The 60,948-nt window shown below is 37.7% G+C and overlaps 1 protein-coding gene, 1 long non-coding RNA gene and 2 pseudogenes across 2 annotated transcripts; 1 reads left to right on the top strand and 3 right to left on the bottom strand.

Annotated features, from left to right (window-relative positions):
* Positions 1–14,738: 14,738 nt before the first annotated feature.
* LOC132059438 (uncharacterized) lies at positions 14,739–23,537 on the bottom strand. Its single transcript, XR_009415565.1, has 2 exons — positions 21,146–23,537; positions 14,739–15,001 (listed from the first exon to the last, which is right to left on the bottom strand). It is a non-coding gene; the product is annotated as an uncharacterized LOC132059438 (long non-coding RNA).
* Positions 23,538–36,543: 13,006 nt separating this feature from the next.
* Positions 36,544–42,181, top strand: LOC132059437 (leucine-rich repeat receptor-like serine/threonine-protein kinase BAM3). Its single transcript, XM_059452062.1, has 2 exons — positions 36,544–39,423; positions 41,694–42,181. Exons 1-2 carry the CDS (start codon positions 36,867–36,869, stop codon positions 42,029–42,031), a joined length of 2,895 nt encoding a protein of 964 aa, XP_059308045.1. The 5' UTR covers positions 36,544–36,866; the 3' UTR covers positions 42,032–42,181.
* Positions 42,182–45,138: 2,957 nt separating this feature from the next.
* LOC132060702 (cytochrome P450 71AU50-like) lies at positions 45,139–46,756 on the bottom strand (annotated as a pseudogene).
* LOC132060703 (cytochrome P450 71AU50-like) lies at positions 45,151–45,744 on the bottom strand (annotated as a pseudogene).
* Positions 46,757–60,948: the final 14,192 nt, after the last annotated feature.

Genomic DNA, 60,948 nt, shown 5'->3' with positions numbered 1-60,948 from the left:
TTTGCAATACACCGATTGCAAACATCTCTTCTTGACTAACTCTAGCCAAGGAAACTAATACACCAAGACTAAATCTAGCCTAGTGCACAGTGTGCCAAAAAGCTTCAGTGGAAACACACTTCCTAACTGGAAGACATTTTGAGAATTTAAAACACCTACAAACAACTTCTAAACAAGAACAAAAGAGGTTTACAATTTAAGTACAAACGAACAAAGATTTATGACAACCTAAAAAACATATACGAAACTCATCAGATCTCGGCTTTTTCAAAGTAACTTTGTTCTTGCGATCACTTGAATTCTTGCGGCGGCAACTTTTGCACAAGTTAGATTAGGTTTTTCAAAGTGATACCAAATATGTTGCAACATGTTGTATATATAGTGGGAGCATGTGGGATGGATATAGACCACTCTTTCAATATTTGACCTAAAGCAAGGGCCAACTCAGTTGCTGTATTTGTGTGTAGTGAGAAGCTTGGCTTTACAAATTGCTTCGGTGATGATGTACACGGAAGGAGTGATGCGTAGACCAAGCCTCTATCTCGGTTCTGAAATGCTTTGACAATCATCAAAACACGAATGCATTTGGACTTATCACAAATTAACCAATTTCTTCCCTTGAGTTGAAATTTCTGAGAATAACCTATATATTACAGCTCTATTGTTTTCGTAGCCTGATTAGCCATATAGTCGTCAATGGTATTTCCTTCTTTGTATATATGCATGATTTTCACTTTACAATGCTACATTAGATTCCATGTATCCTTCACAATTGTGATGATTTCCCATGGTGTATGCCATATCCTTCCAAAAATGTGTTTCATCACCAATCAATCAGTTTCAATTATCATCCTTTCTATACCTGATGTTATGTAGTGATATATTGCTTCCTGTATGGCTATTGCTTCTGCTTCCATATTTGTTGTATCATGAATTCCTTAGCTTCTACATAGTTCAAATCCCCTTTATGATTCCTAATACAACAATTATAGGCACTTCTCCTCGGATTTCTCTACTTGCCCCATCCATATTACATTTAAACTATCCTTCAGGAGGAAGGGTCCACTGAACCTTCGGTAAAAATGACTAGATCTGGGCAAGTTGTTGTCCTGTTGTTCAACTTCTTGTATTTCATTCTTGCAAAATTCTGAATATTTGTGGAGATTTCATTCTATGAATAGTCATTGTTCCTTCATGCCTTATTTTATTTCTTCTATCCCATAGTTGCTGCATAGTCATACCTAGAAGTGTCCTAAAAATAGGCATCATTAATCATTTGCCGGGAGCTTTCTAGTACTGAATAATAATTTGAGATAGTTGTTGCCATCTATAGTGATACCTACACAATTAACAAACATTCTCCACAACTTTATAGCTATAAGAGAGGTTAAAAAATATGTGACATAGTCTCATATTCAGGATCCTGACAACACCAGCACCTAGATGTTGTTTGAACTCCAAGTCTACTTAGGGCATCCTCAGTTGGAAGTCTAAATTTCCATGCTATCCATAACTGTCACGACCCACGCCGGTGAATCAGGACGAACACTGGATCTCAATTGACCAGACACCCTTAAATTAGTACCTAACAACAGGGTAGCCCATATAACCAATAACTGAACCATACAGACTCACACAAGAACGACATCAAGAACTATGCATCAAGAACTATCAACCATCTATATATATATATATATATATATATATATATATATATATATATATATATATATATATATATATATATACCAAAGAACAAGGCAAATCGACTAGGCCGCTACATATGTTGTACACAAAAAAATATGAACCGACATGGCTACATCATATGACATCTACAAATAATCGGTCTACGAATTCTAAGAGAATGCAAAGTCACGTGCGGACGGGACGAGGCCCCGTCCACTATATATATATATATATATATATATATATATATATATATATATATATATATACATCTCAAAAATGGCATACCAAAATGACTGATGTTCTCGCATCAAGTGGAGCGTCATCGACCCTACGTTGGATGGAAGTCTGCGAGGTCGGACCGCCTTTCGGTTCTACCGAACCTCGCGGCATGAACGCAGCCCCCGTGGGTAATGGAGTCAGTACGAAAAATGTACCGAGTATGTAAGGTATAAGAACAGCATATACATAAGAATCATGAAAAATATCTGAAAAATAAAAGCTAAACTCAATATACGGAAGTGTTCATAGCCGGATATTTATGTATGCCCCTTTTAAAATCATATATGTATGTGTATATATATATATATCTATATATATATATATATATATATATATATATATATATATATATATATATATATGTATATATATATATATATATATATATATAGTCTGTCTGCTGATGCTGTGGAACGTACAAATTGATCTGTATCTCATATCATCCCGCGTCTGGGGTAATCTCACAATCTGCCCACCGCAAGCGGGTGTGCACGTCACGTGCTCCCGCCTAACTATAGCACGGCGCGGTGTAAGAAAAAAAATAACCGTATATATATATATATATATAAATGCATGAAAGACTCGAAAAAAAGAATACTCTTAACTAATCTAAGCAACATGAGATCTCTGGAAGCCATAGATATAAAACATAGGAGGTCAAGGATACGATGAATCCTATACCATCTAGGAGTAGAGTCTTTAGAACTTTGCTCGCTTACTCTGTTCGTTCATAAGATAAGGATCATGCCAAAAAGAATAAAAGGGATAGCCCTAACATACCTTGAAGCGTATCTAGTCATCCAACTTCTACTCCTCGAATTTGTAAGTCTACAATCAAAGTAACACATGCCACTATTAGACCCTTTACAACACTTACTATCCAATTCAAGTACGAAAAGAGCTTAACGAATTGCGGGCAACATCTCCCTTGTAAACTTAACAATCCTTCAACTTCCAACTCAATCCAACCATCAACAACAATACCAACAACAATAATATCAATACTTACATACCAAAATATAACCAAATATATCCCAAACCATTCTCAAAACAGCCCTTAACCCTAAGTTTATCCTTATTCACTTACCACTTTCATAGCTATATTTCCTTTACTTAAAACCACTAAAACTCTTGATAATTAACTCAAACACATAGGTAGGAATCATATAGATACCTTGAAGGGACTAAAATACCAAGAATCAACTTCAACTCAAACTTCCAAGCTCCACAACTTCAATGAAACCCTAGGAACAACCTTCTTTTTCCCTAGGTCAGGTTTTACGGGGCTCGGTGTCTTGCTAGAATTCCTGCAATATGATGGAAAATGTAGAAGGGAATTATGTTAGGGTTTTTTCTAGTTTAGGAATGAAAAATATGAGAAATAAAACATGAGGGTACATATATATAAGTGGAACTAGAAAGTTCTAGTGGTACCGTTTGACGAGCTGGTCGATGGCGCGACGACATGTCGACGGCTCGTCGATGTGCTCCGTCGACCTGCCACCTGAACGTTCAGAGGCTGCAGCGTACCGACGGCCCACAACGACGTCTCATCGATGTGTCGACGGCCCGTCAATATGGACTGGTTCTATAGGTTTTTCCTGAGTCGCTCCGACTCGCGTCCCTTCAATTCGTTTAACTTCTATTCCTATCGTATTGCAAGGAACATATGCTTATACTTCGGTATACGCTGGGTAAGGTACTTAAGATCTCAAAAACTCGGGTGTGGATCTCCATACTAAGGGTATAAACTACCAATAAACTAAGGACTTTCTTACCACGAAAACGAGAGGTGTAACAATAACATAAAAGACAATTTGAAAGGAGAATTCTTTAGCCACATGAACTTAAATATGTCTTCTTTCTCCTCTTTGTGTCTAATATAATCCCATGCACTCTTTACACTGAATTTTCTATTATTTTCCAACATCCACCAAGTTCTATCCAGTTCAGTATTCTTTTTAGGTTGTGGTATGATACTAACAATATGCTAAACTATTTCTACCGGCAATAGTGTTTTAAGTTTTTGCACATCCCAATCATCACTGTTAGAGAATTATTTCACTTCAATTTCCTCTATGTCATTAGCTTCTGGTTGAATATAGTATAAGGCTCCTAAAGTTGTCCAGTTATCAAACCAGAAGCGAGAGTCTCCTTGTCTAACTTACCATCAAATGTGATGTTCCACCAATTCTCTGACTATAATCATTTTCTTCCATAAAACAGAGGCTTCTTTACTCTGAGACATGATAGGATGAACCTTCTTGCAGTATTTATTCCACATGTAAGAACTCCAGAGTGAGGATTTGGCTATAAAATTTTTGCAGAGTAAAGCACTGGAAATATCAAATAAAGATGTAAATCCCAATCCACCTTCATATTTGGGAAAGCACATGTTGTTCCACTTGACACAATGTCTTCTTTATTATCTTTGTCATTACCCCAAAACAATTTTACACAAATCCTGTGGATCTGTTTGATTACTCCTATAGGTGGAGTCATAGCAGATAATAAATGAATGGGCATGCTTTGAAGTACATGTGCTATTAAGACATCTCTACCGCCAAAGGATAACATTTTTCCTTACCATGATTGAATTATTTAGAAAATCTTCTTAACCACTGTATCATAATAACAAATCTTGTTACTGCTATAGAAAATAAGACAACCTAGGTACGTGAAAGGAAAAACTCCTTGCCTAAACATAGTAATCCTCTCTATTCTACCAGCTATGCTTCTGGGTACTTTATGATGGATGGAGAAATTAGATTTATCCACATTGATAAGTTTCCCAAAAGTGGTTTTATACTTCTTTAGAACTCCCATAATTAAATTTAAAGAATCCTTTTTAGCTGAAGTGAATAGAATAGTAGAATCTTCTTATGCAAGGTGATTAAAAATAGGACTCCATTTAGGCATGCCAAACCTAATTAAATTATTCTTCTCATGTAAAGCATTTAAACTCCTTGTCAGGGCTTCAGCAGCTTAGACTCCTTGCTTAACCCCCCCTGGAAGACTTGAAGAATCCTTGGGCTTGCCCATTAATTAGAATTGAATACCAATTGTTAGAAATGAATCTATAACCCATATCAATGAGCCCTTCACATAATCCAAATTTCCTCAATACTTTAGTTAGAAACAACCAAGAAACACTATCATAAGCTTTTGCCATATCTAGTTTAATGACCACATTAGTAGATTTTGTTCTTAGTGTAATATCTCTGATGACTTCCTGGGTTAATAATACATTCTAAACAATGCTCTTGTCTTTGATGAATCCAGCCTGGTTAATAGATATGAGATTAGGAATGATACCTGCAAATCTGTTATGGAGCACTTTGAACATAGTTTTGTTAATGAAATTGCTAAGACTGATAGGCCTTAAATAAGAAACAATATTGACTTGTTGTTTCTTTGGTAGTAGCACTAAATTTGTATGAGTAACAAATTTAGGTGACTCCATACCAACAAACAAACCTCTCTGTCATCATAATGATATCCTCCTTAAAAAGCACCCAACATGCTTGAAAAAACAGTCCAGTAAACCTATCAGGGCCACTTGAACTTTCCCCATTCAATCCAAATACTGCATCTTTCACTTCTTCCTCTGTTGGTAGATCCAGTAATTTCTGGTTTTGATCCCCAATGATTAATGATGCTATGTCTTTCAATAGATCAAAATTATCAGGGATCCTTTCCTCAGAAAACTGTTTCATGAAGAAACTGATAGCAAAATTAGAAATATCTTATGTGGTTTGAAATAATCCCCATCTTCATTTTGAATTCTGGAAAGTTTGAGGTTTCTTCTCCTTCCATTTACATAAGAGTGAAATTTTTTGTACTTTTTTCCCCATCTTGAAACTACCTTATTCCAGCTTTTTGCCTCCAATATTCCTATTTCAAGTTGTCACGACCCAAATACCGTCGTGATGGCACCCACACTAACCCCCCTGGTGGGCGAACCATCCCCTTAATCAATTACTTATTCAATTTCCAAAATAACATAAATAGAAAGATCAATAAAAAATAAGTCTAAGTCAATGCCATAAATAATATTAAGTGTGGAAATACTAGTCATAATACAATGCAAGGACGTGAAGTCACTAGTACAAGAACATCTACTCAAACTATGTCTAGAAATAGTACATCTGTCTGAAACATAAATAAATACTATCTAATGGATAGAGTACTAAGACAATAGAAGATAACAATCTAGGGCTGCAGGATGGAAGATGACTCACCCTCGGAATCTCAGTCAAATAGCTTGAAGACTAGAAACGAGGTCTCACCCCGAAGTGTCCCGCCTCACGGTGCCTCGAGAAAAGTGTGCAGCAAGGTAGTATAAGTACACACACGTACTGGTAAGCATCATAGGACGACTAAGATTAGCTCACGCATGTAGAACAAAGAATCAGACAAGATAAGTAGACATGCACAAACATCCACACAATTCACAAATGATCAATAACCGAGTCATAGCCTATGGTGTAGCACCTAAACACAAGTCTGCCAAGACTTTCCCTATTCCTCATAATAGACACGACACAAGTACAACCACAATCCAATCAATAGAAGTAAAATGAGAAGATGAAATATGCAATGTAATGAGATGGATATCAATGCAATGCAATGGCCAATAACACAACCTATACACATATGCTCCGGACGAAAATCTCGATGTCTCGGCAGTCATGACCCGGGGTGTCACGCCCAACTAGGGGAAACGTGTGGGCACCTAGCATTTTCTACCTTGGTAGGCGAACCCGTCCCTTATTCACAATCAATAATAAATAATATAAATCCAATCAACCGAAATTACATAATAAGTCTAACATAACTAGATAAATAAAATAAGTGCGGAAGATACATCAAATCCCAAAATCTGGTCTGAATAGTACAAGAGCCACTATATAGTTTTAGGAAATACAAGTCTAAATGATAGATTATAAAGACATGAACAACTAAGAGTCATCCGGGCAGCGAATCCATCCAAGTGCTAACCCTAGAATGCTTGTCAAACAGACTCGAAACTCAGTCACGAAGCAACGAAGTTGAACCGTTCACGAAATCTGCACTTAGAAAAGAATGCAGCAATGGAGAATCAGTACAACAACACGTACTGCGTAGGCATCATAGGACGACAACAGATAGATAACATATGCACAAGAAAGATAGTAAAAAAGTAGACATGCTCACAATCAGATATAACTCTACACAGTCCAAAGTATCAAATCCAATACCAAGTTACCAAATCTAGCATATTTCCTCAAAATCTACTAAGTCTGAAACACAATCTCAAGAACCACTATCATGTACATGTTTCACCAAAGGTCAACAAACAAGTCCAATACAATGCCAAATGAAAATATGAAATGAATGCAATGCAGTGATACACACACGCTTCGAGGAGAATATCTCGTCGCCTCGACAGTCATGACCCATGGGGGACACTAAGTCCATGGAACTGCTGTGGCGCATAGCCCGATCTAATAGTTAATGTTGCGGAGGTTGCGGTCGATCCCGATTCGGTGTTGCGGTATAAACCCGATCAAGTAAGTGTAGCAATGGCGCGCAACTCGTCCCAATATATGTATAATGATTGAATGCATGATAACGATGCCAACAAGAATATATGAATCAATGGTGCCACACATGGACACATATCTCAATCACAACATCAATATCATAACCTTACTTTCCTTTCCAACGACCTCAACCATGATAAATATGCTCTCCGATTTATAAGGTAAATCACTAAGCATCAACTCTAGAATCAATCACGTGGCGACAAGCCAAAAACTCACAATAATGCAACAACTCAATAGAACAAAATAAGGCGACAAGCCATAGCCAACAACAATACCAACATAGTATTCCATCCCAAACTTCATATCCAAAGGTTTACATACTTTCGCCAACCATCACTAACTTTACATATGATTCACTAACCGAAGTCTAACCAAAAAGGTAAGTCGTAACCTACCTGGGAAGTCAAACAGGAGCTACGAACAGTCACACATTAGCCTTGCCCTTTCTTTGCGCCTCCAAATACTCAAAGTCTAAACATCTTGAGTTCTACATTAGAAATCAAAAAGAACGATACCCATTTTGCTATACTTCTAGTAAGGTCAAATTCTAAACTCATAGAATTGGGGAAACGGACCCACAAGGGTAAAATTCAAAATTTGAGGGTGGAATATGAAATTGACGCTCAAGATGATCACACCCACTATTCAATTGCTAAAACAAATCAAGAATAAGCATAATTTGGATTTAAAGCAAAACCCCCCAAATTTGGGTATGAACCCTAATTCTTTAATCCTCAAACTAATAACTAATAATGGAGGAATTAAGCTTAACAACAATGAATTCATCAGATTCTATGATTATATTAGTCAATTTCACCATCAACTTCCATTTGGGAAGTCTAAACCCATTTCAAGAAATTTATCATAAGACTCATCTTCTCCACTTTGATTCTAGCGATTCTAAGCATGGATTAAGATTCTAGGAAGGTAAATGATGAAGTCTAGGGTGAAAAATCTTACCACCAAGAAGATTCAGTCCAGAAGCTATTCAATTCTCCCAAAGTGTGCTTAGAAAGTGATGAAGGGAAATGATAGGGTTCAATGCTTTTAACTTAAGGAAAAATATGAAAACACTTGTCTCGCCACTCTACGTGCTGAGTTACCGCGACTAGCCGCTACAACGACGGCCAAGGGCCCCCTGTGACGCCTCACGCTAACTCTCGCCTCACCGCTACAATGGCAACATTCCCGCTACAGCGAGTCCTCCTTAGCGGATACCAGTCTGCTGGGGCGACTAACAACGAAGTCTCTCGCCCGCTATAACGGTCTCTTCCTCGCTACAGCGAGACCGCTGCGGCAAGTCTGGTCCTGCTGCAGCGGACACCAGACGCCAAATTTTTTTTTTTTTGGTTTTTGACAATCCTCAACCCAAAACCGGACTATCATCCCAAGCCCCACAGATACAAAACAAATAAGCAAACACATATGAAAACTCGCTACGGATTCATCCGCGTCCTTAAAATTTCCAACGAAGGTCTATTTGACCAAGTCAACCCCCAATGGCCTAAAGCCAAGTTTCTAACCCAAATCTAAAAATGCTCCCAAATGCATTGGGTACCAAACTGAACATACTACCAAGTCACAAACAGTCATCTGGACCTCTCGAAATCGACGGAATTCCGAAAAAAGTCTATTTTCTCAAAAGTCAACTACGGGTCAACTACCGTTCTTTAAGGACCAAACTTCCAAAGGTCACACTAAAACCTCCCGATGACCTCAAGAAAGGTCAATAGGGGTAAAATGGTCAACAACACTATAACAACCAATCGGGTCATTATATCAGATACCAATTAAGCAATCGCTCGTCCTCGAGTGACAAGGAATAGAAATGGAGGAAAAGTACCTGAGTCAGCAAACATCTGGGGATATCTTTCGCGCATATCAGGCTCGGTCTCCCAAGTAGCCTCCTCAACAGGACTATGCTTTCATTGAACCTTAACAAAAGTAATCTCTTGAGACCTCAGCTTCTTAACCTGCCTATCCAGAATCACTATAAGCTCCTTCTCGTAAGACTGATTCTTATCAAGCAACACAAAATCTCAACGAATGATATAAGAATCATCAGAATGGTATTTCTTCAGCATGGACATATGGAAAATCAGATAAACACCTGATAGGCCCGGTGGCAAGGCCAACTCACAAGCAACATCTCCAACTCGACGAAGAACCTTAAATGGGCCAAGGTACCTCGGGCTCAACTTACCCCTCTTCCCAAATTCCATAACACCCTTCATGGGTGAAATCTTTAGAAGCACCTGCTCACCCTCCATAAACACCAAGTCCAGAACCTTCGAGTCCACATACATCTTCTGTCGACTCTGGGCTACTAGAAGCTTTTCCTGAATAAACTTCACCTTATCCACGGACTCTCTCAACAAATCTGTGCCCCACGGGCGAACTTCAAAAGCATCAAACCACCCAATAGGAATACGACACCTCCTACCGTACAAAGCCTTGAACGGCGCCATATCAATGCTGGAATGATAGTTGTTATTGTACGCAAACTCCGCTAAGGACAAGAACTGGTCCCAATGACCACCAAAATCGATGACGCATGCTCTCAACTTATCCTGGAACACCTAGATAGTCCTCTCGAATTGACCATCAGTCTTGGGATGAAAAGCTGTACTAAGGTCCAACTGAGTACCCAACTCTGCCTGAAAATCCTTCTGGAAATTGAAAGTAAACTGGGGACCTCAATCCGAGATAATAGAAATCAGGACCCCTAGCAAACACACAATCTCGCGAATGTAAATCCTGGCTAACTTCTTCGTAATGTAAGTGACCTGAACTGAAATGAAATGAGCGGACTTAGTCAATCAATCAACAGTAACCCAAACTGAATCAAACTTGCCCAGGGTCTTCGGAAGACCCACAACAAAATCTATGGCAATCCTCTCACACTTCCACTCGATAATAGGCATCCTCTGAAGCACACCACCAGGTCTCTAGTGCTCATACTTAACTTGCTGACAATTCCCACACTTAGCCACAAAATCTGAAATATCTCTCTTCATCCTACCCTACCAATAATGCTACCTCAGATCTCGATATATCTTCGTAGCACCCAGATGAATGGAATATCTAGAACTATGGACCTTCTCCAAAATCAAACGAATCAAATCACTAACACGAGGAACGTACATGCGTTACTTGATCCTCAAAATACCCTCACTATCAAGAATGGCCTCCTTGGCCTCACCTCTCAGAACCTTATCACGAATCATACACAATTGGACATCCTCAATCTGCTAGGCCCTAATCTGCTCCAAAAGAGACGACCTCGCCTCCACACAAGCTAAGACCCTGCCCGGAACTGAAATATTAAGGCGCACGAAATTGTTAGCCAGAGTCTGAACCTCTATGGCTAACGGACACTCATAAGCAACCAATCAGGCTAAGCTACCCATACTCATTGCCTTGCGGCTCAAGGCATCAGCTACTACATTGGCTTTCCTCGGATGATAGAGAATGGTAATGTCATAATCTTTCAGAAGCTCCATCCACCTACGCTGCCTAGACTTAGATCTCTCTAATTGAACACATGTTGTAGGCTACAGTGATCGGTGAACACCTCACAATGGACTCCGTACAGCTAGTATTTCCAAATCTTCAAAGAAAAGACTACCTCTAACAACACCAAATCATGTGCAGGGTAGTTCTTCTCGTGAATCTTCAACTGTCGAGAAGCATAGGCAATGGCTTTACCCTCCTGTATTAACACAACACCCAAACCAATACGGGATGCATCAAAATACACTGAGAAATCCTTACCCTCCACAGGTAATGCCAGAATCGCGGCTGAAGTCAAAAAAGTCTTGAGCTTTTGAAAGCTCTCCTCACAAGCATCGGACCACTGGAAGGGAACCTCTTTCTGAGTCAATCTGGTCAATAAAGAAGCTATAGAAGCAAAATCCTTCACGAATCGATGGTAATAGCCGGCCAACCCCACGAAGCTATGAATCTCAGTCAAAGTAGTGGGCGTCGCCTAATCTCTAACAGCCTCAATATTCTTGGGATCAATCATGATCCCGTCCTTAGACATAACGTGGCCCAAGAATGCCATATACTCAAGCGTAAACTTACACTTTGAAAACTTGGCATAAAGCTCCTTCTCTTTCAACAATCCAAGGATAATCCTCAAATGTCGCTCATGCTCCTCCCTACTCCTCGAATACTCCAAGATATCATCGATGAATACAATGATGAAGGAATCAAGATATGGCTTTAAAATGCCATTCATCAAAGTCATACATGCAGCTGGGGCATTCGTAAGCCCAAATGACATCAGAAGGAACTCGTAATGACCATAACGAGTTCTAAAAGCCGTCTTCAGAAAATCTTCAGCTCGAATCTTCAACTGATGGTAACCTGACCTCAAATAAATCTTCTAAAAATATAGAAGCACCCTAAAGCTGGTCGCACAAGTCATCAATGCGAGGAATAGGGTACTTATTACGAATGATGACCTTGTTTAACTAACGATAATCTATGCACATCTTCATCGTACCGTCTTTCTTCTTCACAAACAAAACAGGAGCCCCCGAAGAGGAGACACTAGGTCTAATGCCTTACTCAATGGATCATGTAACTGCTCCTTCAATTCCATTAACTCAGTGGGCGACATCCTATGAGGAGGAATAGAGATAGGAAGCGTGCCCGAATCCAAATAGATACAGAAATCAATGTCGCGGTCGGGTGACATACCCAACAAATAAGAAAGGAAGACCTCTGCAAACTCACACACAATGGGCATAAACTCAAGGGGCGGAGAATCAACGCTAGTATCATGAACATGGGCCAAGTAAGCCAAACACCCCTTGCTAACTATCTTCTTCACATTGAGATAAGAAATGATCTTCTTCGAAAAGGGGCTCGGAGTACCCCTCCACTCTAATCTAGGAATCCCAACCTTAACTAATGTGATAGTCATGGCGTGACAGTCCATGATCGCGTGATATGGTGACAACTAAATCATACCCAAGATAATATCAAAGTCTACCATATCCAATATCATCAAATCTACCCATGTATCATATCCCATAAAAGTAACTAAGCAAGACCGAAATACTTGATCAACCAAAATTGAGTCTCCAATCGGAGTAGATACATGGACAGGCACATCAAGATGGTCACTAGTCAAATTCCACCCAACAGAATGATAGGTAGATACATATGAGAAAGTAGACCCCAAATCAAACACGACTAAAGCAGGTCGATGAAGAATAGAAATATTACTAGAGATCACAGCATCAGAGGCCTCAGCCTTGGGCCTACCCAAAAAAGAATAGCAAAGACCGCCACCGCGGCCACTCTGGCCCAACTGCGCCCCTCCTTTAGAGGCCTGAGAATCGCATCTACCTAACTGGGGTCCACCCCTGGACTGATAAGATCCACCGGGGCCTAACTGAGCACCCCCTCTGGCTGAAGAACCACCCCAGCCGCTAGATGGTGCTGGAGTTCTCGGAGTTTGAAACGGGGAACCCTGTTGGGACCCATTCTGTCCGGATATGGGATAATCTCTCATCAAGTGACCAGAGTCACCACAATTATAGCAAGATCAGGGGGCTGGAGGTCAATACACGGAAGCCGATGAACTAGAGGGACCACCACGGTCAGCTAGACGAGAGTAAGAACCACCATAGGACTGTCCAACTCCGTAACCACTGGGTCTAGAGGGACCACCTAATGAAGCGTGTAACGCTGACTAAAGGTGGCTGAGGGCTGACTGATGAGGCCTGGATAACTATCCCCCACCTCTATAGCTAGAACCACTAAAACCATCATGATAATGCGACCTCTTTTCACTAGACTCTCCCAAAGATCGAGCCTTGGCAGACTCAACACCCACAGCATGATCAACAACTGCCTGAAAGGAAGCTCCCAAAGTCACCAACTGGAGAAAAGCAACATGGAGTGGATACACAAGCCCACCAACAAACCTACGGACCCTCTCCTCCTTTATCGGAATCAACTGAGCAGCATACCTAGCCAAAAACAGAAATCTGGCCTCATACTCTGACACGGTCATGCCTCGCTGTCATAAATGAAGGAACTCATCACTACGCTCATCCCTCAAAGTACGCGGCACATACTTCTCCAAGAAATCCTGATGGAACTAGGTCCAAGTAAGTGGAGGTGCACCAACGGGTCTGCTCTCAATAAAAATCCTCCGCCAAGTCTTCGCGTCGCTGTGAAACTGAAATGACACATAATCCACACCATGAGACTCCATAATACGCATCTTATAGAGCCTTTCATGCATCTCTATTATATACTCATACGCATCTTCACCACGCAAGCCAAAGAACTTGGGCAGTTCCATCTTCAGGAACCTCCCATCAAGCTCTTGATCCTCAACGGTCAAAGGTTGGACTGCCACGGGGCTGGGAGCACCCTCAAGGATCGGAATACCACCTAAACGCAGGGCCATGGCAGCAGCAAGATGCAACCCCATAGTCTGGCCCTGCTCGGGAGTCTGTACCCCCACTCAAGTCTGGGAACCACCTAGAGTAGTGGCACCACCTAAGGCATGCTGGCCGTCAAGATGAAGAAGTATATGGGCTATAACATCCTCGAATGCCTGATCTGACATGGCTTCGGGGTGAGTCTGGGCTAGTCCCTCACCTTCCCCAGCTACTTGTGCTCTCTCGGGCTGACTCTTTAGAGAAGCCGAACGTGCTCGCCTCTGTCAAGCCACAAGGGCCTTACCCCTAGCCAGTGAGCTCGACGGCCTCTAGCTCGACCGCGACCTTTCGTCTGCCCTCTTCCTCTGGAGCTTGCCCCAGCAGCGGGCTCGAATACCTCGTCCTTCGTAATGGTAGCTCGTGTCCTTACTATCTGTGAGAGAATAAAAGTGGATCAGATACCAATTAGAAAAAGCCAAATACCAATTTGAATAAAGTAGCACGAAGGAATGAAAGAATTTGAAAATTTCTAAATGTACCATAGCCTCTCGCAGATAGGTACGGAGCTCATCGTACCGATCCGCAACACTCTACTAGACATGCTCTTGTACTTATAGACCGGGTAACCTAAGGCTCTGATACCAACTTGTCATGCCCTAACTAGGGAAAATGTGCGGGCACATACCATTTCCCACCTCGATAGGCGAACCCGTCCCTTATTCACAACCAACAATAAATAATATAAATCCAATTACCTAGAATTACGTAATAAGTCTAGCATAAATAGATAAATATAATAAGTGTGAAAGATACATCAAATCCCAAAATCTGGTCTAAATAGTACAAGAGCCACTACATAGTTTTAGGAAATACAAGTCTAAAATATTTGTAAATAAATGTCTAAATTATAGAATATAAAGACATGAATAGATAAGAGTCATCTGGGCAGCGAATCCATCCAAGTGCTCACCCTAGAATGTTCGTCAAATAGCCTCGGAACTCAGTCACGAAGCGTGAAAGTCGAACCATTCACGAACTCTGCACTCAGAAAAGAATGCAGCAAGGTAGTATCAGTACAACAACACATACTGAGTAGGCATCATAGGCCGACAACAGTTAGATAACATATGCACAAGAAAGGTACTGAAAAGGTAGACATGCTCACAATCAGATATAACTCAACACAGTCCAAAGTATCAAATCCAGTACCAAGTTACCAAGTCTAGCATATCTTCTCAAAATCCACTATAAGTCTGAAACACAATCTCAAGAATCACTATTACCAAAGATCAACCAACAAGTCCAATACAATGCTATATGCAAATATGAGATGAATGCAATGCAAATGCAGTGATACACACACGCTTCGAGGAGAATATCTCGTCGCCTCGACAGTCATGACCCATGAGGGACCACTAAGTCCATGCAAATGCTGTGGCGCATAGCTCGATCTAATAGTTAATGTTGCGGAGCTTGCAATCCGATCCCAGTCAGTGTTGCGGTACGTGCAACCCGATCCAAGTAAGTGTAGCGGCGCGCAACTCGATCCCAATATATGTATAATGACTGAATGCATGATAACGATGCCAACAAGAATATATGAATCAATGGTGCCACACATGGACACATATCTCAATCACAATATCAATATCATAACCTTACTTTCTTTTCCAACAACCTCAACCATGATAAATATGCTCTCCGAATCATAAGGTAAAATACTAAGCATCAACCCTATAATGAATCCCGTGGCGATAAGCCAACAACTCACAATAAAGCAACAACTCAATAGAACACAATGAGGCGACAAGCCATAGCCAACAACAATGCCAACATAGTATTCCATCCGAAACTTCATACCCAAAAGGTTTACATGCTTTCTCCAACAATCACTTGCTCTACTTATGATTCGCTAACCGAAGTCTAACCCAAAAGGTAAGCCGTAACCTACCTGAAAAATCAAACAGGAGCCACAAACCGTCACACCTTAGCCTTGCCCTTTCTTTGCGCCTCCAAATACTCAAAAAACATATTCGAGTTCTACATTAGAAATCAAGAAGAACGATACCCATATTGCTATATTTCTAGTTAGGTCAAATTCTAACTCATGGAATTGGGGAAATGGACCCACAAGGGTAAAATGGGATATTGGAAGGTGGAATATGCAATTCATGCTCTAGATGATCAAACCTACTATTCAATTGCTAAAACAACTCAAGATTAAGCCTTATTCATATTTAAAGCAAAACCCCCAAATTTGGGTATGAACCCTAATTTTTTAATCCTCGAATTAATCACTAATAATGGAAGAATTAAGCTTCATAACAATGAATTCATCAAATGCTATGATCATACCTGTTACATCTCGGAGATTTCAGATTGTTGCATTGTGAGTAGACTAATGCGAGCTTAAGGTGAATACGAAGTCCTTACGGGATTAAGGAGAGTATTAGATAGCTTAAAGTGAGCACCATAAGATTTTGAAGTCATATGAATATGTGAAACTAAGTTCGTTAAAGGAAGTGAAATGTAAGTCATGTTTGGAAAGGTTTTCGTTATAATTGAGCTAATATTTATTTAGTGGTGTCTTGTGGAAGAGCTATGAGGCCTCTTGTATGGTTAATGAAGTGTTATATAAGTGTCAATAAGGTTCCATAAGAATTGGAAGTCAAACGAATCAACTAGAGAAAGTTTTGGAAAACTGTGGGTTGTACGACCATTTATACGGACCGTATAAGTTATACACTTATACGGCCCGTATAAATGGTCCGTATAACCATTCCATAGAGGGGTAAATCCATGGTGGGATTATACGGTCCATTTATATGGACCGTATAAGTTATACGGACCGTATAAATGGCCGTATAACCAGTCGGGTCAGTTTTTTTCTCTTTTTATATATGGACGACCCTTGTTCTATTTTCTCATTTCCCACTTCTCCCAAACTCTTAAAAGCTCTATAACCTTCTCCCAAGTATATTCCACTCAAACCCAAGAGAAATCAAAGATCAAGAGGCAGAAATCAAGATATCCATGTGTTAGGAGACTCTCTAGGGTTGGTAAGCTTCAAGAATTTCTTTGGTATTGAAGCTAAGGTTTTCATACAAGTTGATAACTTGATCCAAAAATCATTACTATGAGATAAAAGGTTAGTTTTTATGTCTATTTCATGTTTTTAAGCATGTTGGTTGTTGAATGACTTGGGTGAGGGGAGAAAGTAGAAAATGAAGTTCAAATGTTGAATTTATGATATTTTGAGTAGTAAACTAACTTGAGTCATGATTCTTAGTATGCTATGGATATAACTTGTTATGAAGGGTGTTAATGATGACAAAAAAAGTGTTTGTATGCAATTGTGCAAAGGGTTGGTGTAGAGTTGTTGATATAAGTTGAATATGAGAATGAATTTTGAGACTTAATGAAATATGACTACTTGATTATGATATTGTGGATGTTATTGTAGTAATTTGGGAGTTGTTTTGCCATATGGGGGAAGTCGATGAAATAGGGAAAATGCTGCCCAACTTTCGTTAACTCATGAATTATTCTAGTTTGAATTTAAGAGTGTCCTTAGAATTGAACGTTGGTGTGAATCCCTTTAAATGTAGATTCCTCAAGCTTTCGCGGTGAACGTTAAGTAGTTAAGACCGTATAAAGGTATGTGAGGCTAACCCTTATTTCTTAAGGCATGATCCCTTGTTGTATACCTTCACGTGAATTCCATAATGTCTTCCAAGATGATTTCATTCCTAGAATCACTAAGCTTAGGATTCTTGATATTCTCACGATACCATTAGTCTTATCCTATGATAGTTGATCCTCTAAGGAAGGATATAATGAAAGTGACGATGATGATGATGATGTTGAAGATACGTATGTACTCCTATATATATATATAGAGAGAGAGAGAGGAAGGATATAATGAAAGTGACGATGATGATGATGATGTTGAAGATACGTATGTACTATATATATATATATATATATATATATATATATATATATATATATATATATATATATATATATATATATATATATATCAAAGTATGACTATTAAGAACACCGAGCTTATATGGTTGGGTATGATATCTATCGCGTGCACACACATGCGCAAGTTGGGTATGGATGACACTGAGCCTTGGTAGGCCCAAGTATATATAACACCGAACTTTGTCATTGTTGGGTATGTAAGACACTGAACCTCTATGGTCGGGTATGATACTACTATATATATATAAGCATATGTAATAGAAGGTTCCCATTAGAAAAGGGTAAGTGAATATGATAAACATCGCTAGGGGTATAAATAGCTCTATCATCCCTTCACTCTTCTTTCTTATCTTATCATTCATGCTTCTATTATGTTATTGATTATGCCTTACATACTCAGTACATTATCCGTACTGACGTCCTTTTGTTTGTGAATGCTGCGTCATGCCCGCAGGTGGACAGAGAGTTAGACTTGATCCTTAGGCTGCTTATTCAGAGATTGCTTAGAGGAGCTCCACTTGATTCGGAGCTGCAGTTGTTGGTACTATTCTTTTGTGTATATATGGGCATGGTGGGGCCCTGTCCTGTCTATATGATGTTACTTACTCTTCATAGAGGCTCGTAGACAGTTGTGTACAATTAGATGTCTTGTGGCCTTGTCGGCTCATATTTTGTATATCATTTTGCCGCCCCCTCGTCGGCTTGTATATGTATATGGGCACATTTGGTGATGTTGATATAAAAGTGCCTTAGCCCAATGGGAATGGCATTAGTGATGCGTAGAGATTGTTAGAAGGCCATGTGGCTCACCTAGATATGATTATAAAAGTATAATGAGAGGTGCCCGGTGGGTTAGTTCCGGGTGCCCGTCATGGCCCTCCGGTTGGGTCGTGACAATACCAGTCAATTTCACCATCAATTTCCATTTAGGAAGTCTAAATCCATTTCAAAAAATTTATCATAAGACTCATCTTCTCCACTTTGATTCTAGTGATTTTATGCATGGATTAAGAATCTAAGAAGGTAAATGATGAAGTCTAGGGTGAAAGATCTTACCTCCAAGAAGAGTCAGTCCAAAAGCTATTCAATTCTCCCAAAGTGTGCTTTGAAAGTGATGAAGGGAAATGATAGGGTTCGACAGTTTTAACTTAAGGAAAAATATGGAAATAGTGCCTGTCACTCGCTGCAGCGGTAAGGTTACCGCTGCAGCGAGGTCGCCACAGCGGCCAGGATCTCGTTGTGGCGCCTCACGCCAACTCTCGCCTCGCCACTATGGCGTAACATTCCCTCTACAACGAGTCCGCCTCAGCGAATATCAGTCCGGTAGGGCGACTCACCACGAAGTCTCTTACCCGCTACAATGGTCTCTTCCTCGCTATAGCGAGACTACTACGGCGAGTTTGGTGCCTCTGCTGCGAACACCAGACACTAAATTTTTTTCTGGTTTTTGACAATCCTAAATCCAAAACACGACTATCACCCGAGGCCCCACAAATACCAAATAAATAAGCAAACACAAATGAAAGCTCGCTACGAATTCATCCACGGCCTCGAAAGTCTAACGGAGGTCTATTTGACCAAGTCAACCCCCAATGGCCTAAAGCCAAGTTTCCAACCCAAATCCCAAAATGCACCCAAGTGCATTGTCAACCGAACTGAACATACTACCAAGTCACAAACGATCATCTGGACCTCTCGGAATCAACGGAATTTTGAAAAAAGTTTATTTTCTCAAAAGTTAACTATAGGTCAACCTACCATTCTTTAAGGATCAAACCTCTAAAAGTTACACTAAAACCACCCGATGACCTCAGGAAAGGGTCAACAGGGGTAAAATAGTCAATCACACTATAACAACCAATCGGGTCGTTACACAGGGGACCCATAGTGTCTATGTACCAGTCACTCGCACAAAGCCCAGAGATGACTTCCATAAACTAGCCACTCTGCACAAAGCCCAGAGATGACTTTCATATTTCACTTTCTATCATATGTTTCCAAAACCCTTTTCCATCAATTGTTCCATAGTTTGTTCATTACGCTGTTTTCCTCAACATTTCCATCATGCATGAATGTATGAATGCAAGAATGAGATAGCAATGAAACCAAGCCAATGAGTACGCTATGGGGATCACAAAGCACCATAAGCCATAACAAGACTGGCATAAATCACAACAACCATGGACAATGGAAACAACATAGAGTTCCATCATCATAGTGAATCTATCACCTCACATCACTCAAATCACAATAACAAGTACGTCATATGTTACAATAAGCAAAATAACAGCGACGAGCCCACATAATCAGAGGTCATACCAACCTAAGAGTATATCCATCCCAACATCATGTCCGGAGACCTAATCATGCTTTCTCCCGTCAATTCTATGCTTACATACGTTTCACTAATTAAAGTCTAACTAAAGTAAGCCGTAACCTACCTCAAATGCCGAATAGGAGTCACGTACCACTTCGCCTCAAAATTTTCAATGGAACCGCTAAACGGCTAAAACCAAGTACCCAAAATGCATTTGGAAGACTCGGGGACTGAACCAGCCACCCCACCAAGTCATAACCGACCCTCCGGACCTCACGGAATCGACGGAATTTCAAAAAAGGTCTGTTTACCTAAAAGTCAACTATTAATCAAATCCTTTCACTTAAAGGTTCAAATGCTTCCAATTCTCGCTAGAATCGCCCGGTAACCTCAAGGATTAGGTCAGCAGGGCAAAAATGGTCAAAACACATATAACGACCGAACGGATCGTTACACAAGTGTAAGTATTTGATAAGATCTGCTTGTACTCTGTGCAATCTTTCTCTATTCTCTGTAGAAGGATCAGTATCAAACTCTACTTCATGTACCTGAATAATTTCCACCAGAGTTTCCACTTGTTGAAAAATATTGTCGTAAGTGTCCTTACTCCACTGTCTCAAAACCTATTTAATCCTCTTGAGTTTAGGATGGAATAAACTCAAAGGATTTACCCAAATATTCAACCTTCCAATTTTGTTTAACTACCTCAAAAAATGTTTCATGTTTGACCCAAAAATTTAAGAACTTGAAAGATTTCATCACTGTTTCTGTTCCTAGTGTAGTTTCCACTTGAAGAGGTGAATGGTCAGATCCTTTTTTAATAAGATGATGAACTGTCATGTTAGGAAATTTATCAAGAAGCCGTTGATTACCTAATAGTCTATCAAGTCTCTTGAATATGCATGCACCTCCTGTTCTTTTATTCCACCAGGTGTATGTACTTCTCACATATCCTATATCTTGAATACCATTTTGTCCAATGAATTGTACAAAATCTTCCACTTCTTGAAATAAAACTGGCAGCCCTCCAAGTTTCTCTTCTTCAAAAATTATGACATTGAAGTCTCCTCCAATTACCCATGGTACGTAAGTTCATATTCTCAATAGTCTGTGTGAGAGATTCCCAGAGTTCTCTTCTTGTAGCACTATCACATGATGAATAGATAGTTGAAATTAAACATTCCTCCCTTAAGTCATGAAACAAGATTTTAATAGTTAAATGTTGGGCAGATCACACACCAATGTTCCCTGCACATCCTTTGATAAAAAAGTCAAATTTTGCCTGAACAATTTGGCATTGCTGTATGATGACCAATTATTCTACTATATGTATCTATTTCTAATGAATCTTGAAAAGGTTCCAACAGACCAATTATAGAATAATGATTCCTCCTAATTATATTAATCAATCTCTCAAAAGCTTCTTGAGAATTAACTGATCTTATATTTCAAAATAGGTTTTTATTCATCATTGCCTGGCATATTTGGAGACTGTGAGTCTCTTTGGTAAAAATCTGATAGGTCCAACGTTGTCTTTGACTGGGTTCCCTCCTTTACTCTTTGAATTGTTTTCTTTGAGATTGACAATCTACTTAGGGGACAAATCAGCTTCTTTGGCAATATGATCAATGTTTATTTCAAGGTTGTTCTTTTTCATGCTCATCCACTTCTCTTCCTGTTGCAGATCTAGGTGCCACCTTTGAAGAGGACACCTGTGAAGTTCTGGTTCCATGTTTTCCTGGAGTAATCAATTTTGCTTCTTCAATTGGGTTTGTTTTATTCTTGTCTAAATTATCCTCTTGATTTCCTCTGTCTTGGATGCCTCTTTACCTTTTGTGCCAACAAACTCCTCTGATTTTTCTGTAGCTTGATGATCTCCTACATTCACTTCATTGACCTCTATAATTTCTTCATTCCGAGTCTTTGTGTCAGAATTATCCTCCTTCCCTTCATATTGGTTTTTTGATACCTCTTCTTCTATATTTTAATTCTCATTGTTTGTTTCACTTGTTTGCTTAATTGTCTTACCTTTTTCCTTTGTAATGTCCCCTTCTTTATGATCATTTCCCTGGGACTTGTCCCCAGTACTTGTTTTTAAAACTATTTGTGTTGGTTTCTGTACCTTAATGTCCTGTCCATTATGCAGATCAATTGCCTTAGCCTTCTCCTTGTCTGTCTCCTTGTTTATTTCCATTACATTATCGTCACCCGCGCTTTGTTCCTTTCCCTCATTATCCAAAACTGCATATGACTTGTCAGTTTTTACTTGATGATTTTGACGTATGTTATTTCCATTGTTGTTCTGAATGTTTTGTTGAATATTACTGTTGCTATGTTGATCACTCTCCATTGTATTCTTAACTAGATTCCATTCCTTTTTCTCCTTTTATATCCACCAGCTTTTCATTTGGTATTAACATGCTGTTGTTGCCCTTTGTTTTGTTCTTTATTCTGATGCTGCAAATTGCTTGCTTTTTTTTCCATCTTCTTTGGTGTTAATGCTGTTGTCCTTTGCTTTGTTCATTATTATGTTTGTTTCAGAGCATTGCCTTGATTCTTATCTGTTGCCTTTTTGCCTTCTTCTTTGTTTTTCAGGTTCCTTCTTTGGTTTGACGTTGACGTTTGTTGACACTCAATTTTGACCTTCATGTACTGTACCTATCTTTGCTAAGCTACTAGTTTACTTCATGTGATCACGAAACTATTTTGACCTTTTTGCATAATCATTTTGTCACTTCAATATATACTTTTTTTTTTTTTGTGTGTGTGTGTGTTACATTTATATGTTGAATAATATCTCATAATTACTCATAGTGTTGCTAGTGCAGTATTATTTTTACCTTTTAACAGCTCAAATGATTGTCATTTTATAGAAATTACTATATAAATCCTTTGTTATTTTCTCACCAATTAATTATCTGCTTGTATGATTACAAATCAATTTCCTCATCTTAATTATGATCTTGCATAACCATTTATGACTAATTCTTTACTCAATTAATTGTATCTTTTATATTGTTATCTTTTAATTAACTAACATCATCTGATTTTTCGTAGCATTTATATTTCTTGATGTATTAGTTTAAATAGCATCTTTTGTCACACTTTTATTATTCGCAGATAAACTCGGGATTCATTTCCCGTATATCTATTGGACGAGAAAGTATAAATAGCACAAGATTTAGACGCGACATATATGATTTTCACCTCGGATTTGAAAAACATAAGCTCTGGTATTTCTTGTTTACCATGTTTAGTGCTTGTTTCCTTACCATACTTCTGATCTTTTACTCCTTGGCAAAAAGATTTTCAAATGGAAATCTCCAGTTTTAGGAAAAAATGATTTCGCCCCTAACTGTCTGGTATCTTTAATTAAATTCTTCAATCACTCCTAATTTGCCATTCCCGAATCCCCTTTGATTAGAATTTTGAAGTATAATTATTCTCCTTTCTTGTGAAGTGACTCAACCTTGCTTTCAATTATAATTACCAATTCTCTTTTCATTATAAGGGGAATCTTCCTAGACCCTCATTTCTTGTTTCTCATTGAAAGGTCAATCTCTACATCTTATGGTATTAGTCTGATATTTTTTGAAATGCTTGCTTCAAATTATGTGAAAATATGTCCATTATTTTTCTGGTACTGCATGTGAATGCTACATGAACTTACTTGAAACCTTGCTTTAACTATTCTATTAGAAATACTACTCCACGATATTTTCTACGGAAACCATGACTAAAGGATGGTTTATAATGTTTATTTTAAATATTGAGGGAGGGTACTTAGAGGTCCAATACCTGGATTTGAAGTCATGATATTAGGCATTTCAATTGTTAAATAAGAAACTTTAGTATGTTAAGGATCACGGCACCAGGGATAAATTATTTACTCTATTATACATGAATTGAAATTCCTAGTTAGCATGAATAATTGTAGTTTGATGTTTAGTAGTTGGTGTGGGTATATAATATTCTTGTGGATATGATACAATTTGAAATATGTTTAAACTTTTGTTGGTATAGGTCGGATCTTAATGTATTTCTAAGCAAATCCTTTTGGTATTGTTAAATCTGATTTGCTTGCTATTCTCTCTTTACTCTATTGATTTTTGTTTCACGTGACACGTACAACGGAGCCACGAAAAGTCTCGATGTGAGACTCAGGGGTGTCCTGAAGGAGTTCATCGCTTGTCTTTAAATTTTATTTTTTATATCAAGTTCGTGTTGTATAAAGAGATATACTGAAATTTTACTTTTGGGGCATTGGAAAGGACCGATTAGTTTATCTTCGCTTTTACTTACTTGCTTGATTAATTTATTTTGCTCTTAGATAGTGAGTTGGAAGTAGTAATTTGGGCTCTTTAAAATGCTTTAAGTCTTCAAAAAAAAAAAAAATTGATTACTGAATCTACCACTATTTTGGGTGATAATAATTTTATTTCAAATAGATTAAGGTTCTCTTTTCAAAGCAAGAACTTGGATATTTATTTCCTACTTTGAAGATATATTAAACCTCTACTTTGACTTACATCTACTCCCTCCGTCGCATAATAAGTGTTACCTTAGCCAAAAACACGCATATTAAGAAACCAATAATACAATGTGAACTTTACCAAATTACCCCTATATAATAAAAATAAATTACTTTTACCTTTTGATTAGAGCATGCACAAGAAGTAAATCTTTTGACATTGGGAATCCAACAATACCAAGTTACTATGTGGCTTTTCCAATCATCATTTGGATGTTACTCCCTCCAAATCAAAAAAAGAGTCCACTTAGCTTTTTTTTCTTGGATAAAAAAAGAGTCCACTTAGCAAATCAAGAAAGAATTAGCCTTTTCCATATTTGCCCCAATTAAGTGTTATATGATCAAATCCCAATGTCTATTTAATTAGGGGTAGTTTAGTCAAACTACCTATTTTTGTCTTGGAGTTAGTATTTTCTTAAGGGGTGTGCAAATGGCTAAGTGGACTCTTTTTTTTATCCGAGGGAGTATTTTATTGTCTAAGGGTAGAGTTGGAAAAAACTAGTCAATTTATGTCTTGGTTTCCTAAGGTTACACTTATTATGGAACAAAAAATTTGGCTAAGGTGACACTTATTATGGGACGGAGGGAGTAATTGTTATAGTACTATTCATTTTATTCTTATATTTCGTTTTCTTTTAGGCTAATCCTTTACTAGTATCATTATTGTGTTTTACCGTATAAGTTTAAACTATTTTTATTATTACATCTAACCATATATTTTCTATAACTAGCAATAGTACTAATTTATGTCTAACCATTATATCATCCTATATTTGGTTATCTAAATTTTAGTACTTTATTTTTTCTAACTATTTATTTTATTGGGTCATTACCTCTAACCATCTACCATGCTCTATGTCATTTTACCTACTTTATGACTTAGTAACTGAAATTGAAGAAGCCTATGTTACTACTTCAAACGGATTGATAGGCTTAAGGAGGAATTTAAGGTTTGATTTTCTTTTATTCTCTTTACATGCTACATGTTTAAAGTCCTTATTTATAGGCTTTTCTTTAAGTCTAGTGATCTCCCTAATAGCTCGTCCATGCCTCCTGGACATTAAATTTAGGATTGGGTTGGGACGGGTAAAAACTGATTAGGGGGCACGTCTTTAAGAAACAATATAAATTATAGTAATTGGGTAGAATAGACTGACATGATGGAAATCGATCCGAGCAGATACGACACTAAGCTTTGAAATTGTCTTCCGTTAATAAATCGGGCGCTGATCCGAATAGGTTAAAAGTAACATAGGCTTAATCCGTCTTATTTGTAATATTTTGAACTTATATCTACTCTCGTTCACGCTCCTTACTTTTAAAGCTTTTCATTTTAACTTATTTTACCAACATCACTTTTTCTATATTTTAAAGTTTTGCTTATTGACAACTTTTTTTTTTTTTTTTTTTGAAACTAACGTTTTGTTCTCTGTTTGCTTTTATTGTTACATATTTTTAAAGGTATATTTTACCATCTTTAGAATTTATCTATCTTTAAAAATTATTTTTTATTTTCAATTTTATGTGATTTTACTTTAAATATTTTATTAAGTTTTGTGCATTATACTTTATTTTAGTCACTTAATCCCACATAGTATTAAATCCGGCAGGGATCCACAGTTGTGGACCTCAAAAGGTGGTTAACACCTTCCTTTTGAGATAATTTGAACCCTTAGTCGATCTTTGGTTACGGAGACTAGTTTTAAACAGAGTTATTTACATTAATAGTGGTTAATGATGCCCTAACGCACCTTAATTCATTAGGTAGCGACTCTTCTCTTTTAAATCCGTTAAAAGAATTTCCACATGTCGAAACCTGTATTCCGCGAGGAAAATGGGGCGCGACAGCATTTCTATTGCAGAGTTGAACCAGGGTTACCATACTAATGGGCGCATCTAAAAATCCCTCTCTAGCCTTTAGGTAAAAGGCAGGTTTAGATAGCATATGAACATAGTCTTCTAAGAGGGATAGTCTGATCAATACAAAATAAATTAGTAGGCCTATCTTGCATTCCCAATCTTCCGTAGTTGTTCAAGATCTGGCCAACCATAAGAAAATTTACCAATTACTGCATATTGGAGATTCTCCTTAATAATCATATCATTCACCTCGGATTCATCCCAGATTACGGATGGTTCTCCATGCACGTAATTGAGTTCTTTCATGGGAATTGTAATCGATGTAGTGTCCTTAATAGCAGGTAGTAATCTGGAAGTGTAAGTAGCTGTTTGGGGTGGTGGAACAGCCTCCGGTGGAGGTTGTCCACAGCCATGGAGGCGATAAAAGATTATGGTTAATTTGGATTTTTGGTGGGCGTGCCAGAGAGAGAAAGTGGAGAGAGGGCAGAGCATTTTTTCTCAAATGTGATCCTTTAGAGGGAAAGTATCTAAAACTAGATGATGAAACTAAAAACTGGTGATACATAAAAGATTAGAAATTGGTCATCACCAAACATCATGATGAATTTTTTTCAAGATTATGGATCTAAACTGGACAATATATATCTGCCATTGTCCCCCAAAGGGACATAATTATAAATCAAGTTTCAAGTATACATGAGGCGCAGTTGAAGAGATCGAATTGATTGAACATGTAACTACTTAAATAAGTGGACCCGCCAATGCCAAGACTTCAGTTTTCTTGATCCATTCCGTCTCATCATATGTTCTGCAAAATTTTGATTCCCCAGTCCCCATTCACAGTTCATCTGCTTTCTGACTCTTAGGAAAGTAAGGCAGAGAGGGTGGACTAAGGGACTTGAAGAATATTCACGACTAAAAAGAAGAGCTCCCTTGCTCGATTACATATAGAACCACACATTGGACTGTTGAGTAGGTCCCTCAGACATGTGGGGCCCACCAGAGTTGAATAGTAAATACGCGTGGTATTGTTCACGCGTATAAAATGCGGTTTACTATTTGCAACTGTTCACGCGGTTTACTGTTCACGCGGTTTCTTGTTCACGCGCTGTCCGTTCACGCAGTTCGTTCACGCGTTTTCCAAGCTTATAAATAGAGTTCTAAGCTTCATTTGGAACGACACCGAAAAATCTCGGACAATACATCCGAGTGAGAGCAAAGTGAGGTATACCATGGGGACCGTGTAAGAAAATAATCTGTGAAGAAAAATAGAGTGTGAGAGATATTGTAGTAAAGTCGGGAAAAATCAAAAGAGTGTTTTTCTTTTGTGGGTGTAGTGGTCTTAGGAGTATTTATACTCGTTACTACACAGTGAAAAATTCCTTACTATAGTGATATCAGCTGCTCCTCTTGGCCGTGGTTTTTTCCCTTATTCAGAAGGGTTTCCACGTAAAACCTTGGTGTCATTATTGCTGCATTTTATTCTTGCTAATTTAACCATAAATTAGTGTTCCGCGTTTATCACTAATACCGTGAATATTATTTTTGCGGGGCTATTTTATTCCTAACAAGTGGTATCAGAGCCAAGGTTCTGTCTGAGTATGCTCTGTGGTTGCAGCACAGTCTGAACTTCCACATCAGAAAAGAATTACTTTGGTCTTCGAATAAAATAGCATTTGTATTTGTGATAAACGATGGAAGCCAACACTAGTAGAATGATTACTTTGAGTGGCGTAAATTATGCCATTTGGAAGGGCAAAATGGAAGATTTGCTCTATGTCAAGAATTTTCATGAACCTGTCTTTGCAAATAAAAAGCCTGATAATAAATCAGATGAAAGTGGAATTTGTTGCATCGGCAGGTTTGCGGCTTTATTAGACAGTGGGTTGACGATAATGTGTTGAACCATATTTCGGGAGACACATGCTCGGACCTATGGGAGCATCTTGAAAGTTTGTATGCTCGGAAGCGGTAACGACAAGATGTTTTTGATAAAGCAAATCTTTGGTTTAAAATACCACGATGGTTCATAATGACAGATCATCCGAATATTTTCGGGGGATCATGAACCGATTATCTGCTATGGGCATTAACTTTGATGAAGAAATTCAAGGCTTGTTTCTACTTGGTTCCCTATGATTCTTGGGAAATTATTAGAACTTCATTATCAAATTCGCTCCCGAATGGTGTGATCTCTATGGATCTTGCAAGCAGTCTTTTAAATGAAGAGATGAGAAGAAAATCTCAAGGTTCCTCCTCTCATCGATGTCTTGGTACCGACACTAGGGGAGAGGCAAGAAGCGTGGTTCTCAAAATAGAGAACATCATAGAAGCAAATCCGGAATGCGACTTAAAGATATTGAGTGCTATCATTGCGGGAAAAAAGGGCACACAAAAAGTTCTACGCCGGATTTTGAAAAGGAGAATAGAGATAAGGAGGAAAAAAGAAGATGGCAATCGTGTTGCGTCACTACGAAGATCTTGTTACTATCCTTGATACGAATCGATAAATATTGCTTGTGATGAGTCAATTTGGGTTGTGGACGGTGGTGCCGCATCTCGTGACATCACGGAAGGAATTTTTCTCATCCTATACTCCGGGTGACTTTGGAACTTTGAGCATGGGTAATGACTGTATCTAGGGTGGGTTGGTGTTGGAACGATTTGTTTGAAAACTAGTATTGGAACTAAACTAGTTTTAAACAATGTAAAGCATGCACCCGATGTTCGTCTACACTTGATCTCTACGTTGGTGTTTTGGATGATGAGGGATATGTCGGTACCAATGGTCTTGGAAAGTGGAAGCTTACTAAAGGTTCCATGATTGTGGCTCGTGGCGAAAAACGTCGTGGTCTATACTTTTGGACTACGGCCTCTATGTTGATATGGTGAATGCGGTTGAGAGCAATAGCTCTTCAACGTTATGGCATAAGAGGCTTAGCCACATTAGCGAGAAAGGACTAAATGTTACGCCAAAAAGAAATTATTGTCAAATTTCGAAAGTGCTAAATTAGAAAAGTGTGAGCCTTGCTTGGGCACGGAAAACAAAATAGAGTTTCTTTCAAGTCTCATCCTCCTTCAAGAAAGACGAGTTGCTTGAGTTGGTGCATTCAGATTTATGTGGTCCAATGAAGACAGGACTTTGGGTGGTGCACTTTACTTCGCTACCTTTATGATGATTGCTCAAGGAAACTTTGGGTCTACGTCTTAAAGACTAAAGACCAAGTGTTGGGTGTCTTTAAGCGGTTTCGGGCCTCGGTTGAAGAAACTGGAAAGAAGCTGAAGTGTATTCGTACTGATAACGGTGGTGAATATTGTGGACCGTTTGACGAATACTGCAAGCAACAGGGTATCAGACACCAGAAGACTCCTCAGCTTAATGGTTTAGCAGAGAGGATGAACAGGACCTTGATGGAAAGAGTCAGATGTTTGCTTTACGGAAAACAAAGTTAGAATTCCTTTTGGGGTGAGACATTGTTGACCGCCGCACATGTTATTAATCTATCCCTGCGGTTGCTTTGCAAAGTGATGTTTCAAACGGAGTTTGGTATGGCAAGGATGTTTCCTATGACCACTTGAAAGTGTTTGGTTGCAAAGCTTTTGTACATGTCTTAGAAAAAGATGAGAGGTCAAATTAACTGCCAAGACAAGGCGATTACATCTTCATCTATGACCTTGATGAGTTTGGTTACAGGCTATATGATCCAATTGATAATAAGCTCATAAGAAGTCGTGATGTTATCTTCATGGAGGATCAAACCATTGAAGATATTAACAAAGCGGAGAAGATAAAATCTTCAAGTTCTGAAGGCTTAGTTAATCTTGATCAAGTCCCTCATACAAATGTTGATGACGTTGGTGGGCTCGATGACGATGGTGATGCCCAGAATCATGTCCCAGATCAGCATGTTGATGATGAAAATGATGCTGCTATTGATGAGGTAGATGCTTCTACTCATGAAGTCGTGGATGACTCGGATATTCCCTTTAAGGTCTACTAGACAGATGTTCCTTCTTCCCGTTATTCACCTAATGAGTATGTATTACTCACGGATGGGGGAGAACACGAATGTTATGAGGAGGCCATGGAAGATGAGCACAAGGATCAATGGATTGAAGCCATGCAAGATGAGATGAAATCTACGCACGAGAACCATACTTATGAGTTGGTGAAATTGCCTAAGAGCATGAGCTTTGAAGAACAAATGGGTGTTCAAAGTTAAAGCGAACACTGACTTGAAGCCCGTATACAAAGCTAGATTGGTTGTTAAGGGATTTGGTCAAAGGAAAGGTATTGACTTTGACGAAATATTTTCTCTCGTGAAAATGTCCTCCATTCGGACGGCTTTTTGGTTTATTTGCTAGTCTTGATTTGGAGATTGAGCGTATGGATGTGAAGACTGCTTTTCTTCATGGTAATTTAGAAGAGGAGATTTATATGGAACAACCCGAGGGCTTCAAGGAAAAAGGTAAAGAAAATTTTGTATGCAAACTTAAGAAGAAGTCTATATGGATTGAAGCAAGCTCCCGGACAAATTGGTACAAGAAGTTTGAGTCTATGGGGGAGCAAGGCTACAAGAAGACTTCTTCAGATCACTGTGTGTTTGTACAAAGATTTCTCATGATGACTTTATCATCCTTCTGCTATATGTGGATGATATGTTGATTGTAGGCAAGAATGCTTCCAGGATTGACGAGTTGAAGAAACAGTTGAGTAAGTCTTTTTGCAATGAAAGACTTGGGTCATGCTAAGCGATTTTGGGCACGAGAATTACTCGTTCAAGAGATGAAAGAAAGCTTTATTTGTCACAAGAAAAGGTACATAGAACATATACTAGAGCGCTTCAATATGAAGAATGCTAAGTGGGTTAGCACACCCTCCTGGTCATCCGAGCGAGCAAAGATGTGTCCTACAACAACGGAGGAAAAAGAGAGAATGGCCAAGATTCCTTATTCCTCTGCCATTTTAAGTTTGATGTATGCAATGGTATGCACTCGACCGGATATTGCTCATGCGATCGGTGTTGTTAGCGATTTCTCTAAAATTCGGGGAAAAAGCATTGGAAAGGTGAAGTGGATACTCGGGTATCTAAGAGGAAGCTCGGATGAATGCTTGTGTTTTGGAGGATCAAATCCAATTTTGAAGGGCTATACGATTTCGATATTATGTGTGACCTTGATAACGAAAATCCCTCGGATATTTGTTTACTTTTCGGGGAGCTATATCATGGCGGTCGAAGTTGCGAAGTGTGTCGACCGTTCTACAACGGAAGCGGAGTATATGCGGCGACTCGAAGTTGGCAAAGAAATGATATGGCTCAAGAGATTCCTTCAAGAACTTGGATTGCAAAAATGGAGTATATTGTCTATTGCGGCAGTCGAGTGCAATAGACTTGAGCAAGAACTCGATGTACCATGCGAGAACAAAACACATTGATGTCGGATATCCGGATTCGTGATGCTACGGAGACAAAAAGATTCCGATTGAAGAAAATCCACGGATGGAAATGCGGTGATATGATGACAAAGGCGGTCTCAAGGCAAAAGCTTGAAGTTTGTTCCAAGCTAGGTGGTAGAGCTCTCGGTGATTCACAAGAACATTCTTCCCCATGTCGCGTCGGAGGGGGAGAATTGTTGAGTAGGTCCCTCAGACATGTGGGGCCCACCAGAGTTGAATAGTAAATACGCGTGGTACTGTTCACGCGTATAAAACGCGGTTTACTGTTTGCAACTGTTCACGCGGTTTACTGTTCACGCGGTGATACTGTTCACGCGGTGTACTGTTCACGCGGGTTACTGTTCACGCGTTTTCTGAAGCTTATAAATAGAGTTCTAAGCTTCATTTGGAATGACACCGAAAAATCTCAGACAATACATCTGAGTGAGAGCAAAGTGAGGTATACCATAGACTGTGTAAGAAAATAGTCTGTGAAGAAAAATAGAGTGTGAGTGATATTGTAGTAAGGTGGGAAAATCAAAAGAGTGTTTTTTCTTTTGTGGGTGTAGTGGTCTTAGGAGTATTTATACTCGTTACTACACAGTGTAAAATTCCTTACTATAGTGATATCAGCTGCTCCTCTTGGCCGTGGTTTTTCCCTTATTCAGAAGGGTTTCCACGTAAAACCTTGGTGTCATTATTGCTGCATTTTATTCTTGCTAATTTAACCATAAATTAGTGTTCCGCGTTTATCACTAATACCGTGAATATTATTTTTGCGGGGCTATTTTATTCCCAACATGGACTAAATTATATCCCACCATCCTTAATTACCAATTTCGATTTCGAACCATAGGAATGAAAAGCTTTTGGCTTTCTGTCAGTGGTGGAGCCAGGATTTCCGTCGAGGGATTCAAAATATAAAAAAGTAAACATACGAAGAAGCCTAAGGGTTCAACATCTACTATATATACATAAAAAATAATTTTAATCTTGTAAAAACAGTGGCGGAGCCAGGATTTCCGCCTAGGGGTTTCAAAATATAAAAAAGTAAACATACGAAGAAGCCTAAGGGGGTTCAACATCTACTATATATACATAAAAAATAATTTTAACCTTGTAAAAATAGTGGCGGAGCCGGGATTTCCGCCTAGGGGTTTCAAAATATAAAAAAGTAAACATACGAAGAAGCCTAAGGGGGTTCAACATCTACTATATATACATAAAAAATAATTTTAACCTTGTAAAAATGGTATTTTTTTTTTCTGTCGAGGGGGTTCGAATGAACACCCTCGGCTCTATGTGGCTCCTCCACTGCTTTCGGTAAGAATCATTCACCCCTCTTAGTGGACCTACTGGATGTGAAAAAGAAAAGAGATTATGAAATGAATCAATAATCCTATTTTTATTTTTTTTGTAAGACGTTCTAGAATCCCATTACACCTTGATAAGTTTATATGCAAAAACAATTTAGTTGCGGATTCATCTGAACCTACTATTTTTGACATGAAAGATAAATTTATGTGTAAAAATATATGAAATTTACAACAAACAATAGATCTGAATCCATAATTTTAAAAATATAATTGCACAATAAAACTTAAATCCTGGATTCACGTCAAATGTGGAGCAAGTAAATATATTACCAAATTAATATACCCAATATTCCATATATGAAGCTATCTTTTCTTTAATTTGAAAAGGGGCCTGAGAGAGATATGGTAAGAGAGCGGCGCTACAAGAATATTAGTACTGTAATAACTTTCTTTAATGTACAAGAGGGGTATCTTATCTTTTGCTCTTTTTTTTTTTTTTTTTTTTTTTTTTTTTTTTTTTTTTTTTTTTTTTTTTTTTGTGAACTGTTTAAAGTGAGAGGGTAGTGGCTGCTGCTCATTTCCATGCAAATTTTTGTTAATAGATTACTAAAAAGCTGGTCCCTCGACCAAAGTATCTGTACCTAGTTCCCATTACATGCATAAAGCTACAAAAGAGATGACCGATTTCTCTTTTTATTCTCCAACGCCAGGGGTATCATATGTTCATTTACAAATTATTTACAACCCCCAAATGGCGTATTCGGAATTTGAATATTTAAAGAAATGAAGAAATTACAGTTATAATAAAAATCATAATAATGAAATACTCCCTCCGTCTCAAATTATTTGTCGATTAGTTTGTTTGTTTTACACACCCTTTAAAAAATATTAATTAGGAAGGATATTTAATAACTTTACCCTTATTTATGTCTACTAAATTGTATTTTCTCTTCATTAAATGTTCACTCTATTTATGTATCATCTCAATTATTGACATAATTCTATTGAGGGTAAAATGAGGAAATATAATTAATTGTGAATTCTCTAATGACAAATAATTTGAGACAACTATTTTTTGTAACCAAGATAAATAATTTGAAAATGAGTAGCCAAGAATTGAAAGGGAAAGTGGGAATTGAGGTGGGTATTAAGATCTGAGTTTCTTTGTCCAAAATTTGTGTTTATTTTTTTTTCCTTCACAAAATTCACGAACAGGTATTTTCTTTGCTGGATTTATATACATATATATGTGTATATTTTGGTGAGGGGTTTTCTGGGTTCTTAGTTTCTTGTTATTTTTGTTGAATTTGGCCTCTAAATTTGGTATCTGAGATGGCGAATTGGGACAAAAATTAGTCTATGTAATCAGGTGTGATTCTATGTGAGCTGTATCTAATTAATCAATTTATTTCTCTCCAACATTTAGTTCAACAATGGTGGTCATGACAATGAAGTGTAAATGGAATGGATGAGGTTGTGGCAATGGAGAAAAGGTCATAAATAGTCCCTTATCTATGGGAGTAGGTCTAAAATGATCCCTTAACTATATACTTACCGGTTTTAGTCCTTTAACTATCCAAAAACTTATCAAATTTGGTCTCCATATATTTTTTATACAACAACAGACAAACTCATAAACCTTCGTGAGATTAATCGTTAAACCATTCCTCGTACCTATATTTCTCTCTCTCGCTTCTTTTTCCTCAAGTTCATTCTTTAACCTCAACTTTTTCCCGAAGTTCTTCTTCGCGTTTCGTAAATCGACGGGTCGTATCGGTTAAAACCGACCCGGTCCGATTTGCTTTGTTAAAAAAAAACCGACGGTCTCACGTCGATTTTTTTTTTTTTTTTTTTTTTGAAAATTAAACAATGAAATGTAGGAACTTGGAGTCAAACCCGGGTATGTTCCTTGGCATTAAAGGGCTTTACCACTAGACCACTGATATTTTTTGTTCATATACTTACATTGATTTAATTTATACTGTTTTTTCGCTCTAAAAACCGACGGACTCCGTCTCCGTCGGTTTTTTATAAAAAAATAAAAATAAAAAACCGACAGACTCCATCGGTTTATTTTAGAAAATAATATAACAAATAATTATATTTTTTCGCGCATTTTTGTGCAAAAAATAATCGACGCAGTCCGTCGGTTTTCTTAAAAAAAAAAGATTTAAAAAATTATTGAAAAAACCGATGATATCCGTCTTTCCGTTGGTTTTTCCATCGGTTTTTTTTCCGTCGGTTTTACCGCTTTTTAGTAGTGTTTGAGAAGAATGTTTATGTAAATTTTTTCTGCGCCCGAGTCTTTTTTTTCGAATTTTAGAGACTCGAGAGCCACACCGTGCCGTATCGTTTTTTTTTTTTTTTTTTTAACAAGAGGAACTTGAGGAAAAAGAAGCAGTGTATATAAAATATAGTTTTATGAATGATTTAATGATTAATCTCAAAGGTGTTTATGAGTTTGTACTGTGCTTGTATAAAAAATAGATTTGAATCAAATTTGATAAGTTTTTGGATAGTTAAAGGACTAAAACCGATAAATGTATAGTTAAGGGACCATTTTCAGACCTACTTTATGCGATAATATGATTATTTACGCTTTTCTAAGAATGGAGAAAAAGGTACTATTGGAGAAGACAACAAATAAAGAAAAAGAATTTAAAAGTTAAAGATAAAGTGGGACCACAACTTTCATTTATCTCAAAATTAAAAAATTCGTATAATTAATATATCAAGAAAATAAAATTAAGAGCATTAATTATATGTTGGCCATTAAAAAAATGACATGATTTATCTATTTTTAAAATCATTTTTCTCTTCTCACTCACCTTTAGGAAGGTATTCTCTCTGCCATGTCACCTCTTAGGGGATATTTAATACACTATTGACAAGAATAACGGTACTTAAATATCCGTAAAGTTAAATCACTAAAATGAGTTTTGGGAGCAAGTTAAGGGGGATTTTATGTATTTTCTCGGAAGTAAAAAACCAATTACATTAACGTTCTATCGTAACTATCAATTCAACTACAGCAGCTCCATAGTGTAGCTATCAGCATACAGGTTAGGGGGGGGAAAAGAAAGAAAAGGATGAGTTCATGTTGTGGACACACAAGTAACTTTGCCTTAAAAAGCAAATGAATTCAGAATGTAGTTGCTCAAATGGTATGTTGCAATGCATCTTTATGTTAAGTTTGCTTTTTCTTTAGCTTTTGCTTTTGCTTTTCCTTTTCCTTTTCCTCCATAAAGTTAAAGATGATGAATCCAAAATACAAAGGAAAAAATTAAGATTTAAAATGGGAAAAGCTAGAGCTACAAATCAACAACATCCAAGGCCGAAACTTACCATCATTCTTTCTCAATATCAGTGGAATCCTTCCAAATACCTGCTGCAGCTTCTTCTCTTTGATGTTTCCCAAACTATTCTAACTTCAATTACTAAGCATCTAAATGGCTGCTTCTGGCAAAAGTCCCTTCTTTTTCACTTATATCCTCGTCGTGTTCCTCGTTTCTCCTCATGTCATCACTTCATCTCAATCCCATAATCTGTTTCTGAGTCGACAGGCCAAGATTCTAATTTCTTGGAAACAAGCATTTGTAGCCTCTGTTCCTAGTACTCTGTCTAGTTGGAACATGTCGAGTTATATGTACGTCTGCTCTTGGACCGGCATCACTTGTGACAACACCAAATCAGTAACCTCCATTGATATATCCAATCTAAACATCTCTGGCTCTCTCTCACCTAATATTCACGACCTTACTAGACTTCAAATCCTGAATATTTCCAACAACTTGTTTGGTGGAAACTTGAGCTTGGAGTTTCCGAGGTTTAAGGCCCTTCAAGTGCTGGATGCTTATAACAACAATTTCTCTGGCCCACTCCCCTTGGGGGCCGCTCAACTTGTGCAGCTGAAACATTTGGATTTCGGGGGCAACTACTTTTCGGGGAAAATTCCTTTGAGCTACGGTAGTTTTGATCGACTTGAGTTCCTGTCTCTTGCAGGAAATGACTTGCGAGGTCCTATACCTCGTGACCTGGGCAACCTTACAAACCTCAGGTGGCTGCAACTGGGTTATTTCAATCAGTTTGATGAGGGGATTCCACCAGAGTTAGGAAAACTGGTCAATTTGGTTCATTTGGATCTTTCCAGCTGCAACTTGAAGGGTCCGATTCCAGCAGAATTGGGCAATCTTAATATGTTAGACACTCTCTTCTTGCAAAAAAATCAACTTACTGGGGCGATTCCTCCTGAGCTAGGAAACTTGACAAGATTGAAATCTCTTGATATCTCCGTCAATGAACTCACAGGAGAGATCCCAATTGACTTCTCAGGACTAAAGGAGCTCACCTTGTTGAACCTTTTCATCAACAATTTTCACAGTGAGATTCCCCAATGCATAGCGGAGCTGCCAAAGTTGGAAATGTTGAATCTTTGGAGGAATAATTTCACTGGATCCATACCTTCGAAGCTTGGGATAAATGGTAAACTGGTTGAGATTGATCTTTCCAGTAATAGACTCACTGGCCTGATACCAAAATCTCTGTGCTTAGGGAGGAATTTGAAGATCTTGATTCTGCTCGATAATTTTCTTTTTGGACCTTTACCTGATGATTTTGGGCAGTGTCATAGCTTGTCCAGAGTCAGAATGGGACAGAATTACTTAAGTGGATCAATACCAACAGGGTTTCTTTATTTGCCAGAGTTGTCACTGGTAGAACTGCAGAACAACTATATCAGTGGACAACTCTCAAACGAAAAAAGCTCAGCATCTTCCAAACTTGAAGGGCTGAACCTGTCAAACAATCGCTTGTCTGGTACACTTCCCAGTGCTATCGGAAACTTTTCAGGGCTGAAGAATCTTCTATTAACAGGAAATGGTTTCTCGGGTGATATTCCTTCTGATATAGGCAGACTGAAAAGCATCTTAAAGCTGGACCTGAGTAGGAACAACTTCTCTGGTAGAATCCCTCCTCAGATTGGTAACTGTCTTTCACTCACTTACTTGGATTTGAGCCAAAATCTACTTTCTGGTCCTATCCCAGTTCAGATTTCTCAAATTCACATCCTAAATTACATCAATATTTCCTGGAATCACTTCAACAAGAATCTTCCCGAGGAGATTGGCTCAATGAAGAGCTTAACTTCTGCAGATTTTTCCCACAACAACTTATCTGGATCAATACCTGAAACAGGTCAATATCTATTTTTCAACTCAACATCTTTCATTGGCAACCCTTATCTTTGCGGATCCTACTTGACTCCTTGCAACATTACATCCAACTCACCATCAAAACTTGGTTATGGAAGTGACAACAAAACTAAGGTTCCAACAAAATACAAGTTTATATTTGCATTTGGGCTCTTAGTCTGCTCCCTCATTTTTGTTGTCCTAGCAATAATCAAGACAAGAAAGGGGAGTAAGAATTCAAATTTGTGGAAGCTGACAGCATTTCAAAAGCTTGAATTCAGAAGTGAAGACGTCTTGCAGTGCTTGAAAGAGAACAACATCATAGGGAGAGGTGGAGCAGGGACAGTGTATAGGGGAACTATGCCTAATGGTGATCATGTGGCAGTGAAGAAGTTGGGAATAAGCAAAGGCTCACATGATAATGGCCTATCTGCTGAAGTTAAAACATTAGGAAAGATCAGGCATAGGTACATTGTGAGACTGCTTGCATTTTGTTCAAACAAGGAAATCAATTTGCTTATTTACGAGTATATGCTAAATGGAAGCTTAGGTGAAGTGCTTCATGGGAAAAACAGCGGACATCTCCAGTGGGATACCAGGCTAAACATAGCCATAGAAGCTGCCAAGGGCCTTTCTTATTTGCACCATGATTGCTCCCCCATGATAATCCACCGCGATGTCAAGTCCAACAATATATTGTTGAATTCTGAATTTGAAGCTCATGTTGCAGATTTTGGATTGGCCAAGTTTTTTCATAATAACGGTACCTCTGAGTGCATGTCCGCAATTGCAGGCTCTTATGGCTACATCGCTCCAGGTAATTCTTCTTCCCATTAATTTTGCATCTTGAATTTAAACCTGTAATTTTTCCATAGATTGGTGGCTCCTTCGGTTCATATTATTGTCTTTTAAAGTTTTGGCACACCCTTAAAGAAGACATTTAATAGCTATAGTTATAAGAATATTTGTTTAAACTATTATTTGTCTCTCCCTTCAACCTTTTACTTAATTAACATCTACTAGTTGGAGCAGTATTAATTATTATAGATTTGGAAAAAACGGTACCTAACAAGTGGCTTGTTATTTTTCTAAAGCATCAATTTTTTTTTTGAAATAACCTCAATTTGCTAAAAACGACTTATATTTCGGGAAGGACTCGAAGTTAAAGAGGAACTATGTTTTAGAATAGGGGCGGACCTATGTATAATTAAATGGTGCTCTAACACCCGTTAAAGCCTACGTAGATTAGGTATAATAATATAAGAAATATATGAAATTTGGGTATAAATATTAAAAAAGCACCCTGAAAACCAATAAGATAAGTGGGTGTTTCTGCGATGAAAGCGAAAATTTTTATCTAGGGGTTCAAAAATTCTAAAAGGTGAATACACAAAGAAGTCAGGGGGTTCAACATCTACTATATATACATAATAAAATAATTTTAACGTTGAAAATACACTGTAATTTTTCGCCGAGGGGGTTCAGAACCCCCTGGAGCTAATGTGGCTCCGCCACTGGTGCTCTGGTTTTTGTTAGTAATCTGTATTACGAAAATATTCTGAAACAATAACTTTGTAAAAAATTCCAGAAAACAGTAAACTTTGTAAAAGCAGAAAGTATAAACCAAAAACTGGAAAATATCAAAACAGTATCCAAAAAATATTTTTAAGGAAGAAAATCGAACCCAATGAATGCACAGTGTGTCCTAAAACCACGGTGTCAGCGAACCACTAAACGGTAGTAAATTACACTAGAATTTATTTGTTCAGAAAAAGAAAAAGTTTTGAAGTTCAGAAAATACGTAAGGAAAAATCTGAGGAATCAAACGAATTTATAGCCATGGATTTCTGAAGGTTTGCAACCCTTTATAAGGGTCACTTTAAAAGTGGCGGGAATTTTAAATAAAATCCGAGAAAGAAAGAAACGGGTCACTAACGGGTCGGTCGGATAATTTAATTAATTAGCGCTTTAAAAGTGATCGGGAATTTTAAATAAAATCCGAGAAAGAAACGGGTCGCGGGTCAGACACGCGGATCCGAGTCACTAACGGGTCAGGATCTAGATAATTTAATTAATTAGCCGAAGCCGAGCCAAGCGACGACGACGGCGCGAGGGGAGACCCTCTTCTTAACCATTTAGCAACAAGAAGGAGTGCTTCTACTTTTAAGTAGGAGAACTTTTCTTCCCACTACCAATGAGGGACAAATGCTTATTTCATAAAGCAAGAGGAACAATTTCATTTTTCCTCCACTTCTTTTCCTCCATTTCCCATTCAACCTATCAATTAAACCAACAGTTTTTAAGTGGAACTTTAAAGGTTTGAATGATAGGACGTCGTGTTTGACCCTCTACTGAGCGTTTCAATTTTTAGTAATAATAATAGTTATTGCAGTTATTTTTAACTGTTGCATGCCAACCCACCATCGTTAAATCCGGGTCATACTGTTTTAGATCCGCGCTGAAATTCAAGTGCTACTAATAAGTGGTTGGAATCCTGAAATCTCAATTTACAGATACTATGCAAAACATAGAACACAACCTGAGGTTTCTTTCTTGAACGAAGAAAAGTGATTGCAGTAATTTCCAAGAAAAGAACGCAAACATTAATAAAAATGTCAATAGCTTTTTTTTTTTTTTTTAAACACAAACATTAAGGTAAATTCTCTGTAGCTTTTAAAGTAAATGTATATATATATATATATATATGTTCTACTGAGATGTAGTGATGAGGCTAGTGGTACTGTTCCTCTTCTCTTCGCTAGATCATAGAATTATTAAGAACCTTGAATTCATAAAAAGCAATCACAAGAAACTTTATTTGACCCAAAACAGGAAAATCTATCTGCCCTAAGAGTGCAGATTCTTACCCAAGCCTTACTTTCTCCAAGCCCCATAAAGAGGAGCATGTTTGTTTCTTTTTTAGTTGGCAATTTGTATACTTTGAATATTCTTGTACACCTGGAAATTAATTAATAAATATAGTGGAAGAGGGAATAACTTTTACCCTTTCAGATTATGGATCTATAGTGTAACACAGAATACTACAAAGTTTTATTCCTTACTTGTTCAACTTTTTCTTTTGTATAGAGTATGCATACACGCTGAACATAGATGAGAAAAGCGACGTGTATAGCTTTGGAGTGGTGCTATTGGAGCTGATAACAGGGAGAAGGCCAGTGGGGAATTTCGGAGAAGAAGGATTGGACATCGTACAATGGGTGAAAAGGGAAACAAATTGGAGCAAAGAAGGGGTGGTGAAAATCTTGGATGAGAGGCTAAAAAATGTTGCAATTGGAGAAGCCATGCAAGTATTTTTTGTAGCAATGCTGTGTGTTGAAGAGTACAGCGTTGAGAGGCCCACCATGCGGGAAGTAGTCCAGATGCTTTCTCAAGCTAAACAACCAAATACTTTCCAAATCCAATGATATAATTGTGGCTGCTATTTCTTATAGAGTATCTTTTGTTACTATTATTAACTTGGTTTCCTTTCTTTCTTTACTTGTGTGTGCTTGGCAAGACCTTGTCATTTGAAGCTAACTCCTCTTGCAAAAAGAGGTGGTGAAGTTCACAACTAAGATTTCCTTTTAATTATTCAACTATAGTTGCCAGCGATTAATCTTAGCACATTCTTACAAATAAACAGAAGTGACAAATATCCAGCACTAACGCAGACTCATAATCTTATAGAATTAACTATAAGTGAATTTAACAGGTTAAGACGAATATTCACAAAACATGGCATACTGAACGAAGGGATAGCTAGAAACAATCAGGAGATGTACTCAACTAATAATAGTCACATCGACTATGTAGCTAAGAAGCAGAAGTATATATTATTGTCCGTCTGTTTTTTTTTTTTTTTTCGAAACTTGCATTCACGTTTATAGTGTCCCTTCCTACCAAATTGATAACATGTCTTTCCTTTCTTTGGATTGCTAGAACTGGCTTTGTTATAATTAGAAGGGCCTCTGTATCAGTAAACTTTCCTTTGTTTGCCCCATTTTTTTGATCATAAGTTTTTTGGTTCCCTTCAACAAAATTCACTTTTTGTTCCGGATTCAGATACATGCTTTTTAAGAAGACTTCTAGTCTCTTCTTCAATTCGCAAGGGTTTCTGAATCTGTTAAAGGAAAAATCTTTTGTGGTATGCAGTAATTTCTTCCTGTAATCATTCCAACTAGAAGAAAGTTTTGCAGTTATTCCTCCCACTTGTAATGCTTCAGGAACTACCACTTTAAGATCTTTAAGTTTGGAAACAAGAACTTGCAGTTCATGGACTTGGTCAATAACAGAAATATGATCAACCATAGAGAAATCAAAATATTTCATAATAAGGAATTTGTCCGCACCTTGTCTCAGTGTCATGATTGATAAAGATTGGATCTTTACTGTATTTCCGATTGATAGCTGCTTTGTGATAATTGATTTGAGCTATTTATGCATATCTTTCATGATTTACCTGTTTAGAGACTTATTGAGCTGTTTACATCGTAAATTGCAGACTTTTCTACTTTGCTCTATTATTATATTGTACAGGTTAATGGGAATTTAATGTTTTTATGTGACGTTTGCTACTACTCTGTTGGGGTGGTCAATGATACTTGTTGAGTACTCCTCGTATTCACCCCCTCTCCTTCATGCACTGCGTTTACAAGTTCGGACACGAATATCAGCGGAGTTAGAGAGTGTGCCAAGATGATTGATCTAGCTTCTAGTGATGAGCAACTAGCTTCTAGTGATGAGCTACTAACTTCGTACCCAGAAGCGTGGAGGTTTCCTATTTACTTATTTTGTTGTTCTTTCCCTTCAAACAATATATCTTATTTATTTTCTTAGACAGATGTATTCTTATCTCTAGTGGCTCATGGCTAGTGACACCGGATCTTTTTTTTTTTTAATATTAAGCCATCACCATTAGGTTGTGAACCTATGGTGTGGGGGGTTTGGCTTGACCCCTACCATGTATTATATAAGTAAAGATAATTTACAATGACTAGAGGGGGACATGGAACCTTGCCTCTAGTCTACAAAAGAGATTGTAAAAACAATCTAAAAGGGAGGAGATAGCCAAATGAACAGAATCCTCCCTAGCTATCAAGATATTCTAGCTTACAAAGAAGTTACATTTTTCAAATCTTCTTCTAAAAGTAGGAAGTTGTTGCTTATCAAGTTGAATTAGCCCCTTGACTTCTCTTGGTAAATCCCTTTGAGAAAGATATAAGGTCCTCCTTCTACTTGTTGAAGCCATTTTAGCAAGGAACGTGGAGGCATCTTTAAGAAAGCCATTTGTGGTGTTGATGATGCCTTGAGCTTAGTTGTCCGTATCTTTGTTGAGCAACATCTTGACTATGAGTTGGGAGTCTAGCTCAATTTCATTATCAAAGCCATGATTCATATCTAATGCCATTATGCTTCTGCCATATTGTGACTCTCACAATCCACAGAGATAGAAAAAGCCATTATTAGATCCCCTTCCTCATTTCTTAGAATGCCACCTATACCAGCACTGTTAGTAATATCCACAAAACGCCATGGAGTCTAAGTTTAAACCATCCATCTCTCCGGTTTTTTCAATATGATGCATTTTAGCTAAGTTTTTGACAGTTACACGGTTGCCTTCTACATTGATGTTGGGGACTTTCATGTTCAGTGTGATTTGCATTTCCATCTTGTATAAATCAAACTTCTTTTGTTCCCCAAATCTGCAAGAACTCCAAGCTTTCCATATCTCCCACAATATCATCATTGGAGCAATCTGCATAGTAAATTTGTGGACCTTGTTTTTGGCTTTTCTATTCCACCATTCTTCTCCGAAATGAATATTGTGATGTTTAAAGCCCAAAGGGGCACCAATTTTGTTCCAGATGATGAGCAACCTTTCCTTCAATAAAAGCATTGAGGTGTTTCATCTTGTGGAGAAATGCAACTCTCAGCCTTTTTTTTGAAGCCTTGTTTACCGAATTTAGCCACAAGATCTTTGAAAGGTAATTAAGGAAAGAGATCTTGAAGGGAACTGCATTGTGCCAGATCCTAGTAATCAAAGGTGCTTTTTGTCTAAGACTTCTAATAGTGACACCGGATCTTGAATTGGATTTTTTAGACGTACTGGCATGTTCCTCACATTTTCGTTAGGCTATTGTTTCTGTTAGACTTTAATAACTCTCCTTGAATTATTATCTCGATCGCTTATTGGGCTGTGGTTCACCTGATGCGGGAACAGTTAGGTACTTAGGATAATTGGGTCTTCACAGTGACGGTTCTTCAGTGTGGAACTTTTATCTTTTGACTTGTTAAAACTCATGCAAAAGGAAACAAGAAAATAGAGGTCAATTGTCTATGTAATGAGAATTTTTGAAGATACAAATCTATTAGATATATACTGCCAATGCAGTATTCGTAGAATAGCAACTGAAATCAGACAACAATCACAAAACTATATAGTCGAAACTTCCATTATTGCTTGTGTTAATCCTATTTGTGACTAAATCAAACAAAAGGTAAAGTCCAGGAAGACCAGTTCTCTTACATCTGTATTGTATTTGCATCATTCCTTTAGTCTATAAGTGGGAATAGCCATCAAAGGCTTTTTCTACACGTTACTAACCCAAACTGCTCATCAATGTCTAAATCACAAGACTGCATACCATTTGGAAGCTCCCAATCAAAGCAATGCACCAATTGTGCCACCACAAAGCGAACGACAGTAATTCCCAACTGCATTCTGGGACAGCTTCTCCTGCCCGAGCCAAATGGTAAAAGTTGAAACTCACGTCCATGAATATTATACTGCTCCCAATAAATCTCAGGCAAAAACTTCTCAGACTCTTGCCAAACATTTGGATACCTCTGAATTGCGTAACAATTTATCATGATTCGAGATCCCTTTTGTATGTGGAAACCATCGACTACACAATCTTCCATGCATCGTGATGCATTATTGGCACTATGGAATGAAGCCTCAGGCCCTCTTTTACAACCATGTCTAAGTACTTTAAGTTCTTCAAGTCTGATTCTTCTACCATTCTTTCAAGACTTACAACTTCTTCTTATTCTTTTTGGAGTGTCTTGGGTGCCTAAGAAGCTCTGTAAGTATCCATTCCACTGATGTTGCTGAAGTGTCCATTGCTGCCATAAGCATGTCCTGTATAGTAGAAAAGGAAACAGGGAAATTAATTAGTAGAAATCAGATTCAATCTTCAAAATCTTGTGGTATGTTGAGCTTATACTAGTAATGATAAAATGGGATGGAAATATATAACAAGAGGATAGCTTTTATATGTCGACGATCAAACTGAAACTCTGCTTCTCCTGATTGCAAAATGTCCATCATGGTGCCAATAAAGTCCTTAGTTTGCTTCTTCTCATGAGAATGAACATGTTCATCAATAATCCTCTCAAGAAACTCATCAAACACTTTTGAAAGATCCTTGAGCTTGCAAGTGAGTCCCTGGAGATCAATAAAACCGAGGAAGGGGAAAAAATCTCCGAGATTTGGTGTTGCAGCTAAATGCACAACATCTTGAACTACAACTTTGAATCCCCTTTTGTCCAAGTCCTCATTCATGTACTTCTTTCCAAACACCATTATGCAAGTCAAGTTAGCATTCAACGACATAATCTTTCCACTAAGATCAACAGCTACGCGATCATGAGCTTCCTTTTTAAGTGATTCAATAAGAAGTTCAACTTCTTGCTTTGTAATGGATTGAAATGGACTTATCTTATGACTATTCAAGAGGTGCACAGTGCACAATTTGCGCATGTTGCGCCAATACGCACCATATTTTGCAAATATCAAATTCTTCTGGCCATAAGCCAAATATTGAGATGCCTCATGATGAGGCCTGCTAGCAAAAATGTGATCATATGTCTTGAGGACCTTCTCGGCTGCATCAGCAGACAAGGCGGCACTAGCCCCAATCGCATGTACATAAAAGGACCATGTTTCTTGGCTAGTTTTCGTAAATCTTGGTGTGGATTTTTGCCTAACAAATGAAGATGTCCTAAAATGGCAAACCCTTTGGGACCTAGAGGAAACCTTTTTCTTTTCTCATACAAGGTATGTACAAATAGAGCAACTATAAGAGTTGCCCATATCAAAGCCATGGCTCTTAAGACTTTGTTAACTTCTAAGAGCTCTAATGGAAGATGATAATTGTTGCGTCCAAATGCACACGCAAGTATACGTGGTCGTACAAGTAATATAGTGATTATATAAAATCGGATGTCGAACCCACAGGGAGTTATGATTAACCGTCAACTAAATTAAACTATCCAAATTATCTATACAAGAGATGAAATTCGAAGATTGTGATTATAAAAGATAAAAGAGACAAATAGTGAACTTCAACAAAGAAAGAGCGGGTTTTTATATTATCAATGAGACGAACGTTCCAGGGTTGCGGTTGGTTCACCAATCCTGTTGAGTTTTCGAACTATTTCCCTTTAATCCGAATTGTCGACGATTGCTAATTTACCGGACGATTAACTCTCGTAGTATTCTCCCGAACTACTACTCGCCTATTCAAAACAGTTCGCCGCCTATATTCCTATGGAATTGACTTGTTAAGAACGCAATTCGTTTATGGTATTTAATTGAACGTGGCGCCTAGGTATATTCCTATCCTAGCCACAAATCCTAGCCCAATTGTAGGGATAATCAGATCACGCCCTCTTTAATCCTTCTCTAATCTAATAACATCTTTCCCAAGCACGTATATTAGATAGTCGATAGAACCTAATCGGTGGCCAAACAATCAAGCAATTATGAAAGAATTAAAGAAGCAATCAAACTCAACAACTCATATTAAGATAAGAAATAATCACCAAACATCAATAATCATGGTTTACCACAACCCTAGAATGAGAAGTTTAGCTCCACATAGACATGGAGGAAAAGCAACAAATCATTCAAAGAAAATATACAAACTAGTAATAAGGAGAAGAAAAGATAAAACCCAATAATCTCGGCCTCCATGGCGGCTCCTACTCTCTAGGTCAAAAGTCCTCTATTCTAATGTAAAAACGCTATTTATAAGCTAGGGAAAATATGAGATAAGTGGGCCCAATCCCGATCAACTTAGGAGAACTGACGCCTCTTGTGCTTTGGTCATGCGTCGCATGGCCATCGCATGACTATGTCTGTGCATCCGCTGTGCTCCGCACAGCCAATGCATAACAGGTCTGAGAATCAGAAAGGGGTATTTTGTGCGCTGGGTGTGCGACGCACAGCCAATGCATGAGACCCTTCAGTGGTCGTATTTTGCCTTCAAGTGTTGCAACCTCCTTCCGCTCACTCGTCCAACCCGCATGGAATCAATTTTTTAATTGTTCGGATTACCCTTCATTGGTCCTTGTTGTACCCAAAAGACTTCAACGTGACCTTCTTTTCTTTTCCCTCTTCTTCAATTTTGCTTCAAATCTCTTCATCTTCACACTATAGTATTTTCAACTTAAACCACCTAGATTCCACAATAAAGCACAAATTAGTCCCATATCACATAGTTAATAGATGTTAGGTGTATTTAATGCATTTAGCTCTAAAATACAGTATAAGTATGGGTAAAAGATGGCGGAAAAGTGTATAAATGCACCGAACATCAATAATAAATATATAGTACTTACTATTTTTCACATTTAAATTTCTTGAAAAGGGTCAAGAAATCTGAATATATAATGCTTGCCAACATTGAAAAAAGCAAATAAAAAAGGGAAAACAAAACATGAACTCAACCGATTCGCCAATGTGAAATTTCCCATTAACAACTGACTTGACCTCTGAGAGGTTTTTTCATTTTTAAATATGGCCATGAGTGAAACAAGTCTCAATGAGCAATGAAAATTTCTTTTGATATGGAATAGAGCACCAACTCCACCATAGTGAGTGATTGACTCAGAACTTTCCTTGCATTCTACGATGGACTTTAATTCTTAGTCTCCCACTTAATTTCCACTCAAATAAAGGCGCTAAAAGTTACATGCATATCATGATTTAATGTCCACTAAATGCTCATAAAATATGAAACTTTTAGGCCAAAGTTCAAATATGATCTAGATGAAAGTTGGTAGTGTGATATGTTTCTTGCCTTCTTGGAAAGGGAATTGAACATCACTTTTTGACTATAGTTAGACCGGTGTTGTTAGTACCTTTTTGAATAATTCGAATAAGAGTAAATGGAGTTGAAAAAGATGAGCAAATTGCACTTTTAATGTCTAAAAGCATAATCCAAAAAGCGTCACATAAATTGAAACTAAAATCCGGAAACTGTGTTACGCGGGTCCAATCAAGTTGTCGTGTTCACAATCGAGGTCGCTCTTGGAGGTGTTTGGTCAAGGCTCCATATCCACGTCGAGGTCATCTTCTGATCTGAGTTCCGACCATGCATCAGATCGATATCATTTCTTTTCAATTTGAGGTTCACTCTTTTATCTCCCTTTAATTTTTTAACTATGCTATGTGACTATTTTGTTGAATACGAAATGAACATTAATTAGGGGTAAAAAGAAAAAAAAGATTCTAAAAAAAGAATTATAAATAAATAGGGTCTTCTTAAAGGTTTTCTTGTGATTAAGATCCTTCACAATTGAAGAATCGTCACTATCTTTTCATCTTTTCTTTAATTCTCTATAAATTTGGAAAAAGAGAAGCTTACATGACGGCATTACAAAGGTTTTTTATTTGTAGCATTAAGTAAAATCTCAACATATAAAGTAAAAAAAAAAACAAAAACTATTGAACAATTCAAGAATTTTAATCAACATAGTAAAAACTGAAAAATATAATTAATATCATAAGCTTATCGAAAGAAAAAGGACGGCAGAATTAAATCTTTTTCTCTCTCTAAAAAAAGAACGCGTTTCACGCGCTTCTCATTAAATCCCTAAATATTACCGTTCCTCATAATATTCTTACCGTTATTCCTCCGACAAGGCCATGGGGCCGCCGCTAGGCTCGCCGCCGGTGGTTCAATCCGACCAAAAGGAAGCCCCGAATAGGGCAATCCTATTTAAGGGAAACGCCCAAGATTTCTCTTTTGCTAATGCTCTCTCTGATGCTCCTGGTTCTACTGTGATTCCAAATCGTCAGGAACAGGAATGGTTTAAAGCTCGTAGAACTACCCACAATGGCATGCCGGCACTGGTTTTCAGAACTAAAGATTACAATGGAAAGATGGCAGTTCGGTGTAGAAGGACTATTGTGGGCCGATTTCTGAAGAGCAGACCTCAAATTGATTCACTTAGGTCAAAATTCTCGGAAAAATTTCCTCTCAAAGGCACTGGAACATTAGGTGTGTTTGATAATTTCAATATATTTCTTACTTTCAACAATGATGAAGATTTCAATTTTATTCTGTATAAACGTATGATTGAGATTGATGGGTTCCAAATTTGGCTTCAAAAATGGACTCCCGATTTTAAACCCGAGGAGGATATTCCAATTGTTCCAATTTGGGTTCTTCTTCCTGGACTTCCTTTTCATTTGCATAATTGGCACTATGTTAAGCAAATTGCTGCCGAAGTTGGTACCCTATTGGAGATTGATGCTGCTACAAAAGGTATGACTAGACCTAGTATGGCAAAAGTAAGGGTCGAAGTTGATCTTCTCAAACCTTTAATAAAGAGTGTGTGGATTGGTTCAGAAGATGATAGTTCTCCGTTGAAAGGTTTTGAACAAAAAATCGAATATGAGAACATCCCTAAATACTGCAGACATTGTAGGAAATTGGGGCACAATGTTGCTAATTGTAGAGTTTTGGAGAAGAAAAGACAAGAAGAAAAGAAAGAGGTGGAGGATAAAAGCAACAGCAAGTTGGTAAATCATCAGAAGGATCAAAATGCGAAGAAGCCTGAGATAATGGAGAATGATCCTAAAAGCAATAAAGAAGCCCCCAAAAATACACAAATTCAATCAAGAGGCAGGGAAGGATACGTCAACATAAAGAAGCAGAATAGAATGAAAAGGGGTCAGAGTGAGCCTCCTAGAACTTTCTTCAAACCTACAGGGGGTATTTTTGGGGTTGACAAACCATGGCCTGAGAATGATAAACAAAAGAAGACTGGTTCTAATAATGTGAGCAAAGGGATGGATAACAACAAGGAGATCAGAGGAGAACAAGAAAGAAATAACAAGATAGCCCCAAATAATGGGGAGGTGCAACAACAAGAAGAGGTTGATGTGGTTAACAAACAGGAACAACCCAAAACCAGCAAGGAAATCAACAATCTTGCTGGTAGAGATCCAAAGTCTCAGTTTAATAAAGGGAAGGAAACAAATATGGAGAATCAACAAAAGAATAATAAAGCTTCAACACCTAGAACATTTATGATAAATGACCCTAAGGAACTGGAAGTGGTTCTATTTGAAGATGGATGGGAACCAACAGGTAGTAGAAAATCCAGGAAAAGTGCCAACAAAAAGACTAAAGAAGGTGACCCTATTGTAAAGTTTCCTGAGAAATCCCAAGAGGTTCCCATAACACAAAACAGTTTTGATGAATTACTCTAAGAAGAAATGGATCAGACTGAGATTTCTGAGAAAGTAGAAGAAACATCTATTTTGAATCAACAAGAAGATGAGGCTTTGAATGAAAAGGTGCAGGAAGATGAATGGGCTGAGGTGTCTTCATCCGAAGAGGAAAATACGTCAGACTCGTCAGAAGTTGATGAGGATACAGAAGAGGAACAATTTGAAGATTTTGACAAGGAGCCTGACAATGATGGGAAAGGAAAAAAAATGATGATAAAGGGTGTAACACTCAAGAAATCTGCTCTCCTAGGAAGATGAAAAAAGATAAACTTGAAAGACAAGCAAGAGTTACACCTATTACAAGGAATCAAAAGAAGAAAGATCAAAAACCTCTTAATAACCCTCTTAATGATTAAGTTACTTAATTGGAATATTAGGGGAATGAAGTCTCAGGCTTCTACTGAGAGGTTGAAATATTTGATAAATCAACATAACATTGCTTTTGTGGCTCTACAAGAACCCTTTATTGATGATTCCAAGATTGATACTTACAAGTACACCTTGGGTATGCAGAGAGCTTTTGCCAACAATAGCAATAAAATTTGGATTTTTTGGAGTAAAGACATTGATTGTACAGTGTTTTGTTCAGAAGATCAGATGGTTACTTGTAGAATTGTCTTAGAGTCTTCCAAACAAATTTTTATTTCAATAGTATATGCTAAATCAAGATCTTCAGGTAGGGAAGATCTATGGAGGTATATGAGAGTATTTGCCTCTACAATTGATGACCCTTGGGCTGTTTGTGGTGATTTTAACAGTATTCTTTCAATGGAGGAAAAAAAAGGGGGTAAACCTCATAGTTTAAATAAGAGTATCCCCTTTATAGAATGTTTACAGGATTGTGGGTTAAAAGATAATGGGTTCTCTGGAAATACTTTTACTTGGTCTAATGAAAGGAAGGAGGAGGAAGTGATCTGGAAAAGGCTAGATAGAATGGTTAGCAATGAAAAATGGGCAGATTGTTTTGATAAATCTGATATCATACATCTTCTTAGAGTTAGCTCGGATCACTTCCCTCTTCTAATTAATTGCACAAATAGCTAGCAACCTCATATTAAGTACTTCAGGTTTCTGAATTTTTGGACTGAGATTGATGGATATCAGGAGGTGGTTAAGTCTAGATGGTTTTCTCCAACAGCTGGGAACATTTTCTGGGAATTGCAGCAAAAACTGAAGAATACTAGCAGGGCTCTTGGTAATTGGTCTAGAACCAAGGTGGGAAATATTTTTGAGAAAGTGCAACAACTGGAGGAAGAAGTGAAAACCAATGAAGATAATTATATGACTTCGTTGGATCAAAATGACAGAATGAAGATGAATAAGGGTAAAGCTTAACTTATCCTACAACACAGACATGTGGACAGTTTTTGGAGACAAAAAGCTAACCTAAAGTGGAATTTAGAAGGAGATGAGAACACTAAGTGCTTTCATGCTGTGGTAAAAGGCAGGAGGAAATATTTACAAATTAAGAGGATTTGTGATAATGATGCTTGGATTGAGGGGGAAGAAGAGATTGGCACTGCAGCTGCTCATTTTTATCAGGACCTCTTCTCTCAGCGGGACAATCACATTGATATGAATATTCTCAAATATGTTCCTACTTTAATTAGTGCTTCTGATAATGAGCTTCTTACCAAAAATCCTTCTGAGGAGGAAATAAAAAAGGCTGTTTTTGACATAAATCCAAACAGTTCTGCAGGACCTGATGGTTTTAGTGGATTGTTTTTTCAAAAATCCTGGGATATAGTAGGCCCTGATATTTTAAACCTTGTCAGGGCTGTTTTTAATGGAAAGCAACTTCCCAGATTTTTTACTAATACGTGCCTTATACTAATCCCTAAGATTGATTCTCCTCAAACTTTTTCTGATTTTAGACTTATAAGTCTGAGTAATGTAACTCAGAAAATAGTGTCAAAAGTGATTTCCGAAAGACTTTCTAACATTATTCCTAAAATTATATCTTCAAATCAAAGTGGTTTTGTAAAAGGAAGGTCTATTGGAGAAAATGTTTTACTTGCCCAAGAGATTATTCATGAGATTAAACATGAGAATAAGGGGGGTAATGTGGTTTTTAAAATTGACATGAACAAGGCTTATGATAGACTATCTTGGTACTTTTTATGTGCGGTTATGAGGAAAATGGGGTTTGATGAAAATTGGATTTTTATTTTATGGAATCTTCTTTCAAATAACTGGTATTCAGTGGTTGTGAATGGTAAAAGGCATGGATTTTTTAAATCTCAAAGAGGTGTAAAGCAAGGGGATCCCATATCTCCTGCTTTATTTATTATTGCTGCTGAAGCTCTGTCTTGTATGCTTAATAATCTATACAATAATCCTAGGTTCATTAGCTTCACTATGCAAGCTGAAGGACCTAAGATTAATCATCTTGCCTATGCTGATGATTTAATAATTTTCTGTGCAGGTAAGACTAAAACTTTAAAGCTGGTTATGAAAGTTCTGGAGGATTATGCTATCAACTCTGGCCAGATGATTAATAGATCCAAAAGCTGCTTTCTGATGGATAAGAAGATTTCTGAAAAAAGAATCAACATTGTTTCCAGCATCTTACAGGTCCAAAGAGTGGATTTTCCAATCACATATTTGGGATGCCCTCTTTTCCATGGTAGGAAGCTGATCCAATACTTTGCTGACATGGCTACTAAAATTCTTAAAAAGGTTAATTCTTGGAATTATGGGAGGTTATCAACTGGCGGGAAAATTATCCTTATTAAGCATGTGCTATCTGCTATGCCAGTTCATCTTTTAGCTATTTGTCAACCCCCTAAAACCATTTTTAAACAAATGGAACAGATTTTTGCTAATTTTTTATGAGGAAACAATGAAGGTAAACATAAATACCACTGGGCAAAGTGGCCCAGTCTATGTTTACCAACATTGGAGGGGGGAATAGGTATTAGATCCTTGTATGATATTTCTGATTCCTTTGCGGCCAAACTTTGGTGGCAATTTAGAACCGAAGACTCCTTATGGACTGATTTTTTGAAAGCAAAGTATGCTAGAAGAATTCACCCTGTGGCTAGAAAATGGAGTTACGCTCAATCTCATAATTGGAGAAGGATGATGAAAATCAAAGGCAATATAGATCATCTTATTCTTTGGAAGGTTAACAAAGGAAATGCTAGCTTTTGGTGGGACAATTGGTCTGGCCTGGGGGATTTGGCTCAATTTGGCATGGCTAATACTTCCATCAGGGGTGCTGTTGCTGAATATATTGATGAGGGGAGATGGAATTTGGAGAAATTGAATCAAAAACTTCCTGCTCATATTGTGAATCACATCCAAGGAATTACTATTAACTCCCCTATTCTTAGTGACTTGCCAGTTTGGAATGTGACTGCAGATGGGAGATTTAGTTGTAAATCTGCTTGGAATGTCATTAGAGAAAGTCAAAGTCCATCTTTGGTTAATAAGATGATGTGGCACAAAAAATCCCCTTTCAAAATGTCATTCTTTCTATGGAAAGTGTTCAGGAATAAAGTGGCAGTTGATCTTAATCTTAGAAGATTCAAAGTGCACTTGCCGTCCATTTGTTCTTGTTGTGTGAATCATGATCAAGAGGATGTTGAACACTTGTTTTATAAAAGTTTGATCAGCCAGAAGATTTGGAAATTCTATAATCAGCACTTTGGAATTTTTCAGAGTACTAATAATCTGAGGCATCAAATTGTTAGTTGGTGGTTGACAAAAGGGAAGAACCCTATTCAGAATATGGCTCTTCAGATTCTTCCTGGAGTTATAATTTGGCAAATATGGAGGGATAGATGCAAAGCTAGATTTGAAGACTTGAAGATGTCTTATCACAGAATTATTATGAGGATCAATCGACTCGTCATGATTATCCACAAGCAATTTCCCAGTGTCGATCCTTTTATGCAATGGACGTTGTTCATGAATATCGTGGACCAGGCTAAATTCTATTTCAATTCTGTGCCTGTCAAATGGTCCTTCCCAACTCATAATTATTTGAAGCTTAATACTGATGGTTGTTCTAAAGGTAATCCTGGATTTAGTGGTGGAGGTGGCATTATAAGAGACCACAGAGGGTACCTAGTAGCTGCTTTTGGTGCAAATTTTGGTATTAATACCAATAATGTTTCTGAAGCTATGGCAATGGAGATTGGAATTGAATGGTGTGTGCATAAAGGTTTTACAAACGTGGAGTTAGAAAGTGATTCTAAAATTCTGGTGGACTGGATTTTTGGTAACAGCAGTCCTCCCTGGAACATCATGGACATTATTTTAAAGATCAGGAGGTTGCTAAATCAAGTTGATAATTGGAAGTTACAGCACTGTTTTAGAGAAGGTAATAGGGTGGCTGATTGTTTATCCAACTGGGGATTAGAGTGCAGTTCGACAACTTGGATTACTGATTTTCAGCTCCTACCTAAAGCAGTCAAAGGCGAAATGAACATGGACAGAATGCAGATGGCCACGTTTAGGAACAATCTCAACATGAACTCCTTTTATGTGAATAGAAAGTTGTATAGAAATTATGCTTTTGATGTTCATTGAGATGTAGTCTTTGTATTGGAGAAGAGTTGTAACTCTTCTGTATAACACCATCTCTTTGTAAGCTTTACTTGAAATCCTACCACTCTCTTAGTTTGGGGCTTGTCCATACAAGGTAGGTGCAGAGGGTCCTCACTTCTCTGTAATGTTTTGCTATATAATAATATATAAATCCACTCGATTAGAGAGGATGATTGATGAAAAAAAAAAAATTGCCGCTGTCTCTTGCGAATGTGTTTGCGGTGTCTGTCCAAATTTTTTTTCTTCAAACTAATTTGATGGGTCTTTTAATTTGTGTTGAAACGGAGAGAAATAAATTCGGATAGAAATTTAAGTTGTTTGGCTTTTATTGTATATGTATATTGAAAACATCTCATCTTTCAATACAAAAAGTGACTTTGTTGCCTTCACATCAATTATTAACGGGAGTTTTTTTTTTCATTTTTTTTTATTGGAAGATGGGCTCCACGGATCATGAGTAAGTCATATGTGTGTTCTTGTTGTTAAATGATAAAAGGGGTGCCTTTACATGATATCTTGTAATTATATTTTGGGAGAAGACCAGTGTACAAATTTATAGTTAATTCTTTCAATTCTCTGAACTAAAGTGATTCTTCTTTTATCAAAGCATCACCGCTTTTATGGCCCTTAAAATTTTAAGTCACTTTTTTGCATTTAAAAGGACTTACACTTATAAGGTTTTTGTTGTTAATGGCTTAACTAATTAAGTTTGTATTTGACAACAAACAATGTATTTTGTTGAGTGTTGGTTCATTCTCAAGAATACTGTATTACGTTTTTGAGTGAATTGTTGGTCCAGTATATGTATGTGGAATCTTATCACATTGGACGAAAAAAAAAATCAATGAACTGCTATTATTTTTTGTTGTTGTTGTTGTTGCTTGCTGTGAGTACATGATATAAAGATGGTCTGTATATAATTCTCTGTATCCTCAGTGTAATAAAATTTGTTTAGTCCCAATGATCCTTAAACGTAAATTGGTCTTCTACGAGTAATTGTGGCATATGTTGTCACATTGAATGGTATATCCATTCTTATTGTTTCATTGTTCCTATTTCAAACATGGCTGGACAGGAACAAGCTCGAAGTACTCCAAGCAGGAGTTCCCAAAATCGCGCAACGGAACAACGTAGAAGAGTATGTCATCGTAGGACATTTTCCCGAGGACGTGAAGTCATAAGGAATAATGTCCCCAGGGCAATGCAAAATCTACTAAGGGATCAAAGGGCTATACGAAGAGAAGGAGAGAAGAAATTCAAAGAGTTTAAGGTTTTTAAGATGTCTCCTAATGCTTCAGTGCCTGAACATATTGAACTTTTTCGGTTGAAACGGGATGAACTTGCTAATTTTATTGTAATCACGGATTGGGATGCTTTTGCAATTTTAGTAGATTCCTTCCGAGAACCTTTGGTAGTATTTTAATTGATATTTATCACGAGGTTTGGCCAAGTCAACCTTTTGAGTTGTATGTTCGAATACTTGAAGCCGAGTGGGAGAGTCATGTCCTTATGAACTTGTAATTTGCATTGTGAATTTCGTTTTAATATATGGAATTATGTTCAACTTTCTTTTATATCCTATTTAATTTATTTATTTTTTAAATGGCTTGAGACTTAATTGAAATTCATTAAAATAATATTCACACTAAGATTTTTTTTCATTTTTGATTAACATTTAGATTGTAGTGATGATTGGATACTTTGTGACCTTTCAATTTTACACTAAATGTGAAGTCATTTATGGGAATTAATTTGCTTGAGTGTGAATATCACATGCATAAATTCGTTAAAGTAAATATTGATGAGTAAAATAAACTTGCTTAAATGTTTCATTTAACAGATATGGCATCTAAGAAATCATTCTTGATATAAACAAGGGTGAGAAACTGAACGGTGAGTATTAGGACATCTGGACTCATAAGATGTGGTATGTACTGGAAGAGCAAGATGCTCTGAAAGGGATTAACCATGTTTTGGTTCACCCAGAAGAGGGCAACATTGCTTAACACAGAAGAGATCTCGAAGCTTACAATGCGTGGAAAAAGAAAGATTCCATTGCTCGTGGAATTATTGTGAGTTCTGTTGTTGATGATCTCATTCAAGAATATGAAGAATACCTTACTGCTCATGCGATGTGGGCACACTTACGAGAGACTTGCGGGGGTATTATTGTGACCCGCCTTAGATAAGTGACTATCAAATTTGACACTTACAAGAAGCGTCGTGATCACAATGTCAAACAACACCTTAGGGTAATGTCAAACATGATTGCTCAACTCCAAAGAGGTGGTCATGTTCTCTCTGATGAGCAGCAGGTTCAGGCTGTGATCCGGTCTCTTCCTAATAGTTGGGAACACTTGAAGGTTAACTTAACCCACAATGAAAACATCAAAACTTTTTCTGATATTGCTCGTCATATCGAGCTTGAAGTTAGTGCTGCTAAAACTGTATCTAATGCCTATGTGGCAGAATAAAGTGGCACAAATTCTTCAGGCTTCAAGTTCAAGAAGAATTAGAAAAATGATGAAAAGTGTAAGGAGACCAAAGGAGGACCCTCCAAGAAAAGGAACAAACCAAATCCTAAGAAGGGAAAACGATTTTTCAGGTAGAAAGGCAAGAGTAAGATGAAATGCTACAACTGCCATGTTCTAGGGAATTTTGCTCATGAGTGTCCCGACCCGAAAAAGGTAGCATTTCAAAATGTATCTCTAAGTGCTACATATGTTTCTATCACTATTTTACTAACTAAATCTTATCCTGCGTAACTTGTAGACTCGGGGGCCACTGATCATGTGAGTTGTGATTGAGAAGCGTTTGTGGAGTTTCGTCGAGTCTCACCTGGATCAAGGTGGATATATGTAGGAAATAATGCAAAGCTTGAAGTCAAAGGGATGGACACTTGCAAAATGGAGCGTGGTGACCGATCTTTGATGTTGCATGGTGTCCTATATACTCCAAAGATCCGACATAACTTAGTATATGTGTCTGTTCTTCTAGATCTTGGTTTTGATTTAAAATCTAGTCGCAAAGGTATTAGAATTACTCAAAATAATGTTTTTTCATGGTTTTGGACTTTGTCATGATGTTTTATTCGTTTTATATTGTAATCCTTCAACTTATGACTATTATGTTGACCGTTGTCTAATGACATGTTATTCTAGTAACAATGATGTTGATGTTATTACATGGCATGCAAGATTAGGTCACATAGGGCAAGACCGTATGAATGAATTAGCAAAGGAAGGGCATTTAGGTCCTTTCTCCAAAATTGAAATACTAACTTGTGAAAATTGTCTTGCCGGAAAGATTACACGTAAGCCATTCGGGAAGGCTTAGAGAGCAGATTCCCTATTGCAATTAATCCATTCTAATATTTGTGGACCAATGAATGTGAGGGCAAGGCATGGTGCTTTGCATTTCATTACATTTATTGATGATTTCACGCGCTTCGGTTACGTCTATTTGATCTCTCACAAATCTGAAGCACTTGAATGCTTTAAAAGATATATGAATGAAGTTGAGAATCAATTAGATAAAATTACAAAGACATTAAGAACCAAAAGAGGCCTTGAATATTTATCAAAACAGTTTGAAGAATTATGTAATGGAAAGGCATTACCAGACAATTAACTATTCCTTACACACCTCAATAGAATTGTAATGACTCGTTCGGTCGTTATAGCGATTATGACCCATTTACCCCTATTGACCCTTTCCCTAGCCCTATGAGTACTATTTTGACTTGTGGGGATGGATGGCATGATTCTCGAGGTCATCGGGCGAGTTCTAGTGTGTCTTTTCAAAATTTGAGCCTTTAAGTGAAAAACATTTGACCAATAGTTGACTTTTGGGTAGACAGACCTTTCTCAGAAATCCGTCAATTTCGACAAGCCGGATAATCGTTTATGACTTGGTGGGATGCTCGGTTCAGTTCCAAAGGTAATTGGAAGCGTTTTGGGACTTGGGTTGGAAAGTTGGCTTAGGCCATTTGGTTGACTTGGTCAAATAGATCTCCGTTGGGAATTCTGAGGCCACGGGTGAGTTCATAGCACGTTTTTATGTGTGCTTGCATGTTTGTTTTGTATATGTGGGGCCTCGGGTGATAGTCGGATTTCGGGTTGAGATTGACAAAAAGTAAATATTATTCTGGTGTCTGGTGTGCGCTGTAGCCGTTCCCTGACCGCCATAGCCATTGTGCATTGTAGCCGTTCTCTGACGACCATAGCCGTTGTGCGCTGTAGCCGTTCCCTGACCGCCATAGCCTTTGTGTGCTGCAGCCGTTCCTTTGACCGCCGTAGCCAATGTCGAGCAGATTTTTCTCTACTTCTTATGTTAAAAGCCCTAAACCCTTATCACTTCATTACATCATTTCATAAGCATTTTTGGGGGATTTTGAGAGCATTTGATCATATTCTTCATAGAGGTAAGATCCTTGGCCTTAGAATTCATTACTTTCCTTTCTTAATCATTAATCCATGCTAGAATCAAAGAGGAAAAGTGAGTTTTTATGAGAAATACTTAAAATGGGTTTTAGACTTCCTAAGTAGAAATTGTTAATGAAATTGGTTAGTATAACCCTAGAGCCTGATGTATTCATTGTTGTTAATCTTATATCTTCCATTATTAGAGGTCAATTTGTGGATTGAAAAGTTACGGTTCATACCCAAATTTGGGGTTTCACTTACAATCCTATTTTAGCTTAATCTTGAGTTAATCTAGCAATTGATTAGTGGGTTTTGATCATCTAGACTTCAATTGCATATTCCACCTTAGAATTTATCGTTTTACTTGGGTCTATGTAGATTGTGGTGTTGTTGTCTTGCTTAATTCAGGTAGGGTATGATCGTTGTGTAGATGTAAGAAGGAAGTCTACACAAAGAAAAAAGAATAAGTGATATGATGCATTAAGTGATATGACGAAGTTCCATGAGGTTTCGTGATTAGCGACTAGTGAGAAAAGAATTTCTGGTAATCGACATGTTAAGGTTTATAGCAAGTGGTTTATGTGGTACACTGTTGGAGAGTTTCGCAACACTCTACAGTGGATGAGCTAGTGTGGTTAAAAGAGAAAGGATTTGTGAAAATTCATATTATGTGAGGGCTAGAGTTATATTCTCGAGATGGGACCATATTCGTGGTAAGTGTTTTTTGTTACGAGTAATAATGACTAGATATCTTGGGTGAATACTCTTGGATATTAAGTACTCGAAAATAGTTGTGCTAGGATAGCGCAAGAGGTTGCAGGATTTGATGCTTTTGGAA

The sequence above is a fragment of the Lycium ferocissimum genome, chromosome 6 (assembly GCF_029784015.1).
Source record: "Lycium ferocissimum isolate CSIRO_LF1 chromosome 6, AGI_CSIRO_Lferr_CH_V1, whole genome shotgun sequence".
Taxonomy (NCBI): Eukaryota; Viridiplantae; Streptophyta; class Magnoliopsida; order Solanales; family Solanaceae; genus Lycium; species Lycium ferocissimum.
Note: the sequence above shows the minus strand (reverse complement) of the source record. Positions and strands in the feature narration are given on the sequence as shown.

What these genes read in the sequence shown, in the direction of transcription:
- LOC132059437 (XM_059452062.1), top strand. Translation starts at nt 36,867, where the DNA reads ATGGCTGCTTCTGGCAAAAGTCCCTTCTTTTTCACTTATATCCTCGTC. An exon ending in TTATGGCTACATCGCTCCAG is followed by an intron (nt 39,424 to 41,693) that starts GTAATTCTTCTT and finishes TCTTTTGTATAG; the next exon opens with AGTATGCATACACGCTGAAC.